Raw genomic sequence first — 70,040 nt, forward strand, 5'->3', positions numbered from 1 at the left:
ACAAACAAAAGAACAAACAAAAAAAGACTAGTGGGAGTTTTTTTGGGATTGCATTGAATTAATAGATTTGGGGCAAAATAATATCTTAATAATATTACCTGTGGAGGTTTTAAGATATGTTCACAAACTCTTTGAAAATGCCCCCTTCAAGAGTTGAAGCCTAGTTCCCTTACCCTTGAGGGTAGGCTGGACTCTTGACTCACTTGTAATGCACAGAATGAGCATGTCACTTCCAGAACTAGGTCATAAAAGGCACTTCGGTTTCCTGCTTTCACACAGACTGCTTTCTCTATGGGACGGTACCTGGTACTTCATGCAGCAGCCCTATGGAGGAAATGAAGCCTCCTGCTAACAACTATGTGAGTGGGCCTTCTTGGAAGTGGAGTCAAGCCTTCAGATGACTGCAGCCCCCTTCCACATCCTGACTGCAACCTCATGAGAGACTCAGGTTCAGAACCACCCAGCTAAGCCACTCCCAGAATTGTGACCCTCTGAAACTGAGATAATGATTATTGTTTTAAGTCTGGGAGTAATTTGTTACCAATACATGGCTAATACATCATGAAATCTTCCCAGCAAAGAGCATGAGATGTCTCTCCTTTTATTCAGATCACCTACAGTATTTGTTATTAGAGTTAAAATTTTTTTCTTTTTTTAAAAATAGATTTTATTTATTTATTTATTTATTTATTTATTGGCTGCGTTGGGTCTTCGTTGCTGCGCGCGGGCTTTCTCTAGTTGCGGCGAGTGGGGGCTACTCTTCGTTGCGGTGCGAGGGCTTCTCACTGCAGTTGCTTCTCTTGTTGCAGAGCACAGGCTCTAGGCGCGCAGGCTTTAGTAGTTGTGGCTCACAGGCTCTAGAGTGCAGGCTCAGTAGTTGTGGTGCACGGGCTTAGTTGCTCCGCGGCATGTGGGATCTTCCCGGACCAAGGCTCTAACCTGTGTCCCGTGTTGGCAGGCAGATTCTTAACCACTGCGCCACCAGCGAAGCCCCCAGTTTTTTTCTTATAGAAGTCCTCTGTATTGGTTAAATTCTTTCCTAGATACTTTATTTTCTTATTGTAGAGAAATGGTTTTTATAGGTTGATCTGGAAACCTTGCCGAACTGTCTTATTGGTCCTAACAGTTTATCTGGTCATTGTTAGTTCCTTAAGGTAGTCAGTCATATCATTTACAAATGGGTTTTTATCAATTCCTTCCAAAACTTACATCTCATTTCTTTTTCTTTCCTTACAGCACTGGTCAGCTGCATATTAAGTAGCAATATTGAGAGGGAACATCGTTGCCTTATACCTGATCTTAGAGGGAAAATGTGTTTAAATTTTCTCTATTAGGCATTTTGTTTGTTGTTTTCCTTCAAAAAAATTTTTTTGTTTTTTTCTATTGGGCATTTTTGCTGTTTTTGCCACATAACCTTTATCAAGTCAAAGATGTTCTCTTCTACTCTTATTTTGTTTGCTCAGTTATTTTTTTTAATATCATAAACAAGTGCCAAATTTTATCAAATTTTTTTCTGCCTTGTGACTATCATATGATTTCTCCTCCTTATTTTTCTTTTTTCTTTTTGCGGTACGCAGGCCTCTCACTGTTGTGGCCTCTCCCGTTGCGGAGCACAGGCTCCTGACGCGCAGGCTCAGCGACCATGGCTCACGCCCAGCGGCATGTGGGATCCTCCCGGACCGGGGTACGAACCCTCATCCCCTGCATCTGCAGGCGGACTCTCAACCATTGCGCCACCAGGGAAGCCCTCTCCTGCTTATTAATGTGGTAGTTCACTCATTAATTTTCTAATTTGGATTATGTTTGAATTCCTGGGATAAGCCCTACTTGTGATTTTTTTTAAACTAACACTGTTGAACTTGGGTAGCTAATATTTTATTAGAATTTTTGCATCCATATTCGTAAGTGAAATGGGTCTGTAACTTTATTGTCTTGTATGTTCCTTATCTGGTTTTAGAATCAAGACTAAACTAGCCTCAAAAAATGAGTTGGGCAGCTTTTGCTTTTTTCCTATTTTCTGGAACGATTTGTATATTTGGGAATTAACAGTTCCTTAGAAGTTTGATGAACTACATCTGCAAAACCATCTGGGTCTGGGCCTGAAGCTTTTTGTTACAATGAGATGGAGTGTCTTTTTTTTTTTTTTCTTTGCGGTACACGGGCCTCTCACTGTTGTGGCCTCTCCCATTGCGGAGCACAGGCTCCGGACGCGCAGGCTCAGCGGCCATGGCTCACGGGCCCAGCTGCTCCACCGCATGTGGGATCTTCCCGGACCGGGGCACGAACCCGTGTCCCCTGCATCAGCAGGTGGACTCTCAACCACTGTGCCACCAGGGAAGCCCGAGATGGAGTGTCTTTAACTATCATTTCAAATTTTCTTAAAACTTGTTATATTTCTCAATTTCTTTTTGCATCACTCTGAGCACATTTTAGTTTTTCCAGAAACTTAAGTCTTTCATCAAGGTTTCCGAATGTATTAGCTTCCAATATTGAGCCTTTTTGTGTCTATAATTTCCCTTTTTCTGTGCTGTATTTTGCATTCTTTTAAAGCAGTCTTGGCAGAGGCCTATATCATTAATATTTTCAAAGAACCAGCGTTTCATTTTGCTATTCTTTTATCATTACTTTAAAAATTCTCTTTGGCACTTATTTCCTTCCTTAACGATATTTCCTTCATGACTCATGGAGTCATGGGTTTGTTGCTCTGCTGTTTTCTCAACTTCTTGATTTGAATGCTTAGGTCATTTATTTTTCAACCTTTCTTCTCTCCTGATAAATGTACTTAAAGCTATGTATTTTCTTTTAATAACTGATTTGACTGTGTCCCAGAAATTTTGCATGTAGTGTTTTTACTGTTTAGGTCTAAGTATTTCTAAAGTTCCTTTATTTCCTCCTTTACCCAGGGGTTATTTAGTAATGCTAGTTTCCAAAAATGGGGACCTTTTTTTTTTTTTTTGGCCGTGCTGTGTGGGATATCAGTTCCCCAACCAAGGATTGATCCCAGGCCATGGTAGTGAAAGCCCAGAATCCTAACTAGTAGGCCACCTGGGAACTCCTGGGGCCTTTTTTTTAATTGCTTTTCATTACTGCTAATTTTATTGCATTGTGGTCAGAGAACATGGTTGATATTGATACTTTTGAATTCATTGAGGCTTTCTTTGTGCCCTGACAGGGTCTATTTTTTGTAATTAAGTGTAAGCATAAAAGGAGTCTTCTCCATTTGTTAAGTGGAGGGTTATATAGGAACGTGTGTCATATATATGAAATTATATATCAAGCTTAAAAATGTATTGTTCAGGTCTCCTTAGGAGTATATGTGTTTATGGTAGACATATATTCTTTGTTAATGAGTGTATGTCCTTGTTTTTTGTGATCTGAAATTTCATTTTGTTAGCTATTAGGATGTCTCTCCCAGCTTTCTTTGGGCTTTTATTAGTCTGCTATATATTTTCTTCATCCTTTCATTTTCAACATCCCTGTGTGTGTGTGTGTGTGTGTGTGTGTGTACAGTTGGACCTCTTTTTTTTTTTTGGACCTCTTTTTAAAAAAAACAAAATCCATTGAGGGCGGTGTTCTAAATGTTTTTTGTACTTACTATTATATTAAAACTTCTGACATCTCATTTCATCTTCTCCATTTATAGTATTTTTGTTTCTTTTTTTTTCTACCATCATACTCATACCTTATTTTGTTTTGAGTCCTTTTTCTATTTCTTGTTCCTGTTTTATATTTTCTTATTGTACTTATTTAAAAGTCTTCATCTGTATGTCCCAGTACTTCTGCTTTAGATACTGTATGTCACCCAGTGTGGTAGCCAGTCTGATATAGCCCCCAATGATCCCTGCCTCCTGATGTTCACATCCTGCATGGTTCCCCTCCATGTTTTACTAGGGTTGGCCTATGTGACCAAGAAAATACAACAAAAGTGACGGTATGCCATTTCTGAGGCTAAGTTATAATAGACATTGCAGTTCTGTCTTGGTCACGGTCTCTTGCCTGCCTGCTGGGACCATGTGTTGTTTGGAGCCCCATGGAGAGGCTCACATGGTGAAAAACTGAAGCCTCCTCCCAACAGCTCTGTGAGTGGGCCATGTTAGCGTTGGGTCGTTCAGCCAAGTCATGCCTTCAGCTGACTGCAGTCCTGGCTGACAACTTGACTGAAACCTCAGAAGAGACCCTGAGCCAAAACCTCATGGCTAAGCTGCTCCCAGACTCCTGACCCTCAGAAACTAAGAAAATAAATATTTGTTGTTTTAAGCTAAGTTTGGGGGTGATTTGTTATACAGCAATAGATAACTAATACATCCAGTTTATTTTTCACTGGAGGTCGTTATACTGCCCGGGTGTCTTGTTCTTTTGGCAGTGAGCTCATATTCCCCTGACGTGAGCAGCTGTTCTGGCTGGTAACTGTACTGAGGGAAGGCTGAAGGCCAGACTTGACTCTGGTTAATAACCTGGAGTCCAAGGGGTAAAGGGGTGTGAGGGGAGATGAGCCAGAGGGTGGAGAGTCCCAGGCACCACACAACTAGAGCTCTTACTGCCATCTACGATCACACCACCCAACAATTCTGCTGGTAGGTTTCATCTTTAAACCCTAAGCGGGGGGGGGGGTCATCTCCCAGGTGTTACCACTAGCCCTGGTGTCTAGAGGGGGACAGTGGGTGAGTAATCACTCCTCTGGCTGCTGATTTCCTCCCCTCAGCAGGGTTCTTGATACCCTGATACTAGCCTCCCCACCCCCGCCAGACACCTGTACCAGTGGTCTGGATGACTTCTGCAGTGAGGGGGCAGGCAAGGCAACATGGAGGAGAGGCACCAGCCAGAACTTAAATCTCTAACCTGTTCTGTATTTGCTGCCTCCAGCCATCTACCACTCAAAACACAGGTCAGTTAAAGATAACCTTCCATCTCCTCATAGGTCTTCATAGCTGTGCTAGTTTCTGGAACTCATGTTTCCCTCTGTAGTTTCTCCAGAGTAGTTTTTGGGCAAGGGAATCAGTGGCTTGTGCTGTCTGCCATCTTAGCAGGAACCAGAAGTCCCAAGTAACTTCGGAAACTAGTAGAGATTTCTGTTCTTCAGGTTGTCTGAGCTTCCTGTGCACAGAAAGGACTCCTCTGGCCTTCAGAGGTCCCAAGCTGCCATACACAGAATTGACTTGTCTGACTTCTCAAATATCTAAGCTCATAAATCACAGAATACACCCAGAGGGTGTCGGCTGGTTACTGACAAAGGGGACATTTCAGGTACTCAAGAGGGCCAGATTCTCCCATATCTTGGATGGCCCCTGGGGCCAGAGTGCCTGAGCCCCTTATCCACACTTGTTAGACCCACAGTCTTGGAGACCCTAGGCACAGAATGGTCTTGTCCTGCCTCCGGTGACTGAGCCCTCATCTGAGGAGTGGTCAGCCTCCTGTCCAATACTGGGGGGTGATGGGAGCCTTTTAAGAGTTAACTCCAGCTTTATATGACAATGTTTTGGGAGAGACAGATGAGAGGATAGCTGCCCTCGTGCCTCTCACCTGTCGGTATTGCCTAGAGCAGCACCTTCTGGCCAGAACCTGGCACAGTGAGGCCACGACCTGAAGGACCCCAAGTTACTTCATCCATCATCTGCCATGTCTTCTGTGGAGGGACAGCACTCGGCCTTGTGAGAGAATCTGCCTTCTGAGAAGGTAAGTGGGAAAAATGAACTTTTTTTGGATCATTATCCTCCACACAGGTAGGTGACTCCTTTTAGGGCCTGAGCTTTATCAGTGCCTGATTTGTTTGTCCACAGTAGTGGGACGGAGAAGGCAAATAAATGGTTTCTATTGTTGAAATGGTTAAGACAGGTATCCATGAGCTGGAAACCCAGTTTAGTGCTGACAGCCTGAGGCATGGCAAGGCCACAGTCCCTTAAGCTGTCCCCAAAGCAAGTGACGAGAATAGGAACCTTAGACCCCTGCCCAGGACCACTAGCATTAGTGCATAAGACTCACAGAGAAGGGGCTGGATCCTAGAAATGGTGACGTATGGAATGCTAGAGGTATCTGGCCCAATGTTTCTAAGTAGCCCATACTTCCCAGTCTTTGTAATGCATCCTGCCCTTTCTGAATCAGGAACTCTCTCTCCCATCCCTCATTCAAGGGCCTGTCCTAAAAACATACATTCACAGACATCATCCAGACCCTTACAGGCATAAAGATGTACCACAAAACAGCCTCAGGCCTCCTCAAGCAGTCCTCGACCTGGGCTCACCTTCTAGAACTGATTTCTCAGCATCCATTCTCCTGCCACTGGGGAAGCAGGAGCCGCCCTTCACCTGAAATGGGAAGTATTTCAGCTCCAGCAGGTAAAGAGGCCCTGGGGACTCCATCTACAACAAAAACCAGGGAGAAGGCAGAGAAATACACAGACCACAGTGACCTTCATGTGTGCAAAGTACAGTTGTTAAAAACAAAACAACAAAAACAGAAAAAAGAGGCCGTGGCCGCCGTGGGGCAGTACTGAAGCAGAGCCCCATACTCTCAGACCTGGGGAGAGAGGGCACTATGCTCCCACATGTCTAGGGCTGGCAGGCAGGGAGGTGGGGTCTCATGTGTAGACCCTCTTGGCAACGAACGGATACCTGGTGGGGCTGATAGTGGGCTGGAGGGAGCCTGATCAAGATGGGGCTGTGGCCTCGGCCCCCTCCTCTGAGTCCCACACCTCTGACTGCAGGTAATCAGCGAAGAGAGCCTTGGCCCGGCGTAGGACGCGCCCCAGGTGGTGTTTTCGCACGAGGCGGTCAAAGTGCATGGCCAGCTCGTTGTAATCCAGCCCGTTGCGCATGATGTGGTCGCGGTGCTCCAGCAGGATGGCGAGGCACAGGAAGAGCATGAATGGGTTCCCTCGGCCAAACTCCTGGGGCGGGGGCAGGCCCAGTGGGGGTGGAGGTGGCAGGGACTTCCCAGGGTCTTGTGGGGAGCCCACCTCTGGCATCAAGGGGGATCCTGCAGCCACGTCACCAGTGGGAGAGGCGTCCTGGGTGGATGGTGGAGATGAAGACGATGGGGAATCAGGGTGGGAAGAGGAGGAAAGCAGTGGGTCTGAGGAGTTCAGCAAGGGCTCAGAGACAGACTTGGAGCTGATGAGGGCAGCTGGGTGGGGCAGCTGGACGAGGAGGTCCCTCCTGGGGCCTGTGTTATCCCTGAGTTGCTGGAGGTCATCCAGACTGGCCTGTCTCAGGAGACGCCCCCCGCCACCAGGCCCCTGGCTGGTGGCGGCCAAGTGGTCAACAGCATCTTCAAAAGCATCACCTCCTCCACCGGCGGGCCTCAGCATGTGCCTCTGCCGCACGGGCCGTCCCCTGTGGCCCCCAAAGCCAGTGTCTGCCACCAGGCTGGGGGGGCCCACGAGCTCTACCTCATGCTCGGGAGGGTCGGGGGGCAGCGAGCTCCAGGTGACCTCCAGCATGCGGAGAGCGTCATCAAAGGCGAACTCGCGCTTGAGCTCGAGCAGCAGCCAGCGGTAACAGAAGAAGAGGTCGTCAGCACCGGCTTCCTGCAAGTATTGGTAGAAGTCAGGGTCGGCGTGTCGCAGCAGCAGCTTGAGGTGAGCAAACTTGGTGGCCATGGCGCGGCCATCAGGGTGGAAGTTCGCAGCCAGGCGCTTCATGATGCCACAAAAGCAGACGAAGGCATGGCCCTCATGGTCCATGACGGCAAGGATGGGCGAGGCCAGGTCACTCATGCCCTGGCAGTAGGACACCTGTGGGTGGGTAACGGCGTAAGTGGTGAGCAGGTCGTGCAGAGCCCGCAGGTGTGGGCCGTCCTCGGGCCCCGCGAAGTAGGGGTGGGCCCGGTCGGTACGCAGCACGTCCTTGAGGACCGTGCTGCGGATGAACTCCAGGTCCTCGGGGCTCGCCCGCTGGGCCCACTCGCTCTTGAGCTGCTCATACTCGCGGCTCTTGCGTTTCATGTAGTCCATCCGCTCGCGGCCTGTCAGCCCGTCTGGGTACACGTTCAGAAGGTACCTCCACACCACCTGGCCAGGGATGAAAGGGATGAGGCTGAGGGTCTACAGATGAGCAGCCACACCCTCGTGTGGATCCATCACCACCCAGCCACCCTGGGCCTCTGCCCTCCTTTGGAAAAGCCTGCCTTCCTGCCTCTGACTCCTAGCCCCTCCTGAAGGTGAGCGTGCTGTGCTGGAATACTTCCACGCCATCCCCCGAGAGTGTGGCCCACAGCATGTGTCTCTTGAGCTATTATTCATGACTGCTGTGATGGATCCAGTGAGTGACCAAGAAGGCTCACCTTTCGCAGGGAGGGCTCAACACCACCATGGTAGATCCGCAGGCGCAACTCCTCGGGGCGCGAGAGCTGGCCCTCGTGGTTCAGGTATGTGTGAAACTCTGCATCGCTCAGGGGAGGCTTGAAGGGCTTGACGTCTTCCCCATATGACCAGCTCAGCACCTGCTGGACCTTGGACAAGGTGCGGCCCACCTGTGAAGGAAGGAGGGAGGGAGGCCACCACTCAGCTGGGCAGGCCAGGGGCAGGTGCCAACCGGCATGCTCGGAATCTGGGGTGCCAGGGATGCCCTGCCCTCCAATCACAGCTGGGCCCCAGGGCTCCCTGAAAGCACCTGAGAGAGGATGGACTGTGTGAAGGGCAGGGCAGCTGTCGTCAGCGATGACCGCTTCTCAGCCAGCAGCACGTCGGAGCCAATGACATCCTTGGGGCTGATTATGTCCCAGTCTTCCAGCAGCGGGCCTGGGCACACAGAATGACGCCGTATGAGAATGCAGATGAGAACCTCCAGACCTCAGGGCCGGGTTCCTCTCCCTCCAAAAGCCAGGCCACCCACAGGGCAATGAGCCACTCCACTCTCCCTTCCCATGTCATCCCATTTTTACATTTTACATTATTTTTTACATTTATTTATGTAGAAAATAAAACCATGAATAATCCTCTTGTGGAAACTGTCTCACAGAATGGCTGGGCAGACTCTAATAGTAGTATTTTAATGACAGAAGGTAATATTTATCAAGCACTTACTATGTGCCAGGCACTGGGACAGGGCTTAACGTCAATATAAACAATAAGAACAGTAGACAACACTTCCATACGGCTAAGTGCCAGGAAACGTTCTGAGCCCTTTGCAGATCTTAACTCATTTAATATTCACATCCATCCTCTAAGTTAGGCACTATTATTATCGCCACTCTATGTGGAAACATGCATAGTCAGGACTAGAAGTTGCCCAAGGCCCCACAGCAAGTGGGTGAAAGAACCGAAATTTGAAGGCCAGGCCCAAAGCACAAGAGTCCAAACTCTTAATCTTATATTCCTGCTAGTCGTCCTCCCACAATTGGTATAGACTACCATTACCATTCTTATTTTGCAGACCATGACAAACAGCTTGGAACAGTTGGTAAGTGGCCAAGGAAACGGTAGAGCTGGGATGTGAATCTCATTTACCTTACTCCAGGGCCCAGATAAATTTTAGCAAAAGTATTTGTAGAACAGGTATGCCCTGCATGTTAGACAGAAGAAACAATGCTATGCTTGATATTATCCAGTTCTGGCCCTTGGAACATCAGCAGAAGTCTGTCCCTTCTCTCTCTTCTTTACTCCCCCTTGCATCCTTTCTGCCCACCTCAAATGTCATGTGGCTGAAGCAGCAGTGGCCACCTGAGTAAGTTCGAGAGACTTAAGAGATGTCGGCCCTGGCGCCACAGAGCTGCTAAGCTGGCAACAGCAAAGACCAGTGGCTTTCAAACTCTATTATACGAAACAAATCAACTGGGATTTGTTCAAGCCATTGTCATTTGCAGGCAAATGCCATCACTAAGCAACATTTCCATGAAGTCCACTGTACTTTCTCCCACAGAGCTGAGGGGGAAGCAAACCCTGGGCCACAGGTGGATGTCACTGCCTCTCCTTAGGTGTCCCATGGGGCACTGCAAACCTAAGGGGTCCAAAAGGGGAGCCCAAGATCCACTCTAGACAAAACCTCCTCCTCTGCTCATGTGAGTGAACAGCGTCTCTATCTGTTCAGTTGCTTAAGTCCCACACCTCACAGATGTCCTTGCCGCCTCCCACTCTCTCAACTCCCAGGGCCAAACCGTCGCCAAGCTCCATAGCTTCTGCATGCAGAACACACTTCAATTCCACCTCTTCTCTCAGCTCATACCATGCCTCTCACCTGAAACTGCCTCCCAACCAGTCCCTGCCTCCCCTTTGCCTCTCTGCACCCTCTCCCAACAGCTGCCAGAGTGGGCTTTCTAAAACATGAAAACACGTAACATGAAGGTCGCACTACTCAGCAGGTAAAATAAAGAAGATCACACCGATGGTGTGAAAGACCAAAGAGAGGAGCCCCTGTCAAGGCACAGAGCTAAAGCTTGATGATCTGAGAGGAAAGCAGAGAGACTTGGAGGACAAGTCCAGGAGACCTGACAATGCTAACCCTAAGAAATGCAGGAGGAGCAAAGGGGTCAGGTGGAGACAGAATTACCCAGATATGAAGGAAACTGTCCCTGAGAGGAAGAAGTGGCTCGGCAGGTCTCAGGTAGGATGAATCAACGAACAGCACAGACCACGGGCTCCCCCAACTCTATTCACCTGCTGGTGAAATGCCCACATTCTAAGAATGAAGACAAACTCTTGCCAGCTTCCAAAGACGAAGAACAGGCTGCTTACAACTGAAAGGTCAGAATGCCGACGGGCTTCTGTTTCACAACTCTGGAAGCAAGACACTGGCTTGCAGCACCCACGAGTACTGACAAGAGAGGCCTGAGATCCAAGGGTCACACATCCAGCCAACCCAGTACGTATCCATCACGACTGAAGTTTCTGATTATTAGCATACGTCTAACGCATGCACCTTACTGGAGGAGAACAAAGAAGTTCTCTAAGAAATGACTACTGAATGACTACAAGGGCTCAAGGTGGGTGGGGGAAGGCAAAAGGGAGGGTAAGTGGGGACAGGCCACAAGTTTTTAATATATACAGTTAAACATAAAATGACAAAGAGACTGTGACTGGGGGTTTGTAATATTGTTATGTTAGGATTCCTGAAACATAAGCGAGTGACTCTAAAGAAAAGATAATGATAGCCTGGAATTGAAAAAGAGAAAAAATTACTGTCGGAGCAAAGCCCAGAAGTTAAGGGTTAGGGAGCAGGAGAAGGATGAGAATGAGAAGTGTTCCAAAGCTTCCATTTCACGGGCTACGGAGGGTGGGGGAGACTGGAGGGGAAAAGTGCTCAAAAGATTTCACTGTCAATTGTGTAAAAAAGCATAAATCCAGCTATGGAGATTTTGTGAGAGACATACTAAAACTAGGTGACAAAGAAAGGTTAAAAATGGAAGAAACATGAAGGTATCCCTGGCAAACACAAGCAGAAAGCAAGAGCAGCCATGTGAATGTCAGAAAAAGCACCACTCAACACCAAAAACATGGGACTTCCCTGGTGGTGCAGGGGCTAAGACTCGGCGCTCCCAATGCAGGGGGCTCCGGTTTGATCCCTGGTCAGGGAGCTAGATCCCACATGCAGGCCGCAACTAAAAGTTCACATGCTGCAACTAAGGAGCCCGTGAGCCGCAACTAAGACTCGGTGCAACCAAATTAAAAAAAAAAATAAAGTGTACAACTCAGTGGGTTTAAAAAATAAAAAAAGACCAAACACATGACAGGAAAAGAGAGGTATTCTATATTGACTTTTAAAAGAAAGAAAGAACCTGTTAATAAAATGGACAAAGGATTTCTACAAGCCCAAACTCATCTAGTGGCAAAACCGGATCTGAACTGACGAGTGACTACATGTGGTCTTTTTTTAAAAAAAATTAATTACTTTATTTATTTATTTTTGGCTGCGTTGGGTCATCATTGCTGTGTGTGGGCTACCTCTAGCTGTGGTGAGCAGGGGCTACTCTTTGGTGCGGTGCGCGGGCTTCTCATTGCAGTGGCTTCTCTTGTTGCAGAGCACGGGCTCTAGGTGTGTGGGCTTCAGTAGTTGTGGCACACAGGCTCAGTAGTTGTGGCACGTGGGCTTCAGTAGTTGTGGCTTGTGGGCTTTAGGGTGCAGGCTCAGTAGTTGTGGTGCACAGGCTTAGTTGCTCCGCGGCATGTGGGATCTTCCCAGACCAGGGCTCAAACCCAGGTCCCCTGCATTGGCAGGCAGATTCTTAACCACTACGCCATCAGGGAAGCCCTATATCTAGTCTTTATGTAACTCACTAAGTGTGAATATGCACACACTTCCCTGAAGAAACATGCAAGTTTCATTATGGGGTGCTGCCCCAGGCCCTTCTTGCAGTATTACACAATATGTACTATACATACTGCACCTCCTTATCATAAAATTGTCAAACCTCCCAAATCCTAAATTATATATTTTGTGCAATGCCAATCAGTGATGTAGTGGGTTTTTTCCTTGAACTGGATAAAATTATTTTAAGGTTCATATGAAAGAATTCACATTTAAGAATAGTTAAGAAAAAGGAGAGCCAAAAAAAAGAATAGTGGGAGGAAGGTAATGCTTGCCTTATTAAAATGTATCACAAAACCACTGTGATAAAAATATGGTGTTAGCATAGCATGAGACAAACAGAGCCAACTGGTGGAATTCAATATAGAAAGCCCAGAAATAAATCCAAGGACATATGGGAACTCAGTACATGACAAGAGTGGCATTTCAAATCAGCGTAGAAAAAGTGTTATTTAATAAATGATGCTGACATACCTATTTGTCTGGAATTTTTTTTTAAAGCTAGGTCTACTAATCACAATGCTGACAGAGATTTATATGTAGAAAGGAAAATAATAAGCATATTAGAAGAAAATGTAGGAGAATATTTGTATAAGCTTGTGGATGGGGAGGATGTTCCAAAGTAAGGAGAAATTCAGAAATCATAGAGAAAAAGACAGATATATGTATAAGACTGCATGCATAGTTTAGTTTTTGATAGGATCAAAAAATCACCATAAACAAAGCCATAAAACAAAAAGATAAGCTTGGAAAGAAATATCTGCAATACATATGACAGAAAGAGAATTCATATCACAAATACAGATTGGTTGATGGTCTAGGCTTGGTAATCTTCCAACTGTAGAGGTGACAGAAACTGACTTCTTCCCTGAAAGAGGGACTGGGCCATCTAAGTGGTCACAACATGCCTGTTGCTTTCACAGTCACGAACACAATCCCAAGAATTCCATTAATAATATTTGTAACAGCTCCATCGATTGGACACTTACTTACTCACTTATTTATTTATTTTTTTTGCAGTACGCAGGCCTCTCACTGTTGTGGCCTCTCCCGTTGCGGAGCACAGGCTCTGGATGCGCAGGCTCAGCAGCCATGGCTCACGGGTCCAGCCGCTCCGCGGCATGTGGGATCTTCCCAGACTGGGGCACGAACCTGTGTCCCCTGCATCGGCAGGCGGACTCTCAACACTGCACCACCAGGGAAGCCCTTACTTGCCTATTAATGTATAGCATGATGCCATTAATGTTAAACACATACCGTCTGTGTATATATACAAATATGAATATACTTATGTATCTCTATATGTAGATTAATTTGTCTGTGTGTATATGTGTGTGAATAAATAAAGGACCTGTAAGGTTACACATCAAACTGATCAAAGTAGCTCCTGCAGGGCAAAAGGGTAGGGGAACAAGAATAGGCACAGTGGGGGCTTCCCTGGTGGTGCAGTGGTTAAGAATCCACCTGCCAATGCATGAGACACAGGTTTGAGCCCTGGTCCGGGAAGATCCCACATGCCACGGAGCAACTAAGCCCGTGAGCCACAACTACTGAGTCTGCACTCTAGAGCTCGCAAGCCACAACTACTGAGCCGGTGTGCCACAACTACTGAAGCCCATGCGCCCAGAACCCGTGCTCCCAACAAGAGAAGCCACCACAATGAGAAGCCCGCGCACTGCAATGAAGAGTAGCCCCTGCTCGCAGCAACCAGAGAAAAGCCCGCGTGCAGCAACAAAGACCCAGTGCAGCCAAAAATAAAATAAATTAATTAAAAAAAAAAGATTAGGCACAGTGGTTCCAGGAGACTTCAGCATTATTTATAATAAGGAGAATGTATTTACTGGATAATTAAAGATTAGTTTCATTAGGGAATTCCCTGGTGGTCCAGTGGTTAGGACTCTGTGCTTTCACTGTGGAGGGCCTGGGTTCAATCCCTGGTCAGGGAACTAAGATCCCACAAGCCACGTGGTGCAGCTAAAAAAAAATATAGTTTCATTAAAAAATGCAACTCCAGGGAACTCTCTGGCAGTCCAGTGGTTAGGACTTGGCACTTTCACTGCCGTGGGCCCAGGTTCACTGGGTTCCATTCCTGGTCAGGGAACTAAGATCCTGCAAGCTGTGTGGCACAGCACCCCCCGCAAAAAGCAGCTCCAATCAAATTCCCATCAGGATTTTAATGAAATGATAAGCTAATTCTATTAAATGAAAAGAACAGTGGGACTTCCCTGGTGGTGCAGTGGTTAAGAATCCACCTGCCAGTGCAGGGGACATGGGTTCGAGCCCTGGTCTGGGAAGATTCCACATGCCATGGAGCAACTAAGCCTGTGCACTACAACTACTGAGCCTGTGTGCCACAACTACTGAAGCCCACGCACCCTAGAGCCCATGCTCTGCAACAAGAGAAGCCACCACAATGAGAAGCCCATGCACCACAATGAAGAGTAGCCCCCACTTGCCGCAACTAGAGAAAGCCCATGCGCAGCAACCAAGACCCAACGCATACAAAAAAAATAATAATTAAAAAAAAACAGTAAGTGTGTGAGAATATTCAAGAAAAAAATTTAAAAGGAGAACATTAAAACATATCATAAAGCTACATGATTAAAACAACATAGAATTGGCTTAGGGTTGAACAAAGAGATCAGTGTAAGGGGATCAGGAATTTGTGTATTTGCAGGAGTTTGGGAAACAAGACAATGGTAGGAATAGAACTAACTCATCAGTAACTGGAAAGTTGATGCTCTTTAAAAAGATAACTTTTAAATGTCCTTTTGCCAAACTGATGGGTGTGTGTCTCTCTGTAATTTGCATTCCTCTCAGTTCTTGTGCCGTTGGGGTTTTCTTCACGTGTTTATTAGTGGGGCAGATTTTATTTCTTTACTGAAATAGTGCTATTGTGTCTATTTTATAGGTGAGGAAATGGGGGCTTGGGGACTTAGCTAAGTGACTGACACATAGTAGCACATAGGGCTGCTCAGTGTAGAGGTTCCTGTGTCTCTGGCTACCTGTCTTTTCCCATTTGTCTCTCTGCCTGTCTCTGTCACTATCTTTCCCTCTGACTCTTGTTTCTCTCTCTCTCTCTCTACCTATCTTTTTCTCTAATTTCCTTTTCTTAACAAGCCCCACATTTTGTAGAGTTAAATGGTTAAAAGCAAGGACTCTGAAGACAGTTCAGCCACCACCTGGGTTCAAATCCTGCTCCTCCACTTACTGTCTGTGTCACATGGACAAGTCCTGTCCCCTCTATGAGCCTCAGTTTCCCCATTTATAACATTGGGATAATGACTGTCCCTACCCTGTAGGACTGTTTTGACAATCCAATGAATAAACATTATGTGTGCAGAATGGCCCCAAGTGTTCGACACATGTTAGCTATTTATATGTTATTATGACATCAATAAAATGCCTCGGGACTTCCCTGGTGGCACGGTAGTTAAGACTCTATGACCCCAATGCAGGAGACCCAGGTTTGATTCCTGGTCAGGGAACTAGATCCCACATGCATGCCACAACTAAGGAGCCGGCAAGCCGCAACTAAGGAGCCCGCGAGCCGCAACTAAGACCTGGCACAACCAAATAAATAGATAAATATTAAAAATAAATAAATAAAGTAAAATAAAATGCCTCAGTCACCCCAAATAGACACTGTGAATTCCCCAAGGCTGGGAACCGTGTCTTCCACTCCACAACTTTTTATTTTAAAAAATTTCAAATCTGTGACAAAGTTAAAAGATGAATACATTGACCATCCGTATGTCCTTCATCTAGCTCCCCCAACTGTTCACATTTTTGCCACATTTGCTTCATCTTGCTTATATATAATTTTTTAAATTTTTAAATTTTTTTAACATCTTTATTGGAGTATAGTTGCTTTACAATGGTGTGTTAGTTTCTGCTTTATAACAAAGTGAATCAGTTATACATATACATATGTTCCATCTCTTCCCTCTTGTGTCTCCCTCCCTCCCACCCTCCCTATCCCAGCCCTTTAGGTGGTCACAAAGCACCGAGCTGACCTCCCTGTGCCATGCGGCTGCTTCCCACTAGCTAGCTATTTTACGTTTGGTAGTGTATATATGCCCATGCCACTCTCTCACTTTGTCACAGCTTACCCTTCCCCCTCCCCATATCCTCAAGTCCATGCTCTAGTAGGTCTGTGTCTTTATTCCCGTCTTACCCCTAGGTTCTTCATGACCTTTTTTTTCCCCCTTAGATTCCATATATATGTGTTAGCATACGGTATTTGTTTTTCTCTTTCTGACTTACTTCACTCTGTATGACAGACTCTAGGTCCATCCACCTCACTACAAATAACTCAATTTCGTTTCTTTTTATGGCTCAGTAATATTCCATTGTATATTTTTTTGCTGAATTATTTGCAGATATCATGATGCTTTACCCCTTAATACTTAACTGTGTTTTTCCTGAGAACAAGGATATTTTCCTTCTATAACCATAACACCGTTACCATACCCAGGAACTTTAACACTGACACACTATTATTTTCTAATGTATGCTCCATAATCAAATTTTGGGGACGGTGTCTTAATTTACCTGTGGGCTCTCAGGGACCAGTACAGGTAAGACTAGGGGAACAAATATGAGAAGACTGGAAATGGCTGAGAGATAAAAGGAACAAACAAATGAATATGAGTGCAGGGTGAGTGAATGAATAAATACAATTACCATGACTATAATCAGCATTGTTACATTTACAATATTATTATAACTGAAACATATAATACTGTGGCTCTATTATTATATTGCATTATACAATTATATATTACTACATTATATGCTATAATAAATGTGATCGTTATTGTTATTAGAGCTAATACTTTTTGAGCATTCACTATGCAGCCATGCACCTTTCCAGGCTTTTTACATGAATTTCCCTGTTTAATCATCATGATGGCCCTAAGATACCATTATCTCTACTTTACAGATAAAGAAATTGAGGGCCATTGGCCAAGCCAGGATTTGGACCCAGGATTCCTTGCTCTCTAGCCCACTGTGAGGGAGTGCATTGTGAGGAGTGGAGTCATCCCACGGGAAAAGGGGGGCATCCCAGAGCAGTGCCTGCGAGGCACCAGGTACTCACTATCCTCAGTGGGCCGAATATCTACACGCAACTGCAGGTAAGGTTTGGAGGCGGTGGCGAAGGCCGTGCTGAGGTCCCAGTCAGATAGGAGTGAGAGATAAGCTTCCTGCCCCAGCCGATCCCGGCCCAGGTAGCTGATACCAAAATTCTTCTTCCTGGCCAGAGGAGACATGGCAGCTTTCAGTGCCCCAGTGCCCTGGAGGCCTCAGGGACAGTTTCCAAAAGAAGCCGAGGAGGACAGATGATTTTGAAAACAACTTCCTACTGTGTGCTGGGCACTGTGCCAAGGATTTCAGGCAGCCTGAGGTCAGATCATTTATTTCTATTTTGTTTCACAAACAGAAGCAGACACACACCTGCTTGTATCTGGAGAGCACATTGGAAACTGGTAATGTGGTCCCCTCTAGGGAGGGAAACAGAGTAGCTGAGGGATAGAATTGGGAAGAAAGCAGCCTTGTGCATAAAAAAAGCAATCTGTATGTTTGTTATTTTTCACAACAAAAAATGTTTATGCACAAAAAGTCAAATAACAACTAAGAATTTGTTCTTCAGATATACCTGTGCAACTATGCAAAGAAGTATGTTGTGTGATAACTATTATAACCATGGAAACATCCTAAATACCCATCGCTTTTGTATTCTTTGAGTTTGTTACCATGTGCATTCGTCCAAAATAACAACAACAACAAAATAGTCATCACACCGGCCTCCAAGAGACACTACTTTTCATCTACCAGGTTGGCAAATTTTCCAATATTTTTAGTAGCCAGTGTTTGTGAGGGTGTGAGGGAAACAGGAATTTTATGTGCTGCTGGTGAGACTGTAAATTGGTAATACCTACCTGGAGAACATTTTGGAAACATCTGTTGAAATTTAAAAAAAGCATACACCGTTTAACTCAGCAATATTACTCCTATGACTGGATTTCTCCAAATATTCCAAGATATGTATGTGGCTGTTTGTTCACTGTGGGATTATTTTAATAATAATAATAATAATAATAGTAATAATAATAAAACAACCTCCCCCTTTACCAAACAACAACAATAAAAATTCCAAACAACCGCTGTCAAGGTGGGTGGCCCACTGGTTTTCCCCAGCATCCCGTTACTCACCCGTTCAAGTCAAAGGCTCGGATGAGGATGTGCTGTAACACATCGAGTGAGGTGATCTGGGGGTCCACAGCAAAAGAGCGAAAATCAGGTGGCAAGAAGCTCTCACATTTCTGGGGAGAGAAGACAGGGGTAGGCCATCAGGGGTCACATCACCATGCTGACATGGAGTGAGTGGCAGGGACCAGATCAAGGTGGGAGTTCTGAGCCATGGGGAGAACTGCTGTTTTTGCTCTGAGTGGAGGGTGGCGGAGGCTTGGGAGGGTTCTGAGCAGAGGAGGGATGTGGTCTGACTCAGGATTTAACAGGATCCTTCTGGCTGCTCTATGAACAGTCTGTGGGGGACAAAGGAGAAAGGAGTGTTCCAGTGAGGGGGCTACTGCAATAGTCCAGGCACCCAATCCTTCTTCTACATCCCCTCAATGATGGTTGCCTGGATCACCACGTCCAGCCTGGCCCTCACTAAACCAGTCCTCTGCGCTGCAACCAATATAGCACATCTATCTACAACACTCCCCTGCTTAAATCTCTTCAAAGGGAACCCCAGGATCCCCAACAGGTGGGCCTATAGGACCCCAGCCAGCCTCTCTCCAGTCAGCTTTTTTGAACTTTACACTCTGGTACTACCAAACTCCTGGAAGTTACTCTGAACACATTCTGGCTCCAGGCCTTTGCTTATGCAGATCCCCCAGTCTGGTACGTCCTTCCCACTTTCTTCAGCTGGCTCACTCACAGCTCAGGCATCTTCTCTTTTCTGAACTCCCAAACCTCTACCTTTGAGCTTCCTCTATTACACTGAAGTGATCTGTTTACTTCTCACCAGAATCTACCCTCTTCTCATCACCACCAGTCCCACGACCCTAGTCTGAGCCACCATCACTGACTGCCTGCTGGAACTACTGCAACAGCTTTCTTACTCAAGAGTACACGCCAAAGGCCCTTCGCAATCTGCCCCCCTCTTACCTCTCCGATTCACCTCCTACCACCCTTCCCCTCACTCTCTGGGCTCCAGCAACATGGGAACCTAAGGGAACATGCCAAGCTCATCTCCACCTCCCAGCCTTTGCCCTTGCTGTTCCCTCTGTCTAGAACACTCTTCCCCCCTGATATGCACATGCCTGACTCCTTTTTATGTGCGTCTCTGCTCCTTCAATACCTCTCTGGGGATTTCCCTGTACGACCTTGGCTAAAGTAACTCCCTAGTTCCAAACCTTTTTTCGTTATTTCCCCATGACATTAACCAGTGTCTGAAGCATCTCATTTATTGAGCTGTTTGTCTCCCCGACGAGTATGTCCGCTCATCCAGGGTGGGGACTTGCACAAAAGTGCACTCTCAACACATATGTTGACTGATGTCAGCGGGTCCTTTTCAGACAGCAACAGCCTCCCTCATTTCTCAAGGCCCCACTCAACTATTAAGGCCCCTCCTCCAGCCCTATAGTCCCTCCTCTCTTCCCACAATCTCCACCCATCCATTCCAGAGGCCTCTACCTTTCCATTTGCAGTCCTCACGCCCCATGCCCGGCCCTCGCATTCCCAGGTCCAGCCTCTCCCCCACCCTCCACTCACGCCACCATCACTCTGCCCTCAAGCCTCGCCCCTCACGTAACACCCCAATTCTCAGGTCCCGCCCTCTAGCCTAGGACAGTCACCGCCTTCCCTTCCCCCGGGAGCTCTGGGCGGGCTGGACGACGGGCCGCCAGCCTCACCTTGACTCGGACCCGCACCACCTCTCGCTCTTCCTCCTCAGCTGCCGCTTGGGCTCCCCCACCAGGCGGGGGCGCTCCGGAGCCGGCCAAGTCCGAGGATCCAGAGGCCGTCGCCATCCCTCCACCACCCGCCTTCGGGTGACAGTTGACTGTTGCCCCCTACCCTTGCGCACACCCCAGAATGCGGGCGCCTGCGGCCCCACCTTGCGCCCGGGCGCAGGCGCAGAGGGCGCCACAGGACCCTACCCCACCACCACCTGGCACAGGGTGGAGGTCGCCTCTGCGCATGCGCACAGTGTGCTGTTGCCAGGAGCCCCGCCCCCCAAAGCCGGGCATTTTGCCTCACTTTAGCCAGTGTGCAGGCGCCTATTGAGGGCCCGCCCCGCCCTTGTCCTTGGTTTGGTTGTTTGGACAGTTTGCTTCCGGGTTCACCTAGGTGCGTGTTAAAGTGACGACCTATTCAGGCGAGAAAAGTGGGCGGGGAAAGGAAGCTGCTGCGCGACGACGTCAAGGCTCCACATCCCGCCCCAACTCGCCTCGCGTCTCTGCTTAGAGATGATGTCATCTATTTCAAACGCCTGTAATCCTCACTTCAAATGAATCCGCTGAACGGAAGAATAATCCTTTTTCCAGAATCTTTTAAAAAATAGTTTACACGTTGTGAAAATTCATGGGAGCTTTACATTTATGATTTTTGCAGTTTCTGCCCGCATGTTATACTTCAATAAGTAATTTACCCAAAAAAGCCATTTGTATGCTCTCTGGAGGTCCTAGCTTTTTAAAGTTTGCCTTTGTTTTTATTGAATCCTTACAACACGTTGAGATCGGTCCTGTTATTAAATGGTGTGTGTCCACCAAATATCAGCTGAATACTGGACATAGCTTAGACTCCTTTGAGAAACTTTATGTACCACAAAATGCAAAAAGGCATTCTCCTCACTTTACTGTATAACATCTGTATGGTTTGGACAAAATACAGGCTGTCCTTACAAATGTAATTTCTCACAAAGGAGTCCTGTAAGTTACCTGGACTCCAGCTGTTGCTGCAGTATTGTATGGATGCTACCCTTAACATTACCCTTTTAGAGAAGTCTGCAATTCTAAAACACTTCTGTGGCACTGCTGGATTTTCTGATGGAAACAGGGAGTTTGAAAGTCTGTTTCTCATTAAAATTACCATAGGGTGGAATGAGCAAAACATTAGCCTAGAGCTTGGAGTTTTATCCTGAGGGCCCTGGAGCACAGGTTTTAGATGGGGGTATGATGTGATCAGATGTCCCTGTCTTGGTGTGTGGAGAGAGCCCTGGAAGGAAAGATACTGGAAGCAAGGAATTCAAAAAGGAGGTCCTTGTCATAGTGCTGGGGAGAACTTTCTCTTTCATTTGTTCATTGTTCCATTCAACAAAGTGTATGCCAGATAGTCTAAATATATTAATTCCTTTAATCTGCATAAAAACCCTATGAGATAGGTACTATTATTATCAGCATTTTACAGATGGAAGCACTGAATGAAAGAGGAAAACGTGCTCTAGACCAAAGCGATAGTAAGTGGCACAGAGCGCAGACAGTGCAATGGACGGAAGGTGGGCCTGTGCCTGGTGTGTCTGAGGAAGAGCACAGAGGCCAGCATGCCTTAAGTAAACCATGAGGTAAGTGATGGATCTGAGGTGAGAAGGTGAAGCACGGCCTTAACAGTGAGGCATTTCTCAAAAGCTACACTGTAGGCTTGAGCAGAACCAGGATTTAAACTGAAGTCCTGCTCTGCACAGGTTACCTGGAGCCAGTCTCCAGGTATCTGCAGTTTTATTATTCATTCTTTGTCATCTCAAAATTCCTCAAGTACCCATTTGTTTTATGACTGAAGGTCTATGAGGTTAATGACAGAGTGCAGGATGAGTGATGGGGGCCTGTAGGGTGAAGAGTATCTGTGGGTACATGATAGGTGGTCTGTGGGGTTGAGTGGTAGGATATGGGGTAAATGATGGAAGATCTGGGGATCTTCCCAGATCTATAGGGTGAGTGATGGGGTATGTAAGGTAAGTGATGGATTCTGCAGGGTGAGTTATGGGGAGCTTATACGGTGGTGATAAGGGATCTGTATGGTGAGTGATGAGGCCTATGGGGTTAATGATAGGGGGTTTGTGGGGAGAGTGAGAGGGTTTGTGTGACACATGATAGGGAGTCTATGAGGTGAGTCTTGGAGTTGTACGTGATGGGAGGTCTGTTGGGGCGAGTGATGGGGTCTGTGGTGTGAGTGACAGAGGTCTGTGAGGTGAATGATGGTCTGTCTATGGAGCAAATGAAAGGCTGTGGGGAGAGTGATGGGTATCTTAGTTGTTAATGATGGAGTATGTGGTGTGAGTGATGGGAAGGTGGTGTTTTGTGGGGTCTCTGGTTTGAGTGATGGGATTGTTAGGGTAGTGATGGGGGTCTTTGGAGTGAGTAATGAGGGGTCTATGGAGTTAGTGATGGGGTAGTTGTGGGGTACCTGATCAGGAGACGAGAGGTTGAGTAAACTGAAGAACTTGGATTTGGAAAATTCTCAGCCTGTCCATATTGCAAAAAGAGGTGTGTTCCGGAGAGAACGCCAAGGGTGTGGGTGGATGATCACGCCTTAAAAGAGCTGACAGGTGTGATTCATGGATCTAATCAGCCATCAGAGGAATCTGTGGGGTCAGTGATGGGGATTTGTGAGGTCATAGATTCGAGGTCTACATGATGATGATGGCAGTCTATGGCTGAGAGAATGGTGGTCTGTGGAATGAGTGCTGGATGGGTCTATGGGGTCAGTCATGGGGCATCTCTGGGTTAGTCATTAAACATCTCTCAGTATAGGGTCAAGATCTTTATTTCCCAATTAAAAAAAATTGTCCCCATCACAGACTTCCAAGGTTCTCTTGTACCTTTGTCCCAACAGCTGCTGACAGTAGCTCCACACAGCTCCTTTCTTCCCCCTGTCCACCCATCAGCCTGAGTTTGACAGATCAATTCGATTTGTCCTTCCAACCTGTGAGAGCAAGGGTTGGAATCTTCTGGCAGGTGGAGAGTTCCTCAATAGCCAGTGTTCAAGCCCAGTTCATCACTCATTAGTTCTGCTTGCTCTTGGCTTTTGTGGCTCTGGTGTCCAGCGTGCTCTGGGCACGAGCCAGTTGCTTTATAGAATCAAGCACGAGGATTCCGGGCAGCACCAGCCACAGGGCGTTCAAAAAGACAAAGTAAAACCAGAAGTACAGCGGGTGGCCCAGCTCCCCATGCTGGAATCCCTCACGGTGCTCTGTCAGGAAATATAGCACATCCCCGTATATCTGACCTGTGGGAGATAGAAAGGGAAGAAGGAAATCCTGTAAGGAGGGGGAACAATTCCAAGCCATTTTCCAAGTCATCAGAGCTCAGGATTCCCAAATTCAGAGACATAAGAGTTCTGCAATCATACGGCTGAGGATTTGAGAAAACAGAAAAGTGAGATTTCCAGAAATCAGAAGCTGAGACTTTCTGAACTCAGGAGAGTTCATATCTCTATAGTTTAAGGAAGCTCAAAATCCTTTCATTCAAGACAGCTCAGGATTCCAGGACTAAAGAGAACTCACATTTCCAGAAAGTTAACAAAGTAAGAACATAAGAGGACTGAATCTCAGATGAAGGAAACTCAGAATCTTGCTCCTGGAGGATGCGGGGGCCTCCCACCATCATGGGCCACCTCATGTAACCGTAACCTTCATGGGAGACTTTGTGATGGGGTGGGAGGAGAAATGAACCCTCCTCGCTTGAGAATGCAGGCCAAGAGGGGCGTGGCTGTTCCAGAACCTCAGGGAGTTTGTCATTCAGTCTGACTCAGCCCTGGATGGGCACATTGAGAGGTCCCACCTGCAGGGATGCCCCCATGTCTGTGGATCCCCCATCAAGCCCTCAAGCACCCAGTGTGGGCCCTCTCCTCACCCACAGAGACCACAAGCTGTAGGACAAAGCGGAGGGGCTGCTGGCGGAGAAAGGCGATCACCACCCATAGGCTGAGTGGTCCCCACAAGCAAGCTGTGATGGTCTCCATGCATATCATGAAGCTATCATTCCTGCAAGGGAAAGGATTGGGGGCACTGGCATCACTGTGCTCTCCCCACAAGGCACCCCATTAGTGGTCCCTGACTCACCACCACTCCAAAACACAGGTCTCCCTTGACAGAGGCAAACACTTACAGGATGTATCGGCTGTCTCCCTTGGCATACTCTTTCCCTGAAGAAGACAAGAGACATACATGAAGAATATCATCAGGAAAAGGAACTCAGACTAACTTCCCCATGCCTCAGTTTCCTCATCTGTGAAATGGGGTAGTTGTTTGGACTCTAGGGTTAATTATACAAGATAATGTGTGCAAACCTGGCACAGAACAATAAGTGTTGCTGTGATTGTCTGGTATTCAATAAATGTTTGTGAAATAAAATGAGGCAGGTGTAGGGCTTCCCTGGTGGCGCAGTGGTTGAGAGTCCGCCTGCCGATGCAGGGGACACGGGTTCGTGCCCCGGTCCGGGAAGATCCCACATGCCGCAGAGCGCCTAGGCCCGTGAGCCATGGCCACTGAGCCTGCGCGTCCGGAGCCTGTCATCCACAACGGGAGAGGCCACAACAGTGAGAGGCCCGCGTACCGCAAAAAAAAAAAAAAAAAAAAAAAAAATGAGGCAGGTGTAAATGATGGAATGAGGGATGTAGCCAATGAGTGAGTGACAGCGAGAGAGAGAGAGAGAAGGTGAACAGATAAGTAAATGAAAGAGTGAGCAGAGAATCAAGAAAAAGACAGATCACCCAATGTAAAAATAGGAGACTGGAATAGGTTTTTCACAAAAGAGGATTTCCAAATGGTCAATAAACACATGAAAGCTACTCAAACTTTTGTTAGTCATTAAGGGAAAGCAAATTAAAACCATAATGAGATATCACTCACATCCACTGGAAGGACTAAAATTTAAGAAACACCTGACCTTACCAAGTGTCAGGATGTGGGAAACTAGAACTCTCATATACTGCCGGTGGGAATATAAAATGGCGCAGCCATTTTTTTTTTTTTTTTTTTTTTTTTTGTGGTGCAGCCATTCTTGAAAAGTTTGGCGGTTTTTCATAAAGGTAAACACACATCTACCATGTGACCCAGCCATTTCACTCCTCCATATTTACCCAAGAGAAATGAAAGCAGATCTCCACATGGAGACTTGCAGAAGAATGTTCTAGCGGATTTATTCTTGAGGCCAAAAAGGAGTATTGTTTGTAACAGCAAAATGTTGGTGGAAAATGCTATCAATACTGGAAAAGTCAAATAGTTCTGTAAGTGTCCTCATTTAAAAAAAGCAAAGTTCAGAAGTGTACATAGCATGTTACCATTTACACAAAAGAAAAAACAAAGATGATGATAATAAAGTAATATGGCATCTACTATCTGCCAAACACTGTTCTAAGTGTCTTACATATATTTGGATATGACTTATTATCCCTCTTTTATAATTGAGCAAACTGAGGCTTATGTGTGTTAATTTATGTGTAAAACCCTGAAAAGAAACATATGCAATTATTTGGGGAAACTTGGTGGATAGAACGCAGATTTTCACCACATACCTCTTTAAATTGCTTAGTTTGGGATCCATGTGAATATATATGCAACAAAAAGTTAAATAAATTTAAAAGTTTTATTTAAAATGGGCTTCCCTGGTGGCGCAGTGGTTGAGAGTCCGCCTGCTGATGCAGGGGACGCAGGTTCGTGCCCCCGTACGGGAAGATCCCACATGCCGCGGAGTGGCTGGGCCCGTGAGCCATGGCCACTGAGCCTGCACGTCCGGAGCCTGTGCTCCGCAATGGGAGAGGCCACAACAGTGAGAGGCCCGCGTACCACACACACAAAAAAAATAAATAAAAAATAAAATAAAATGAATGGCAAAGAGTTGGTAAGTGGGTAAACATCTAAGCCAATCCCTGCCCAGGAAACTCCCTTCCACAGCACACTGAAGAACTCAGGACTCACAGAGTTGAGACAAGATGGCTTGGTCTCCGAGAAGGTCCTCGTGGTAGAGGCTGAACCAGCCCTCAATCACCAAGTGAATGAACCCACACACTGCAAACCAGCACAGGGACAGTCTCCGCCAAGTCCCCAGTGGGATGACCGCAGCATGACCTGACAACAGCCATGTGGTCACAACTAAGACCCCAGAGATGGAGAAGAGGCCAGCCAGGAGATGCCAGGTGGGGCAGTCATTAGGCACAAAGTTGTCCAGCCTCAGATGCCGGGGCCAGTATGGGTGCACGGGGCTGGCATTGGTGGTCATGTCTTTGTAGGCTGATGGAGGTGTGTGGAAAGGAGAATAAAAGGAAAGGAAAAACCTGAACAAATAGAGAGCACAGAATGAGATCATAAAATCAAATCCAAATAGTTTATTATGACAAGAAATGTAAATGGACTCAATTAACCAATTAATACAGACATGATTAAAATAATCTAATTATTTACTGTTTTAAAAAACATGACTATAAGGCCACAGAAAGACTGAAAGCTTGTTTCAGCCCTCCGGGAGCCATAGGATGCGGTGGACACAGGAACTAGAACAGGTCCCAGCCCTCATTGGTCAGTTTGCTGGGGAAGATAGGAACCAGGCCCAGTCTCTAACCTCATTGGTCACAGTCTGGTGGGCAGACACAAGAATCAGACTAGGTTCCAGCCCTCATTGGTCACGCTTTGGTGGGGGAGCCACCTGATCCCCGCCCTCAGGGGTCACAGTCGGCTGGGGGAGACACAACGACCAGGTAAGGTCCCATTTGCAGGGGTCACTGTCTTGCATCATGCAACGGAAAGCTATTACCCTCCCCGTAGTCCTGGAAACTGCAGGACAGAAGAGAGAAGACTAATCAGAACGACGACCCTCACGTTCAGTGTGTGGGATCGCCCGACCCCTCCTGAAATTGCGCAGCCTGCGGCTAACCGGCAACAAAGAGGAGCCTTGCGCGGGGCGGTAAAGAGAAAAAGGAGGGTCAAATACAGAGACCACCAATCAGAACTAGAACCCTCTAGTTCAGCTGCCCAATGAGAAGGCGGATCTTCTGTCGTCCGGACGACCGCGCGGTAGCCGGGGGGTCCTGCGCAGGCGCGTGGGGGTGGCGGGGGTGGTGGGACGGCGCGTGGGGGGGGGTAGGGTCTCGCGCAGGCGCGCCGAGGGCTGGCCATTTAGCAATTGAGAACTAAGGGATGGAGTGGCAGGCCAGGCGGAGGGCACTCACCCAGCAGCGCGGCTGCAGCGGTCTCTCCCACCGGCTCCGGGGTCTCTCTAGGATCGCTCGCTGGCTCCGAAATATCCCTAGTTCAAACCCAACCCCTCACAGGTTCCGCCTTACGGAACTGGCCAATGGAGGGGGTGGGAAGGAGGTCAGTGCCGCTCGCAACCAATAGTAATTCTCTGTGCCGCCGACCCCGCCCTCACGCGTTGGTACCATTTTCGCTGTTGGTTGAGACCCAGTCAGGCGTGGAAGAGGTTGGGAGGGCCAAGGTTGGTGGGCGTTTTCGGCGGAAGCCAACCTGCAGCGAGTCGCGGCTTTAGTTTCCTATCCCCTTATAAATCACATCGGAAATCGGGTGTTTCTGTGCTGTTGCATCAGCATTGCGTTGTGTCCTTTCACCTTTGCCCTCATTTTCAAAGGCAGAGCAACGAAATCTTTTCCCAGACCAACCTTCAATCCTAATCCCCGAATGGGCAAGGTAACTGTTAATACAACAGGCAGATCAAATCCTACACGCTGCCTCTGCCTCTCCCTCAGGCCATCTTCACCCCTCCCGACTTCAAGTCAGAAGAACCAATCAAAACCCAGGCTCTTCAGCCTTGTTGGCCAATTGGCATGGAGACCCTCAATCTCCCCCTGCCAACTCTAAAGAACCAATCAGGACTCCATAACTCTAACCCAGTGGGCACCCAGACTAAGTCAGTATCCAGATCCAACCCAGGCCTCCTATGCAATTAGAACCCACACCCCTCAGTCCTAAGGACCAATAAGCATCAACTCTTCATCAGTCTTTCCCTCCTCTGTCCCAGAGAAAACAAACCGAATGGGGATCCCTCAGTTTTTCCAGCCAATTAGTATCAGGCCTCCCCTACATCCAAGTATCCAATCTGTCCTGGCCCCACTCAAATCAAGCAGTGCTATCCTCAGGCTCATCATCCAATCATGAATGATAATAAATTAACCATGAACCAATCACAACCTCCCTCTTCATGGTTTCTAGCTTCCAAACCTTTATCCATGCTGTGCTCCCTTCCTCACTCACTTCTATTCCCCACTGAGCAGTGAAGAGTGAGCCTTTTGTATACTTCCTACTTTTATTTGATAATAACAAACTGTATATAAAAAGGAACAAGGAAGGCGGGGAGGCCCTGGATCTCCCCCTCTCTGCTTCCCCAAGCATCCCCCGCCCCTAGGCCCCAGCAGGGACCACTCCCTTCCCGCCTTGTGGTGGGGTGGGGATTGACAGGCATGGAAATGGGGTGTGTGTGTGTGTGTGTGTGTGTGTGTTGGGGGGGTCAAGGATGGAGAGAGGGTCAAGAATTAGAGAGAGGGCCTTCCCTCATCCCCCATCAGAGCTGGCACCCTGAGGAGGGGTCTTGAGAGAGTTGTGAGGGTCCACAGATGTGCCTCAGCCTATGAGACGGTAGAAGATCCAGCATCCAAAAGTGACCCAGTGACTGGCCCAGCTGAGCTCTGACCATTTGTGGACAGTGTATGCCATGCCGTAGCCCTGTGGGAGAGAAAGCGGTGATGGTCGGTCCCACTCAGCAAGAACAAAGAAGGTCTCAGGAAAACCTATCCTTTGCTCAAGGACGTTTCTGTGACTCCACTGCAACCCTGAGTGAGGCCCCAGAGAAGAGACTGGGTACATATGAAAGGTAAGCAGATTTAGTTTTTTTCTTTTGTATTTTCTTCTCTTTCAAAAATTTAAAAAAGACAAGGCAATCCCACTCTCTGACCTGTACTCTCCCTTATATATAAAGAGCTCCTAGAAATTGATTTTTTTTTTTTTTTTTTTTTTTTTGCGTTATGCGGGCCTCTCACTGTTGTGGCCTCTCCCGTTGTGGAGCACAGGCTCCGGACGCGCAGGCCCAGTGGCCATGGCTCACGGGCCCAGCCGCTCCACGGCATGTGGGATCTTCCCAGATTGGGGCACGAACCCGTGTCCCCTGCATTGGCAGGCGGACTCTCAAACACTGCGCCACCAGGGAAGCCCTGAAATTGATTTTTTAAAAAGACAAAAATTAGCAAAGGAGGTGAGTAGGCCATTTTAAGTAATGGAAAAAAAAACCCAAATGGCTCTTAAATATACGAAAAGATACTCAGCCTCACTCATCATCTTCCTCCACTCAAACTGGCAAACATATCCATGAGGTCTGAGAGGCACTCTGTTGTCGGGGCATCAAGCACGATCACACACTGCTGGTGGGAGGGCAAAAAGGTAACTTCTCCATTTCTGTCAAGACTAGATCCTACAGCTCTGTGTGCACCTATGTGAATCCACATGGATGTGAGGATATTACTTGCTGCAGCACCACTTACCATAGGAAAAGAGTGGGAATCACCTGGGTGTCCACCAATAAGGGACAAACTACATTGTGTCACAATGGAAAAAATGAACGAGGGCACTCTATGTCTTCATGTGGAAGGTTTTCAGGAATTATGTGAAAAAAGCAACATACAGCACAGTGTCATTCATGTGTTACTTTTAGGGTAAAAAGCAGGGGGGAGGGAATTAAAATATATTTCTATATCTGCTTATTATGCTTCAATTTTAGGACAGTTTAATAAAATGAATAAAAGTGGTTACCTGTAAGAGGGTGGGGGTAAGACGGCAGGAATAAGACTTTCCCCTGAATATCTTGAATACTGTTTGGTTTTTCAACCACGTGATATGCATTAACTTTTCTTTTTCTTTTTTTTTTTGGTCATGCCGCATGGCTTGAGGGATCTTAGTTCCCCAACCAGGGATTGAACCCTGGCCCCCGCAGTGAAAGCACCGAGTCCTAACCACTGGATAGCCAAGGAATTCCCTTAAATTTTTAATTGAAAATAAAACTTTATTTTATATTTTGTCATTAAAAGCAATTTTTTATTTTTTATTCAGGTTGAATGTGCAAAATCTGGGTTTTGCTTCTTTTTAAATAAAATTTTTGTTTTATTTTTATTAAAACTTTAAAAATAGTTAATGCAGGGTATTCCCTGGCCGTCCAGTGGTTAGGACTCGGTGTTTTCACTGTGGGGGCCAGGGTTCAATCCCTGGTCGGGGAATTAAGATCTCAAAAGCCGCCCAGCATGGCCAAAAAAAAAAAAGGAAAAAAAATGAACTAAAAGAGAAGCTAAACTGGGATCCTGCTAGTGCCATATGAATAAACATTATTTTGAAATTGTTTTTCATTTAAAAAGGAGTAAAACCTGGAACGTGCACACTCCGCCTGCATAAAACTAGTACATACATTTTAACATACACTTTTTTTTTTTTTTTGCGTTACGCGGGTCTCTCGCTGTTGTGGCCTCTCCCGTTGTGGAGCACAGGCTCCGGGTGCGCAGGCTCAGCGGCCATGGCTCACGGGCCCAGCCGCACCGCGGCATGTGGGATCTTCCCGGACCGGGGCACGAACCCGTGTCCCATGCATCGGCAGGCGGACTCTCAACCACTGTGCCACCAGGGAAGCCCAACATACACTTTTTAAGTAGAATCCAGGATTTGCACAATCAATGTAAGTAAAACTATTTTTTTTAACAAATTAAAGAAATCTTGCGAATTCTACCTAAATAAAAATATGATGAAATAATTAACTTTTAAAAAAGTAAAACCTGGATTTTGCACTCCATCTCTAGAAAATAAATTTTATAAGTAAAATAAATGTATTTTGCACCCTTCACCCACATAAAAGACCCAACAGTATGAATCAACCAGAGGGACAATGGGACAGAAAGATGGTGGAGCAGTGGCTACACAAGCTGGAGACAGATGACACAAGGTTCCCATGCCTTGGCCTCCCCACCTTTGTCCTCATGGTTCCCATGAATAGGTAGCACACCCCTGGGTAACCCCGAGCCCAGGGCCCCACCTCACCTGCTCCTCTGTGGTGTCGTCCACATCAACATCGAACAGGGAGCCCAGGTAGGCCAGGTGGAAGATGGCCAGGGCCCCAAAGAGCAGGTTTAAGGCTCGCACCCCCAGGCCCTGTGGGGGACAGATGGATATGCTTGGCAGCTGGACCTGTCATCATCCCCCAGCCCCACTTGGGCAGGGGCACACAGGGAAACGCACAAGACACAGGAATGAGGATGTCCAGGGCACCCACCCCCAGGGTAGGAAAGAGATGGTTCTGATCCTCCTATGGGAGCTCAAGGGGTATCCAAGGATGAGGGTACTGTTAGCATGAGAGAGTCCAGGTTGGGTGAGATGTGAGTATTCAGGTAGAGGAGGAAAAATGGTGGGTAGGGCTTTGAGTTGGGGGTTTATGGTGATAAACATTGGTTGTCGGGTGGGAGGCAAATCTGAAATTCTCCATACTTCTTGTTGCAAAAAGAATGAGAATAAAAAAGACTCAAACGAAAGCAAATCCCCACTGTGACCTACAGGGCCCACCTCTCCCCGTCTCACTCACTCTGCTCAACCCATACCGGCCTCCTCGCTGTTCCTCAAATATTCCAGGCCCTCTCCCATCTCAGGGCCTTTACACTGGTTGTTGCCTTTGCCTGGAATGCTTCCCTTCCTCACCTCCTTCAGTTAAAGAACTCAAAAGTCACCTCCCCATTTAAACTTGAAACCACTCAGCCCCTGATACTTCCCTTTCTATTTCTCTTATGTATTTTCTCCTTGGCACTAATCACAATCTAACAAACTATTATACTTTACTTATTTTTTATTTACTGTCTCCCCTGTTAAAATATTTGTCCCAGAGGGCTGGGACTTTGGTCTGTTTTGTTCACCACTGTGTCTCCAGCACCTAGAACAGTGCCTGATACCAGCAGGTGCTCAACAGATGTTCACTGGGGAAAATAAATGCTAGGTGAGTATACAGCAGTTAGTTGCTTGATAAATGTTCATTAGATAGATGGATGCCAGTGAATAGAGGTGAGGTTATGGGGGTGGATTGGGCACTGGAAGAGGAAGCTGGGCACTCTGAGATAGATATAAGATGGAGACAGAAGTAATTTTTGAGGGGGAGAGTTGGACACAAGGCTGCCTAGGCTGAACCCTCACCAAGCGATGCTGGTGTGAACAGTCTGGTGGGCACCGTTTCGACAAGATGCAGGCACTGAGGATCCGAGCCAGGCGCTTTCGGAGGACTAGGGCAGATGCGGGGGGGAGGGCAGAGGTAAGGGCGTCAGGTTAGCCTCAGGGGATGGTGGTTCCAGCCCGCCACCAACCTTCCATCCCATCTACTGGGCTGGGTTCCGCCCTCACCGTGCTCCACGTAAGTGATAAACGCCAGGGACAGCAGCACCGCAGCCAGGTGGAAGCTGAAGCCCTGGGGTGGGGGTGGGGGGCAATGAGGTGAGTGAGGAGGCGGCCCAACCACCCCCATCCAGCTACCACCCTGGTCCCGCTCCGCCCTGCTCACGTGCAGGAGGGCGCTGGCTGCATAGGTGACCAGCACAGCTGAGAAGGTCCCCAGGCGGAGAGCATTCTTGAAAACATCTGCAGGGGGGAGATGTGGGGCAAGTGTTTCCTGAGATTCCCCCCTGCCCTTCCTGGAGGGCCATAGGGCAGGGTGAGGATCCCCACAACCTCTTGGGGCTCCCAGGATAAAGTCTCTTTATAATGGCCTCCAACTTCACATTGTCTAAAAGTTAGCTCCTGATCTTCCCTCCCAACCTGCTCCTCCTATAGTCTTTCCCAAGTGCAGCCAGTGTCAACTACACCCTTCCAGTTCCTCAGGACAAAAGCCTCACTATCACCCTTGATCTGGCCCCCACCCCCGTCACCCATAACCAAACTCAGCAAATCCTGTCAGTTCTATCTTCAGAGTTTATCCAGAATCTGACCTCTCCTCCCCATTTCCACTCTGCCCTCCCCCACTCCCCGTCTGTCCTCACAGTAGCCAGAGGGTCCTGGTACAACCTAAGTCAGCCCATGGCCCTCCTCTGCTCAGAACCCTGCTCTGAGATCTGTCTCAGAGAAAAAGCCAAAGTCCTCCCCGTGGCCAGAGAGGCCCTACAGAACCAGGCCCCGTCACCTCTCCGACCTTACCTCCTGCCACTGGTCCCCTCGCTCACTCTGATCCCACCACACTGGTCTCCTCACTGTTTTTCAACTGTGCCAGGTATGCTCCTGCCTCAGGGCCTTTGCACTTGCTGTTCCTTCCATGTGTTAAATTCCTCCCCTACATGTTTGCATTGATTGCTCTCTCACCTTCTTCAGGTCTTTGCTCAAACGTTAGCTCCTCAGTGAGACTTGCTCTGGATGATGTATTTAAAATTGCATCCACCCCTACTCACAGACTCCTAACACTCCCAGGTCATCTTTACCTGCTTTATTTATTTATTTTTAACCATAGCACTTATCACTACCTGAACTATTGTGTATTTTCTTTTTATTATACTGCTACCCCCACAAAAATGTCAACTCCACAAGGGCAGGGATTTGGGAGATTTTTTGGTCCCTACTATCTTTAGCTTGTTGTATGAATGTGTGAAAGGGGTGTGGGTTGAGGACTGCCAACTCTCTTGGAGTGGTGACTTGGTGACTCACAGTTATTTAGCCAATAAGACATGGGCAGGTTCCAGCTTGTGACAACTTCCACCATGGACCGGGGCAGCTCCACGTTCAGTGGCTTAGAGACCGTCAGGTCCCTATGGGCAAAAGAGACACGCAAACTCATTTGGGATTTCAGCCCACCTGATGGCCACACTTTTGTTCTTGGCTGTTCCCTCCCCCGGGAACACCCCCCTCCTCCCTGCAGCTCCTCTAGGCAGCACCCTGTGGGAGATGGGGCTCCCCAGCCCTCCCCACCATTCCAGGTGATCCTTCTCCTCGGTGAAGCCAGCCCCCGCCAACGTGGCTGTGGCCTCGGACAGAAAGCCCACAAAATAGTTGCTGAAGTGGAAGGAGACAGCACTCTCATAGGCTCGCAGCCACCTGCGGGAAAGGAGCCAGGGAGAGAGAGGCATCACGCCCAGGCCCCAGCACGACACCCCACCATGTGCCAGCATCCCTGGCCCCTCTCTGTAGACTCACCTTACCATGGTGCCCCTAGGGGTCAGGAAGGCAGCAGAGAAGAAAGGAAAGAGAGTCAGAGAGGCCCTGGAGGCTGGCCTGAGTTGTTCATCAACAAGACAGACAAATATGGCGGCAAAAGAGGTGCGCTGTGATAGTCCCACACATCTGTCCATCCGTACACCATCAGTTAGTTTCAGGTAGCTCAAATGGATGTGTGAGCTGCCCTATAATATGACACGGTCCCGCAGCTTCACGTGGCCAGACGTCCAGACCCAAGGACTGTTAGAGGCTGACCTCACAGCCACATGGCCAGACACACATACTATCAGACTCCAAGCTCTCTGACCTGATTCGGTGACCATAAGATACCCGGAAGTCCTTTAGTTAGGCACAGAGACCGTCAAGCACCCTGTTATGCATGCACACACAATTCTGCACTCAGATAGTCGTCCTGTCAGTTGTACAGTCAGACACGGTCAAAGACAGGCAGCGTCTTACACTGGAAAAAGCATAGGTTCTGGATTCAGGCCTGGAATTAGTGCCTGGCTGCTTAGTTGGGTGACACTGGGCAAGTCATTCCACCCTTCAGAGCCTCATTCAGCATCAGACACAATCAGCAGCCAATGAGTAGGGGAGAAGGTCATACAGTCAAATAGCTGGATGAAATCCTAGTCACACCAGGGGGGGATGGTCGGTTCTGCCCCTCAGCTAGACAATACCAAGGAGCCAGAGAAGGCAGACCCACAGGCAGAATCCATCACAGACATGTGCACGACACGCCACAGTCAGACCCATTCCCAGCCAGGGTTACAGACAAGCCAGATTTATCCTATCCAGTGACAGCCACATACTCCCATCATGGACAACCGCCCAGCCAGATAGCCAGAACTCCAGTCCCACACAGGAGTCCCTGGCTGATAGGTAAACAACCTATGCAAACCCCTAGCTAGAGTCACAGACAGGTCAGTGTCACCAACCAACACGTACTTGTGGCTCCCCATTGCAGACACATAACTTGCTTCTGATGGTGAAATAGCAGAACAGACGGACAGCCAGGCACAGTATGTGATGGAGTATCCATTATACACGGAGTCATAGGGCCAATCTTGGTCAAACCACAGCCACAGACACTCAGTCTCTGTCTAGTCACTGGGTGGATGGTCAGACAGTCTCAGACTCACAGAACCAATCAGTCACAGACTGTGCACCCACCCCCATTCAGCCCCACTCGCCCTCAGCACCTGCCCTCATTTACCTGGCTTTGCGTTTCTTGCTGTAGTAACAGAAGACAGACAGAAGCATTAAGAGACAACTCAGAGCTGGGGAGACCCCAGGTCCCTCCCCAACCCCCTCACTGCTGGGCAGAGGCCTCGAAGGCTGTGCTCACTTGCGAAGGAGGCGGTCACCATCAAGGGGGATGAAGTACGGGAAGAGGTAGGGGCCCACACAGGTGGACAGCACAAGGCACAGCAGGGCCAGCGCCAGACTCCGGGCCACCTTCTGCAGCCATCGGCGGCTCTGTGGGGATCAAGGCTCCATGAACACTGCCCCATGGTGGCTTCCCATGGTCCCTGCCCACCTGTCCACCCAGGACCTCACCAGCGGGCGGCCTTGGACGGCCTGTAGGTAGCTGTGGAAGGATATCCAGGGCCCAAAGACGATGGTGCCCACGAAGTAGAGGTAGCCCATGAACTCCACGGGCGAGGGTACTGCACCCACCTCACCCCGGTCCAGGTCGAAGCCCAGAGACACCGCCTTCATGGCCACAATCATCTGGGCCCCTAGGTGTGGTGCCCATGGTCAAGTGGATGAGCAGAGAGCAGGTCAGCATGGGGGGATGGGGAACACCAGGTGAGAGGCGGTAAGAAAGAAGAGCAAGTGTGGAGAGGTGGGTGTGGGGCCAGACAGGCAGTTGAGCAGGTAGGCCCAGGACTGGCAAATGTCCTGACTCAAGAGAGTCAGGCATGGACATGAGATGGGACAGACAGATGGGGAAGAGACACGGTAGAGAGAAACACAGATGTAAGGGGAATCTAAGGGCTGCGTGTCCAGTGGGCTAGGCAGATGAGGGAGAAAAGCGGGGAAGGAAAGACAGGGTGGGGGGAGTTAGGAGATGTGGAGTGGGGCTGGAGGGCTGGGGCAGGGGAGAGGGCCAGGGCTGCCTACCTCTCATCTTGTGCCATGTCACGGTGTCCACCATGTGCATCTCACTGAGGAAAAAGGTGGTGGTCTTGGCCCTATGACTCCCCTGGCCTCAGATACCACAAAGGGGGGAAACCAAGGTGCAGAGAGGGTATACCCCTCTCTGCCCTGCACAACCTCATGGAGGAATAGTTCTCCAGGGCTCCCTCCTCCAGGGGGAGCTCAAGTCCAGCCTGTTCTGTGTAGCCTTCAGAAAGAACAAGTCTCCCAGATTTCCACCCCCTCCAGAAACACCCCACGTCCTCCCTGTCCTGGACAGCCTCAGGAGGGGCGGCCTGGGGATCCCCCCGCCCTTCTGCTGACAGCGTGGGGATGAGGACATACACCCATACCCCATGAGTAGGTAGATGAGGATGGTGACGGAGAGGAAGACGCCGCGATGGGAGGAATGTCGGCAGAGGAACAGCACGAGGTAGCACAGGAGGCTGAGCAGCACGACCCAAACCATGTGCAGCTGGAAGAAGTGGTAGAGGCTGAAGAACCCGCCTGCCACGGTGCTTGCATGCTTCAGGTAGGATGGCAACCCTTTGGGTGAGAGAGAGAGAGAGAACAAGAAAGGGAATTAGAGCAGGGCCGGTAGTAGGGCAGCCTGGGCAGAGGATGCAGCTCAGGCAAAGGCTTAGAGGTTGGAACGTGGTGGGATTGCAGGGGGCCCAAAGCAGGTGTTGGGGAGCTGGGGAGGTGGAAGGGCTTGGGTTTAAAGAAAAGAGACATCTATAAAGGTCACTTTGGGAACCCTGGAGGAAATTTGAATAACTTATATTGAATAATATTATGGCATCAAGATTAAATTTCCTGAGGGGTGATGGTTGAGGCTATGGCTGTGGGGGGAAGATGTCTTTGTTCTTGGGGGACACACGCAAGAGGATTTGGGATGAAGTGTCAGCAGGTTATTCAAGTGATTCAGGAAGATGATAGATAGGCAGATGGACGGACGGATAGATAGGTAGATAGATAGGTAGATAGAGCAAGCTAATGTGGCAAGATGTTGACAGTTGGAGAATCGGGTGATGCATATATGGGTGTTCATTGTACTATTCTTTCAACTTAGCTTTTCAGTAACTTTGAAACTTTTCAAAATGAGAAACCTGGGGAAAAAATAAAACATCCATTTAAAATAAAAGAACAAGAAAAAAGAAAGTGTAGAACTTCTGATTCTCAGATGTCCAAGATTCTCAGCATCCCATAGGGATCTCGGGTACTTGGGATCTTGTTGTTTGGATATAGGCTTGCCACGATTTGTGGAAACATTCCAGAATCCTAGAATCCAGAGATTTTATCATGCCTTGATTTCAGAAATCCAGAATGCCAGCATTTTGGAAGCCTGGAATGTGAGACTTTCAACTTGTCAGAATCCCCAAACCCCATAACACGGCACTTTGGGATACATGGTACTTTCCATAACCCTGTGACATCAGCAGTTCAGGATCTTATAACCTTGGGATGTAGGCATTTCAGGATCCCAAGGTTCAAGAACCTCAGCTTTCAACAGTCCCAGAACCCAGGGATACGGAAAGGTATGGCTTGGCATGGCAGGATGTGGCTTGGTGTGGTGTAGCATGGGGTGGCTGGGTTAGTGGGACGTGGTGTGGTAGAATGGCGCTTAGCCTGGTGGGCTGTGGTAGGCTGGACGTGTACGAGCCTGGCTTGGCTTGGCAAGATGTGGCAGGATAAAGTGAGGCTTGGTATGGATGAACGTGGCAGGTGTGATTTGGCCTGGCGTGGTGGCCCACGGTGTGGCAGGCACTTACCAAGCCTCCACAGGAGGCGGCAGGCGAGGCAGATGGCAAGGAGCAGCCAGATCTGGTCAAGGCCCTGCTGGGCAGTAGGCAGGAGACAGCCCTGCAGCAGCTGCTGGAAAAATTCCTGGCGGCTGAAGGTGGCCATTGTGGACCCCCACGGATGGATGGACAGATGGATAGACCTGCCAAAGCGGGGACATAGAAGGAGCTTAGCTGGGATGTCCACGGGGCAGACGATGCTCAAGAGATGGACTTGAGCACTCAAATTTCCGTCTGGGGCTGTCCAACCCTTGTAGAGACAGGGTACTGGGGGGCTGGGGGAGGGTGTGAGTGTCAGGTACATCAGATTGAGCCGCCAGCTGTGTGTGGGGGGGTGTTCTGGGTGCACACACACAGCCCATGACCTGCGGTGAATGAAGGACCTGTGTTTCTTGTATGCTGGGAACAGTCCGGGTCCGATAGTGATTGAATGGTGTACATTGTAGGCCCGTATATCAAACTGGGGGGCTCCCTGGTTTCCGAGGTAGAGTCACTCAGTGTGGAGGGCAGAGAGGGAGATCCTGTGACACTTGGGGGCCGTGTGCATCTCTCCTTGAACGGATGTGGGGGGTGTCCTGTATCCCCCGCGCGCCCCATCCCACCCCCACCCGGCCTCTCCCGGCCGCCAACAAAGCCCTGCCCAGGCCCGGGGGCTGCAGGGAGGTGGAGGTGGTGGAAAGGGACACAGCAGAAGGGAGAGTTGGAAAGGTGATGGAGAGGGGGCCCTAGCACACGCGCTGCAGACCCGCAAGGGGAGGCCGGCTCAGGATGCGAGCGGGAGAGCCGCACGTGCACTACCAGCGACCTACCTGGCAGTAAGAAAGCTGCGGTCCAGGGGGCCGGGGACTTACAGCCGCCGCCACCGTCGCCGCCTCCTCCGAGCAGCCTCCCCCGCAGGCCGCAAGGCCGGGACCAGCTGCGGCTCCCAGGGCGGCGCGGAGAGCGGGCCCTTTAAATCCCGGGGAGGCCCGGCCGGCCCGCTCGGCCAATAAGAGGACAGGAGCGGGGCGGGGACGGAGGAGGAGGGGAGCGGGAGGATTGAGGGAAGGAGGAGCGGGAGGTTGAGAGGAGCCGGGCGCGGGAGGACGTCGGCGCGTGGAACGTTGGATCCCGCACCTTTCCGACCGCTTGGTGTGCCAGTCCCTGAAGGGTCGCGTCGGGAGGTCTCCTGGCTGTCCAAGAACAAACTGTCCAAACGCCAAATTCCTAATCCTTGGAAGCCGAGATGGGAAAGATGGGGGAGGGAGGAGAGAAAGTCCGTTTCCCCAGCCATCAGCCTCGCCCCCGAAACTGCCCACCCGCGCACGTCTTCGTGTCACTGTTGTGCCCCCTTTTCACAGATGGGAAAATAAACCGAAGTCTCTCCTTTCCCATCCTTTGAAGGAGCTATGGGAATTTCCAGCCCTCTCCAGCACCAGGGACCGGCCAGAAACACCAGTGCTGACTGTCACCTAGGAGCAAGAATTAGGCGCCTGTGCTTTCCCCTAGGGACGCCTTCCGGAGGCTAGTACGGAGCACCGATTGGGAGCATTTATAAAGCACTTACAGCGTCCCCAACAATGGTTTGTATTGGGCCCTATCTGCACCAACTCTGAGGATTTATGCAGCACTTGCCATCTGCCTACCCTACCCTGCAGTGTCTGGACACTCCGCTCTGTCCCTAGGCTGATGAAGGGCCTTTTTCCAAAGGAGCATTTATTGGGCACGGACTGCATACTTACTTAGCTATCAGGTGGAAGGGAGAAGGAAGCCAAGGTCAAGCTGGACCCCACCCTGACCTGAGGAGCTAAGGAAAACAGGTTCTAATCAGATTAATTTCTGCCTGTATGGAGCTGGGCAAGCCATGCCCACTCCCTGGGCTTCAGTGTCCCTTTCTCTTAAACAAAAGAGTGGGGTTAGCAGTTCTTTGCTTGGAAATACCAATGGCAATGGAAGAGAAATGCGTGTCTCCTCTCTTTAAAAAAATGTTAACATGAAGTTAAATGGAGTTTTAACTCATAAATGAATATGCATATATTACAAATGAAAAATATTTAACAGTTGACTCTTGAACAACTCAGGTTTGAACTGCACAATCCACTGATAGGTGGATATTTTTCAATAGTAAATACTACGGAACCAAACAGTCCTTGTTTGGTTGATTCCTGGGATGTGGAGGAACTCTGGGTATGGAGGGCCGGCTATGAATTATACACGGATTGAACCCCCCCCCCCAGTTGTTCAGTGGTCAACTGTAATGGATAATTACATAGGCCAAGTGCACAAATATTAATTCCTTTCCTTAACAGCAGAATACAGGCCATAAATTTTATGACTTAGACTTCATTCTAATTTTTTCCTCAGTTTTCAAACATACTCAAATCGAGTCAACAACGACCCACAGCACAAGCAAGAAATATTTCCTTTGGTTGCAAGACCTGGCATTTAAAACTGGAAGATCCTCACTGTGCGTACCCTGAGCTTCACAGACTTGATTGTTTCCATCTAGTCTTTTGATGTGTGTGACAAAGAACTAGTCTCTAGATTCTAGGACATATAAAGGGCATCTACAAATCAATAAGAAAAGGACAAACAATACACTAGAAAATGGACAGTAGACATGAATAGGTAATCCACGGCAGAAGTCACCTGAAATGGCCAATATGTATAATATATGAAAAGATAACTCAATCTCTTTATCAGGGAAATGCAAAATTAAAACAACAGATATGATTTCATATCTACTAGGTGTGATGTTTCATATTTTTACCGCTGGAGCTTAGTAGAGAGTGGGCACTCAATAAATATCTGTCAGACTTTATAGCCTTTGTAGTCATTCTGGGTTATAGTTTCTAGGACATTTTAAATGGTCTCCCTGTAATTAAAGATGAAAATTAAGATAAAGAGATCCCATTCTTTGCTTATTAGATTGACAAAAAAAATAAAAAATTGCCAAGCCTCAGAATACTGTTTTCTCTCTCTCATTTTGTCTCTCTTTTTCTCTCAGTATATCTCTGTCTATAATTTTTTCTAAAGTATTTGATCATAGTTGCAGGTGTGATGCCCTTTCAATTAAATACTTCAGTATAAAATTTCTAAGAACAAGGACATTTCCTTACGTTCCTACCCGCAGAGTATGAGGGTTCCAATTTCTCCACATCTTCACAAACACTTTGTTATCTCACTCTTTGATTCTAGCCATCCTAGTGAGTGTGCCAATACTGTCCTTTTATAGGAAAAGGAAATCCTAGGTCACGAGCTGCATTCCTTTATCAGGTCTTTTTGGTCTCTTTCAATCTGGAACAATGTCTCCATCTTCCATTAACTTTCGCTGATCTTGATGTTTTCGAAGAGCACAGGTCAGTGCTTTGGAAGAATGTCCTTAAATTTGGGTTTATCTGATGTTTCCTCAAGATTAGATTTGGATTATGCATTTTGGGCAGGAATTCCACAGAAGTGACGCTGTGTTCTCCTCAGTGTATCTGGAAGCACAAAGCATTGGTTAATTCCAAATTGTTGGTATTAGCTTTGATCATTCGATTAAGGTGGTGTTTTCCAGGTTCTCCACCGAAATGTACTCTTTCTCCTTTGTAATTAATAAGTATCTTGTAGGGACATACTTTGTGATTATGTATCTTTCCTATTTTTCGTCAAACTTCCACTCACCAGTTTAGCATCCATTGGTGATTCTTGCCTGGAGCAATTACTACTACGATGGTGGCCATATGATGATCTTCTTTTACATGTATACCTGGGATTCTACTGTGAGAAAGAGCTTTCTCTTCTTCCCCATGTATTTTTGTATTCATTTGTTTATTTGTATCAGTGTGGGACTCATAATTTACAGGTTAAAATCAGTTACTATCATTTTTAAATGAATTTATTAATTAATTTATTTTTGGCTGCATTGGGTCTTCGTTGCTGCGTGTGGGCTTTCTCTAGTTGCAGCGAGTGGGGGCTAGTCTTCATTGCATGGCTTCTCTTGTTGTGGAGCACGGGCTATAGGTGCGGGGGCTTCAGTAGTTGTGGCGCGTGGGCTTAGTTGCTCCATGGCGTGGGGGATCTTCCTGGACCAGGGCTTGAACCCGTGTCCCCGGTATTGGCAGGTGGATTCTTAACCACTGCACCACCAGGGAAGTCCCAGTTACTATCTATATGTAGTTATAAAAGTAGCTTAATTGAGATATAATTTACATACCATAAAATTCACCCAAGTTAGTTGTACAAGGCAATGGTAGTTAGTGTATTTATAGGCTTGTGCAAAAATCGCCACAATCTAGTTTTAGGATATTTCGATCACCCCAAAAAGAAACCCTGTGACTGTTAGCATTCACTCCCTATCTGTCCCTGACAGCCCTAGGCAACCACTAATCTCATTCTGGATTGCTTATGCTGGACATTTCATATAAACGAAATCATACAATTACAAATCTTTTGTGTCTTGTTTCTTTCACTGAACATAATTTTTTAAACTGTGATAAAATACACATAACATAAAGTTTAGCATCTTAACCATTAAAAAAAATACATTTATTTATTTATTTATTTATGGCTGCATTGGGTCTTCGTTGCTGCGCACGGGCTTTCTCTAGTTGCGGAGAGCGGGGGCTACTGTTTGTTGCGGTGCACGGGCTTCTCATTGCGGTGGCTTCTCTTGTTGTGGAGCATGGGCTCTAGGCGCACGGGCTTCAGTAGTTGTGGCACGTGGGCTCAGTAGTTGTGGCTCGTGGGCTCTAGAGCACGGGCTCAGCAGTTGTGGCGCACAGGCTTAGTTGCTCCTCAGCATGTGGAATCTTCCCGGACCAGGGCTCGAACCCATGTCCCCTACGTTGGCAGGCAGATTCTTAACCACTTCACCACCAGGGAAGTCCATCTTAACCTTTTTTTTTTCTTTTTTTTTTTTTTTTTGGTACGCGGGCCTCTCACTGTCGTGGCCTCTCCCGTTGCAGAGCACAGGCTCCGGACGCCCAGGCCCAGCAGCCATGGCCCACGGGCCCAGCCGCTCCGCGGCATGTGGGATCCTCCCGGACCGGGGCACAAACCCGCGTCCCCTGCATCGGCAGGTGGACCCCCAACCACTGCGCCACCAGGGAAGCCCCATCTTAACCATTTTTAAGTGTACAGTTCAGTGGCATTAAATATATTCACATTGTTGTGCAATGAACACCACCATCCATCTCCAGAAATTTTTTCATCTTTCCAAATTTAAACTCCATACCTGTTAAACATCAACGCCCCTCCCCTCATCCCCCAACCCCTGGCAACCACCATTTTACTTTCTATTTCTATGAATTTGGCTACTCTAAGTACCTCATGTAAATGGAAGCATACAGTATTCGCCCTTTTGTGACTGACTTATTTCACTTAACATAATGTCCTCAAGGTTCATCCATATTGTAGCATGTGTCAGAATCTCCTTCTTTTTTAAGACTGAATAGTGTTCCATTATATGTATATGCCACATTTTGTTTATCCATTCATCCATTGGTGAATACTTGGGTTGCTTCCACCTTTTGGCTATTATGAATAATGCTACTATGAACACAGGTGTACAGATGCCTCTCTGAGACCCTGCTTTCAATTCTTTTGGTTATATGTCCAGAAATGGAATTGCTGTATCATATGGTAATTCTATTCTTAGTTTTCTGAGGAACCACCATATTGTTTTCTGCAATGACTGCAGCATTTTACATTCCAACCAACAGTGCACAAGAGTTCCAATGAGGTTATCCTAACCAACCCTTGTTATTTTATTTATTTATTTATTTCTATAGTAGTCACCCTAATGGGTATGAGGTGGTATCTCACTGTGGTTTTTTTTAATATAAATTTATTTGTTTATTATAGTTTTGGCTGCATTGTGTCTTTGCTGTGCACAGGCTTTCTTTAATTGGGGCGAGCTGGGGCTTCTCTTTGTTGCAGTGAGTGGGCTTCTCATTGCGGTGGCTTCTCTTGTTGCAGAGCACCGGCTCTAGGCACAAGGGCTTCAGTAGTTGTGGCACGTGGGCTCAGTAGCTGTGGCGCACGGGCTTAGTTGCTCCGCGGCATGTGGGATCTTCCTGGACCGGGGCTCGAACCCGTGTCCCCTGCCTTGGCAGGCGGGTTCTTAACCACTGCGCCACCAGGAAAGCCCCTCACTGTGGTTTTGACTTGTATTTCCCTAATGATTAGTGATGTTTATAATCTTTTCATGTGGTTATTGGCCTCATTTATATATATTCTTTGGAGAAATGTCTATTCAAGTCCTTTGCTCATTTGAAAATGGTTGTTGTTGTTGTTGTTGAGTTGTAGGGGTTCTTTGTATGTTCTGGGTATTAGCCCCTTATCAGATATATGATTTGTAAATATTCTTTCCCATTCCATGGATTGCCTTTTCACTCTGTTGATTGGGTCCTTTGATGCACAGAAGTTCTTAATTTTGACATAGCCGACTTACCTATTTTTTTCTTTTGTTGCCTCTGCTTTTGGTGTCATATCCAAGAAATCATTACCAAATCCAATGTCATGAAGCTTTCCCTTTGTTTTCTTCCAAGAGTTTTATAGTTTTAGGTCTAACATTTATATGTTTGATCCATTGTGAGTTAATTTTTTTTTTTTTTTTTTTTTTTTTTTTTTTTTTTTTTTTTGCTGTACGCGGGCCTCTCACTGCTGTGGCCTCTCCCGTTGCGGAGCACAGGCTCCGGACACACAGGCTCCGCGGCCATGGCTTGCGGGCCCAGCCGCTCCGCGGCATGTGGGATCTTCCGGGATCGGGGCACGAACCCGTGTCCCCTGCATCGGCAGGCGGACTCTCAACCACTGCGCCACCAGGGAAGCCCCCGTGAGTTAATTTTTTTATATGATATGACCCAGCTTCATTCTTTTGCATTTGGATATCCAGTTTCCCCAACACCACTTGTTTAAAAGAACTGTGATCATATATTTTAATGCTCAAATTGTTCTAGTTTTGGCCAGTGGGAGTCTCTTCGAGCTGGCTCCTGTGTCCTTTTGACATGTCTCCATCATTTTTTAAAGCACATCTTTCCTTTAGATCACATCAAGATGCTTCAGGCTCATCTTGTACGTTCCCAGTCCTGGCCCTGGACTCAGACATTTCTCCAAAGAAGCTTCATTTTCTTTGAGCAGATAATGGCACTTAGGACACCAAGATCTGGGCACTAGAAGTGCTCATTGCTTCTGTAGTGTTGCTGATTCTAGGCCTTCTCCGTGGACAGAATTAGGATATAATATGGATGCGTATATGTTGTGAATCCATATACACATATGTATGTAAATTCATACACACATCTATCTTTCTACTTATACATTAAAATCCATGAGTTCCTACTGACATCTATTGTATAATACCAATCCAACACCAGAGTGTTCATCCGAGCCTTTCTCTGTTTCCCTTTCTGTTTGTAACTCCCTTCTCCAACAGTGAGAAACCTGATTCTCATTAGCCACAAGAATTTTACTTATTTGCTCAGTCCTAAAGTACACATTCAGTAGTTTCAGATTCACTAACCTGATTCACTGTGGAAGAGAAGTCTACCAACTAGAGGTCAGTATTTGTTACAGTCCATTTTGTCTGTAGCCTGATGGATACCTTGTTCAAAAGTTACTTCAGTTTGGGACTTCCCTGGTCATCCAGTGGTTAGGACTCTGTGCTTCCACTGCAGGGGGCACAGGTTCAATCCCTGGTAGGATTTTTTTTCACAGCTTTTAGAAAGTTTTTTGTTGGTTGCAATGATATAAAGTGCATCATTTGAATTCCCCCCTGTCATTAAGTGCTTGCTAGCAACAGCATAAGAAAACTTTCTGTACATCTGACAAGCTCAAGTGATTTATTTCATGCTGGAAGGGGAAAAATAGCAAACACCACTCTTAACTTGTCTGTCTATAATTAACCTCTCTCTCTCTCTCTCAAGGCTACATTGGTTAAAATCAACGGACAACCCCTTTTGTATGTCAATTTGTAAATTTTAATGTTTTCATCAGAATAGTCTTTTATATCACTCTCCAACAAGAAACGATAAAATTACTAACAGCAAACTTCAATACAAGAACACTCTCCAGATTAACAACTCAAACAAAATGTAAATCACGTATAACACAATTGAAGCGTCCAAAACAATTTAAATAAATTTAAATATGTTATTTTTAAACTGCTACAAACGCTTTATATAATATTTCAACATAAAGTCCCCATAACAGAAATGTAACAAAATGGGAATGATAGTGAAAGGGTTAAAGTGGCGCAAGTTCACCAAACAAGTATTAAACTACAAATTTTAAGAGGTAGATTACTTTTAAAGTTGAGAACAACAACAACAACAAAAAACACGAATAAAACAGCCATTTTCCACCAACTCAGTCATTAATTAGAGGGAAGGCATATAATAATGCATGGAGAAATGATACTTGTATACTCAGATATAGGCCAATTCGTTGGGTTTTTTAAATCTCTATTAGAGACTGATGTGTAAAACCTGATAAGTAAATTCATTTACCCTTAGGTGTACACATACATCTGTGCAGGCCTGTGATGTATCCCGGGCACTGATATATTGCTACCGTCTCCGATAATATAACAGTTATAAGTTAGTGCCAGATAATAATCTGAGAGGATAATGTCCATTTGGATATATAAACATGACACTGGAAGAGGCATAAAAAAGAGTCCATATCCAATCTGGTTTTCTCTCCGTTATGCTGGCAATCGGCTTGTGATAAAAAACAACAAACAAACAAACAACAGCAACAACAAAAAACAGGCTAAGAAAGAAGCTAAATCCCTCTGTCTACAATTCATTTAAAGGAAAGGCATCAAGAGCTGGTGTGCCCAAAACATTATAAAACGAGTGCATCAGAATCCGTCATCCCTGAAATCTACAACAGACTATTGATAAAACAGCGAACTTGCTTTGCAAGATTAGGTTCAACTCATTCCTTTCTCTGCTCTGTGCCAAAAGCCAGGGCCATGCTCAGGTCTGAGTTTCCAGTCCCGCGAAGAGGAGCCAGGTCAGCTAGCCCTTCCTATAGCGCCCTCCTCTGTGCATCTCAATCCCCTGCGAGCCCAGCACGTGTGTTGGGCGCCAGCGAAGAAGCGGATGCTTGACTCTAACTAGGGCAACAAGAAGCCCGCTGGCAACCAGCTGTGTGTTAGGGTTTCTGAGTCAGCTTCAACTGGTCTTGCAAGCTTGGTAGATTTCGCATGCTTTGCCGTAGTGCTTCTCCTAAGTTGAGCATACATTATCTTTATTTAGTCAATTAAGGTTTGTTTTGTTTGGGGGGCTTTTCTACAGGAAGTTCCTAGAAAGTAAGAAAACTGAAGATAAATGACAACATAACACAACCTTTTATGAACCGACCATGTTAAAGAAAAGGTGGGAAGACCATGGGACAAATGTTAAGACACCAACAGGATGACTCAGAAGGTGTGTGGGAACGTGGGTGTCCCACGCAAAAGAGACATGCTGGGAGGGACACAGACAGTCTCCTTGGAGTGATGTGGCGGAGATGGTATGTGAGAAATCAGCACCATTTTGTTTTTTTAACCAATTTCATGGTAAATGGAAAAGCTTGGTCTGGAATTTCGTTCTGCTTCTCCATCACTTATTTACATGTCCTTAACTGGCTTCAGTGGGAATATAGTATTAAACAACAACAACAATGAAAGCGGCTCTAAAAGCAGCATTGAAGAATGTAAAAATGCCTTGGGATTTACAAAGATCAAAGATGGGTAAGAAGGGAGTAGAAAATGTACCTCTTTCCTTATCTTTTTGCCTTACAGTCCATGGAAATGAGCCCTCAGCAACAGCTCTAAATGCAGTCCCACTGACAAGCCACAGGTGGGCTCCAACCCGACCCGTGGAAGGTGAGCCCGACACAGCGTTCACTGGATTAAGAGCTGTAACAGGAGAATCCAGTCGGTGGTATGCCTCTGCGGCTTTGTCCTAAGAAAAGGATTTGGAGCACATGCCTTTTTCACACGCAGATTGGCACAATAGCTTGTGCTACAGGAAATGACCAAATGGCAAATTCTGCTGAGCTCTCAGTGTAGAATGGAAAACTGACGTTGCTCTCACGGCTGACTGCAAGTGTATACTTGAAAATGTGGAATTCTAAACTGGCATTTGAATGTAAAACGTCTGAGTGCTGAGGACTAGCCCTTAATCACAGTTATGATGAAACACACAGGAAAAGGGTGTGCTGCTAGTTCGGGGATAAGTCCTCGAACATGCAATGGGGCAAGGACAGCGAACGCACTGAAAACCAGAGTGAAAGTGGATATTTCCAAACCTGTGCCATGAAATCACCCCTGAATAAAATTTACAAATAGAAATATACTGAAAAGGGAAGAAGACGAGTTAAAACAGCTCCTTGGGCTTCCCTGGTGGCACAGTGGTTGAGAATCTGCCTGCCGATGCAGGGGACACGGGTTCGAGCCCTGGTCCAGGAAGATCTCACATGCCGCGGAGCAACTAGGCCCATGAGCCACAACTACTGAGCCTGCGCGTCTGGAGCCTATGCTCCGCAACGAGAGGCCAAGATAGTGAGAGGCCCGCGCACTGCGATGAAGAGTGGCCCCGCTTGCCACAACTGGAGAAAGCCCTCGCACAGAAACGAAGACCCAACACAGCCAAAAATAAATAAATAAACAAACCAATGAACCGACATTAAAAACAAAAACAAAAGCAACTCCTTGCCAGTGTAATACAACAAATGTGGAAAATGACGAAGCCTCCACTAAGAGCCCTGGGCTGACAGCGATGGACCATCACATCCCCAGGCCTGCGCCCAGGATCCAGGCTTTATACCCAATTCACTACAAGGTACTAAGACGACCACAACTCTCTGAAGAAACTCCCACTCTTCTGCCCAGATGATCAAAATATGATGTCCCACTGAACGCTCATTTTGTAATTCCCAAAAATACTTCCCAAGTTTATGGTCATGAAAGCCTGCTGCTACCATTTACAGTCAGAATAATACCCATGTCTTCTTAACTGATTCTTCCTTGTTTCCTTTTAGGCCAAATTTCATTCCAGCAATGTTAACTTTCAAACAAAGCAAAATAATTAAAACTAACTGGAGCAAAGAATAGAGACAATTTTGTTAGGCACTTCAGTCCTTTGCAGTCTTAAGGGTTCTTCAAAAGCACTGGATGAACTTCACCCAGAGAGTTTTCCTTTATAGTAAGTTAATTTTTTCATATCAACTTTACCCTTGAACTGTATAAACGGGATCCAGTACAAAATAAGTGATTCTTTCAGATACTATGGGAAACAAAGGAGAATACACATATACATTCTAAAGCGTCAACCACCTGGGAAATGTTTTTTAGTACAGTCCATGAAAACGATGGCATGTTCTGGGTTCTTTAACCTTGAAAAGGACAGTTCAAGATATTAAAAAAAAAAGTTACTTGAGTTAGTTCTTCCTGGTCGCCTTCAGGGAAGCTGTGTTTGAAATATGATTAAGGTTCATTTGTTTCTGTCTGTATTCCATTTTAGGATTTTACCCCTTCCTTGTTAACTCCCTTGTGTGACTGTACCACCGTTTTATTCGACCACTGTCTATGTATAGGAACTGACATTGTTGCCAATATTTTGCAATTATCAATCATGCTGCAGTGAATAACCTTGTGCATATGTATTTTCACATTGTTGGAGGTGTATCTCCAGGGCCAATTGCTGGAAGTGGAATTGCTGGGGCAAATGAGAAACACGTATGCATATTTGTTAGATGTGATATTCCCCGGCACTGGAGTTGTAAAAAGGACATTTTTAAAAGCATGAAGAAGAAAAGCTGCTATTCACAAGAGAAACCAAACAGTCTTTCTTGCTGCCATTCAGTGGTCCATGTTGGTTTTAAGATTGAGGGATTTAATTTCACAGAGACTGTTTTTTTTTTTTTTTTTTTTTGGTATGCGGGCCTCTCACTGTTGTGGCCTCTCCCGTTGCGGAGCACAGGCTCCGGACGCGCAGGCTCAGCGGCCATGGCTCACGGGCCCAGCCGCTCCGCAGCATGTGGGATCCTCCCGGACCGGGGCACGAACCGGTGTCCCCAGCATCGGCAGGTGGACTCTCAACCACCGCGCCACCAGGGAAGCCCCAGAGACTGGTTTTAACAGAGTGCTTTAATTTCACCAACATTGTCGGAGCCTCTGCGGGTGGCTGCACCCTCTCCCACACAACCTGATGCTGCTATAAGAGCCGCTCATTTCCCAGAGGCAGCAACTGAGGTCACATGTGCTAAGCCACATGAGGGGCCATCTTGGACAGGCGATTCAAAGCCTGTCTGGGCTCTAGGCGATTTTAGAAATTAAGCATTTGTTTCTTTGTGAGATCCCAGATCTCCCAGAAAATCTGATTAAAGCCCTCTCCTTAGGAGCACACTGAGAAAGAGAAAAGCAGACCCCATATCCAAGAGCTGGCGTCCAACTCACAAACAGAACTTGGTGTCCTCCCGTTGAACGTGAACAGTGTTATAGCGCATCAGCCTCAGGCAAGGCCACTCTGCAGCCGTCATAGATCAAGACAAAAACAAGACCACTCCATAATCACGTCTGAACACAGACAGAGCGTGAGGATTGTCCGAGCCACGAAAATGACCAAGTGGTCCCCTAATCTGGCTAATATGCTGCTTCTTTACAAATTACAACTTTAGCCTCACTTTAATCTTCCCTCTTTCTAGATAAGATTTACTGATACGCAATCACAGAATCACTCCACTTCCAATCCAGAGCAAAGCCCTGCTTCCTTAAGCCCTCCCCCAAATCACCTAACACCAGCCCAAATCCTAGAAGAAATCCTCTCTAGCACCCTCTTACTAAGACACCCCACGGTTCCCCACAGTGTGAGCTGTCTCTTGTTGCAACGAGCAGTCAACCCAACTTGTTCAGGCACAGGCGTATTCCTGGGGGTCTTTGGCTGGAGGGCTTTGACAGCACTTACAGAGTTCGCTGAAAATTCAAGGGCTCCTTGAAACCTCTGGTCCACAGTCTCTTAATTAAATGGCCTTGTGCCTAGAGCATCAGTAATGTCATTAAATAGATGGAAAAAGTGAGGTCTAGACAGATGAAGTGACTTCCTCAAAGTCCCACCCCCAGAGCTGGTAGCTGGGTGGGAATTGGAAACCATGGTGGCTGACCCAAAGGGTTTCATCTTCCCTGGTCCAGCTGCTCTGGGTCGCAGAGCCTGGTCCCTCACAGACCCTGTCACCAGGAGTATGCCTTCTTCCCAGCTCTCTGCTTCCCTTCTCATACCTCCCTGCCCTTGCCCATGCCATGCCCTCTGCCTGGAATGCCCTTCCTCTGCTTCTCACCCTTGAGCTCTCCTGATTTCCCTTCAAGATCCAGCTTGGTATCACCTGCGAAGTGGGGGAAACCTTTCCCGCCTCCTGTCCGTGGCACTCCCACAGCCTGGGCCGACCCTCCCTTCATACGCCTTGTCACACAGAAGCTCCTGTCTCCCCACTCGGCAGGGCCTGCACATCTGTTCTGTCTGGGCCCCCCAGTGCCTGTGCTGGGCTGCGCTGGGCTGGGCTTCCAGGGGATGTCCAGGGAGGGCTGACTACTGGACTCCATCAAGCAGCTGACTAGTGTGGGTGAAGGAGGGGAGGTGCTGCTGGCCTCTGCCTGCCTGGAGCATGCTTGGAATGGGGCTGCCAAGAAGACTCTCTGGATCCTGGGGGGCACTGACTCTCACCCTGCAGTCAGGCCTATTGCCCTCAGCCTCCTGCCCCACCACACCTGCAGGCTGCTGCTTCTGTTCCTTCCAGAACCTGCTTGGGCCTCTCCATAGCTCCTGGCTCCCCAGGGCCCACTGGTACACTGTCCCTTACCCTGGGTCCTTCTGGTGCCCCAAGGTCTGACTGCACCGACCTCATGTCGAGCTGGGCCTGACGCCTGGAAGGCTGCAGCACGGGGGTTTGTTCAGCCACCGAGCCCCATCCCCTGCCAGGGATGTCATCCCTATGGCACATCCTCGACTGTCCTCCTGGCTCTTGGTCCCTGTGAAAGACAGCGCCATCCCACAGAGCCAACAGAGCCCAATGCTCCTGACAAGGGGCCTCGGATGGTTTCTTAGATAAAAATTCAGCTACACTCACGACATTTCAGAAGCTGCTTCCGTCGAGGAAATTCCTCGAGCCCCAGCTAGGAGTGGCCTCCACTTCCTGGTTAGAGATGCTCACCAGCACAGCTGCCCAGCGCTCCCCTCCCTCCTCTTCCCTTGGCGATGAGGCCGTGCATCCTGCAAGCCCCCCAGCTCTGCAGAGCCGGGTACGTTGGGATGCACATGCCTAATGCCCCCAACCATGCTGGGTCCCTCACACGTGTCCCCAGAGCACGTGGCATGAACCAGAGTTCACGATTGCATCTGCACACCAACCAGTCGTCTATGCATCCATCCGTCGTCCATCTGTCTGTCCATCTCAGAGACAGTTGCCACAAAGGCATCCTTTCTGAGATTTGGAGTCTTTTTGTTTCTTTGAATTGCAGGCTGGATTTAACACACATGGCTCCTTGGGGCTTGGCGCAAGAGTGGGCTGGCCACCCAAAGGTCTCTGGGTGCCAGCTTTCTTGCTCAAATGTCACCCCCGGCTTCCCAGGGTCAGGAATGAAAGGTCTCTCCCCCTCTTTCCAGTGTCAACTTCTGCCTCGGCCCTTCATCCACCTGATTCTTCAACCACACTCATCTCTCTTACACCTCCCCAAATTTATCCATGCTGTGCCCACTTCCAGGAATGCCCTTCCTTCTCCTCTCTCTTGAGGTGTCCACAGACTTGATCACAGAATCATGCAGTGAGGTATGCCCGTGGATGTCTCTCCAGCTAGACTGGGGGCTGCTTAAAAGCAGGGGGTAGACATGATTCATCTCTGTGCTCCCAATGCATGGTATGGGCTGGATCCATAACAGTCTCCAGTTATGTGGGTGGGGGGATGGATGGTTGGGTAGGTGTGTGAGTGGACGGATGGGTGGATGCATGAGTGGATGAATGAATAGGTGGGTAGGTGGGTCACTGATGGGTGGATGAATGGGTGCAAGGCTAGGTGAGTGGTTGGGTGATGGGTGAGTGGGTGGGTGGACGGATGGAAGAGCGGGTGATGACTGTTCTAATGATTTGACCTGCCCTATCTGCTTCCTGGAGCCTCCCGTCTGACCCTTCCACACAGAACTTATCTGTAATCATCCAGAAGAACAGACCTCCCTCTTTAGGAAGCTCCTTCCTCAGTGTTCGAAATTGATGCTTGATGAATACACATCTACTCAACAGCTTTGGAGCAGAAATGAAGTGACAGGTTGACAGCTGGACAGACAGCCCTCAGAGGAAGGGAAAAGAACTGCCTGGGAGGGCCATCTGCCTTGCATGGAGACCTAAGATAGGAAAGAGATTTCTCTTTCCTCCTGGGCTGCCTTGGGGCCTCTAGATCCACTGTGTACTTGGAAGTCTCCCCAGAGACCTCTCCTTCCTATTGCCACACTGCCCTAAATTCCACCATTAGATTAAATCATTTCCAGTGAGGCTTTGCCTTCTTCAGATAGCCTCTGCCACAAACACGTTCACCGCCTCTGGATGACATTGACATTTTAGTATAAAATACCTGTCACGAGAGGCAAAATTTCTGGTGGCTGAGAGAGATGAGGTTTGCTGAGTCCATCCCTCAGCCCCTACAAGTTCCCCAGGCAGGCCTCAGGCGTGACCTAAGGACCAAAATCTCCTCTACATTAGCCTTGCGCACCCGGGCACTTGGGCTCTTAGCCAACTCTGCCTCTCAGCCTTTTGAGCAGCTTCCTTATTGTGGAGGGGCGTGCCTTTCCCCTTCTGGTCTGCAGTGCTTTATCTCTGAAAGCAGGGCCTGGGGTTGGGGGGAGCTTCAGTTTCCAGCTGCTATGCTCTTGGAGACCATCTGTTCCTCCCTAAAAGGTGGCTGCAAAGGTCCTCAGCAGCCAATTCCCAACTCCAACGTGCCCATTGTGCAGATGGAGAAACCAAGGCCCCAAGAGCTGACTTCCCCCAGGGAGCCCCACAGTCACCTGATGGGAATTCATCTTTCCTTGTGCTCCTCCCCGCTTCATCCTCTGGGCCCCAGGATCCCCTGGGTGGCAGCCACAGGGGTTCCGGAGAGAGTGAGCCAGACACATCCTCGCTGGCCAGGGATCTGACTCACTGATCCATCACCCAGGGAGCACTTGTTAGGTGTCTTAGCCCAGGATGGAAGGGGTCCCAAGCATCCTTTCTAAGATGTCTGCCATTGGAAGTTCTGCAAACAGACCTAATGACTGGCAGCTGACATTTATTTAGTCGTTGCTCTGTGCTGGACTATTTAAAGAGCTTCTCATCCATTATCTCGGTTAATCTGCTCCGCAGGAACCATAATTACCTGCATTTCATCGATAAGGCAGCTGAGACTCAGCTGTCGAAACAACCTGCCTGAGAATAAAGCCCTTCCCACTGGTGTCACCAGCCGAGCAGCCCAGGATGGCAATGGAGCATTTCAGCACCTGTGTGTCCTGAATAAGCCCAACACAACTGGCACCGTCCAGGACGGGGATGGGGAGCTGGCTGTGCCTTAGATCTGAATCAGGGCACAGCACTGAAGGTGGGAACCAACAGGGGGGGCCCTCACCCCAGAGGGTCATTCCACACCCTCAGGGTTGGGGGGTGTCACAGCCCCCCTTTCCCACACCCCGTTCAAAGCACAGCCCCTCCCTCCAGGAGCAGGGCAGAGCCCAGGATGGCCTGGATTTAGCTGTCTCCCCACCCCAGCCCCTGAGGCTCCCTTCACTCAAGACCCTTCCCCTCCCACCTCTGTACCTTATCTGTACTATGACCTGGCAGATGCGGTTAAAGAAAAAGTTCCAAAATGGTAATGTCACGACTCATACACATATAAAGTGAACACACGTCAAAGATTTTACTTAGGGCTTTTAGTAATGAGAACTGCTAAGACGTTACAATCAGCTCAAAGGAGAATCCGCAGAATAGATACATATAGATGAATTTGCCAATTGATGCCCTAGGATATTTGGAGTCATCCTTTCTACAGGGCAGAAAGCACTTGTATCTCAACAGGACAAAATTCACTTGCATGTTTAATAACAGGACTCCTCAGTTCTGCGCATGTTAACTCCTGTCTCTATAGAGTTTCAAAATGGCCCAGCCAGAGACGAGGGTGCTGCCCCTATGGATCAGATAAGTCATAAATGTCCCCTAGACACATGAGTGTTCCATTGAAACGACACCTGGCAATAGTTCTGCCCACTGAAAAGCCTCCCACAGTTTTTTCTGACGATGTATAGCACTGAACTAGACACTGGCTGAGACTTTTTGCAGCTCAGAGGCCTTCCTGAGTCGAGGCATGCCCAGCCCCTGTGGTTATATCCGCTTTCTGACTCATCTATCTCCTCACTTCTTTGCTTTTGAGACCTGGACGCTGAGGGGCGCCACTAGCTCACCTAGGACGTTTGCGAACTTCAGGAAAGGACGCCCTTTCCTCCTGACGGACATGGTCCCAGGCCAAGACCCAGGGATGCAAGAGGAGCCCAGGCCACATCTCCATCCCCACCTGCCTCCTTGGCCGGGTGTCCCTGGTCAGGGCACAGACTGCCCAGCTGTGCACGGTGGCCTGCTGCTTCGATATTATACAGTCAGTAGTGGTGACCCCCTTACTAAAAGGATCTAGAAGAAAGCGATCAGCTTGGGGTTGAGGTGGGGGCCCTGACACTACACCTGAGGGGCTTTTTTGGGGTGAAGGGCTAGGGTGCTGAGACTAGAAGGGAGACCTCTCTGCTCTCTGCAAACCTGCTGTACATTTGGGCCAGCCTTGGAATTCAGGAGCGGCAGTCCCCCTGTCCAGCCAGAGCCAGGAGGAGGGTTGGGGGGTCCCTGTGCCTCCCCCTGTCTGTCTGGGCAAGTTGGTGGGGGGCTGGGGCTGGCAGTGGAGCTGCCCCCTCCTAGCCCAGGGTGGCTGGCCCGCCAGGCCTGGCCTCCCCACTGCCGACAGGCCAGCGGGCATGGCTCCCTCAGCCCATTTCCGAGCCTTGCCCAGGAGGAAGGGTGCTCACTGTCTGTGGGCTACTCTTTCAGGCTAAATGCTTCCCTGGGCCTGGGCTGCAAGCAGGCAAGCCATTTGACAGCAAAGAATACTGAGGCCCGGGAAGGGTGGTGGCTTACCTGGGCCCCAGTGGCCCTGGGAACCCTCAACAGCTTCCTAAGTGTAAGCTGCCCATTCCAGGGACAGATCAACAACTCCCCCACCTACCAACCCTAATCCATCTCTAGGCCCCTCCCAGGCCTGGCCTCTGGGTCTCCTACAAGCGATGAGAGAGCCAGATGCGGCTTCCTGACCGAATGAACGAACACTGCCTTCCTACTCCTAGGCCTCGGCCTTCTGAGTCAAGGCCTTTGCCTTGACTTCCGTCTCCCTTTTCCTGTCCCTGTACATCCAGGCCCTCCCTTGCCCTGGGCCCTCTTCCCTGCACCTTCCTACCCCACCCTCTAGGAAGCCTTACCTGAGTCTCTGCTCCCTGATCTGAGCAGCTTGCTGGCACTTCTGCTTTGTATCATGGAGGCTTATAAACATTGCTCATCTTTTTTTTTTTTTTTTTTTTTTTGCAGTATGCGGGCCTCTCATTGTTGTGGCCTCTCCCGCTGCGGAGCACAGGCCCCGGATGCGCAGGCTCAGCGGCCATGGCTCACGGGCCCAGCCGCTCCGAGGCATGTGGGATCTTCCCGAACAGGGGCACAAACCCGCGTCCCCTGCATCGGCAGGCGGACTCTCAACCACTGCGCCACCAGGGAAGCCCAAACATTGCTCATCTTTCCTGGAGTCTGGAGTTTGGTCACATCGTCTCCAGGGTGCCAGAGCCCACCACTGTGCTCAACTTGGCTGAATGAAGGAAGGGGTGGTTTCCCAGCTCTAGCTTTGTCCCAAGTAACAAGGTTGGAGAAAAGCAAAACGGTCCTGAATTCCACTCCCCGGCCTCTGCCAGAACCTGGATTCCTAGAGAAAGCACCCTTCTTGGTTTCTCTTACAATCCCCAGCCAGGTGTAGGTGGAAGGGAAGCAGCACGCCCATCCCCCACACAGATGCCATAAGTGTGCCCCCAAGGAGACATGTGCACAGACACCAAGATCCAAGCCCATGGGCACATCTGAACACCTGAGCACATGCCATGCGTGGGCCCCTAGGGATACACGTATACACATGCCCTTACCCAGGCCCATGTCCACACATGAAACCATGCACACACATGTGCACGGGCCCCCAGAGTTGTACATGCACAGATAGTGAGGCCCAGGACTGTGGGCACACCTGCACCCATCCACACACACCCATGCACATTTATACAGGGCCCATGGACCAATATGCACCTGTGTACACACACATTTATGGGTGCCCAGGAGTACGTGTGCACAGACATCACAGTCCAGGCTCCTGGGCACTTGTGAGTCCATACAAACACAGATGTGCCTTCATGAACCCCCCAGGGGACATGAGCACAGACAGCCAGGCCCAGGCCAATGGAAATAACTCCAGCCATGCCTACACACATGCCCAGGCCCAGGCTCTCAGGGGTACGTGCTTACTGACACCCAGGCCCAGCCCCATGTGTGCACCTGGTCAATCACACTGGCAAATGCACCAGCACCCAGGGTATACAAGCACAGACACTACACACACAAGCCTGGGCCAATGGGCTCCTCTGTACCTGTGCACTTACACACAGCCACGCATGTGCACCCTAGGGTACACCCATACACACACAGACACAAACACTCAGGCTTGCGCCCATGGTAATAGGGGTTTGAACACGAAGTCTCCTGCATAAGCACATCCCGGTGTGTGTACACTATTGCTATTCACAAACACCCTGATCAGGGTACAGGCCCCCGTGTCCCTGCTGGGCTCATCTGCACCCTAGCATCTCCACAGGTGCACACTTGTACTTGTGTAATGCACATACACACCTTCACCCAAACCAGCAAAGCCTGAATGCACATGCATGTACCACATATGCGTGCATGTGTGAACACTGTAAATATGCAGACATAAGCACACCAGGCACGCATGCAAATAATTTCACACATGCTGGAATGCACACTGTGCACACACACGTCCATATGGGCGTGCACACCCAATCACCCTTGGAAGCTTTCAATCACCAACTCTGCCTGGCTGGTAATTGCTTTCAGCTCCTGCGTCTGGCAGAACTTTCTTGTGAGATGCGGTCTGTGATCTATGATCCACCCCAGCTTTCCCCAGCCCCTGCCACCTAGACATTTGTCCCTAACCTTGGGCTGCCACCAAGTCTGAGACGACACCATTACAGCTACTCTCCCAAACCACGGCACCAGTGGCTCTAAACTGCATACGTGTTAAGTGGGAGAACAGCCTAGCGTGAACCAGGTTTGGGTGGGGCTTTAGAAGGAGGCTCAGGGCGGTTCTGAAAACTCCCCAAACAATTCTTTAAAAAATTTTTTATTACCCCCAACAATTCTTACTCATCTTGCAGTGTGGCTGAGGATGTCCTGTGGATACAGCCCCCAGAATCCGATCTGTGGGAGTGCTGTGGATTTCACCCTGTGTTTCTCTGGCTACACATCCCCTCGCTGAGCTTCAGAGCCCCATTCAGCTAGACAGGGAGACTGTGCTGAATTTTCCTTCTTTCACTTGAATGCCTGCTGTCCCCAGACATGGCCAAAATGAGTCTCCTGGAGTCAGATCTGAAACTGAGAGGCAAAAGTATTAGTTTGCTCAATGTATTAGGGCTGCCATAACAAAATACCACTGACTGGGTGGCTTAAACAACAGACACATTTCCTCAAAGTTCTGGAGGCTGGAAGTCCAAGATCAAGGTGCCATTCGAGTTGGTTTCTGGTGAGGCATCTCTTCCTGGCTTGCAGATGGCCACCTTCTCACTGCGTCCTCACATGGCCTTTCCTCTGTGCACATATGCATGGAAAGAGCTCGCTGGTGTCTCTTCCTCTTCTTATAAGACTCCCCCCAGTCCTATTGGATTAGGACCAACTCCTATGACCTCATTCCTGATTTAATTATGATCTCCTTAAAGCCCCCATCTTCAAAAACAATCACATGGAGGGCTAGGGCTTCAACGCATGAATCTGTAGGGGGACACAATTCAGGTCCTAACAGTCAACAAACAAAGCGCTACCTTGAGCTGTGGCAGGATGGCTACAGCTCCTCCTTTTCCTCAGATGCGTTCCTGAGACGTGTCTGTGCAGAAACCAGATGGAGAGGAGGAGTAACAACAGGCACGAGCACAGCCCGTCTTGTAGACATAGAATTCCTTACTGCTTGCAAAGTACTGCACTTAAAAAACAGTCATATTTACTGAGGTATATTTTACATACAGTAAAATGCCTCCTTTGTAGCATACAGTTCCCTGAGGCCTGACAAACAAAACTAGTTGGTTAACTGCCACTAGTAGGAGAGTTCTCTCACTTCAAAATAGTTCTTTGTGTGGCCACGCTGAAGTCAGCCCCTCCCTCCACCCCTAACCCCTCCCTGGCAACCACTGATCTGTGTGCTATCCCCACAGTTTTGCTTTTTTCCAGAATGCCATATAGGTGGAAGCGGACAGTATGTAGCCTTGTTATTCGGGCTCCTTTCACTTAGCCTAGTGCATTTGAGGGTCATCCATGTTGGATGCATCAGTAGTTTGCTTTTCATTGCTGAGTACTAAGTGAGGCTGTATCAGTTTCTTTATTTATTTGCCAGCAGTTGAGAGACATGTGGGTTGTTTCCAGGTTGGGGTGATTGCAAACAAAGCTGTTACGGATATTTGCATATAGGTTTTTGTATAAATATAAGTTTTCATTTTTCTTGGATAAATACCTATGAGTAGGATTGCTGGGTTGTGTGGTAGGTGTATGCTTCACTTTATAAGAAACTGCCAAACTGTTTTCCAAAGTGACTTAACCGTTTAACACGCCTACCAGCACCACAGGAGAGTTTCAGCCTCGCCAACACTTAGTATGGTCAGTCTTTTTAAGTTTCGCCATTCTAATAAGTGTATAATGATATCTCATTGTGGTTTTAATTTGCATTTCTCTAATGATTAATGATGTTGAGAGCGTCTTTTCACATGCTTATGTGCCATCTGTATTTCCTCTTTGGTGAAGTATCTGTTCAAATGTCTTGCCCATTTTTTAATTGGGTTGCTGGTTTTCTTATTATTGAATTGTGGGAATTCTTTATATATTCTGGATACTGGTCCTTTGTCAGATAATGCATTTTGAAAATGTTTTCTCCCAGTCTGCGGCTCATCCTTTCACTTTTGCATTATACATTTATATCTATTATTTTGTTTCATTTATACTTTCAACAAGTATTTATTGTGTGCCATGCACTGCTCTAGGTACTAAAAACACAGAAGAGAACACAACAGGCACAAACACCTGTCTTCAGGGACCTCCCATGCTCAGTATTATTCAATAGGCAATGGAAAACACTAAATTAACATGTTGGATATTCTACTTGTCCCCTCACCCCCGGCAATCCATTCTCCCTCCTTCCCTGTCCTGCCCTGTGTCCCCATGTGGACTTCAGCCATGCTCTGCCCCACCTGGCTTCCAGCAGGGTTGGCCAATGAGAGGCCCCAGTAGGTGACTGGACAACACAAGGACAGAGGAAGCCAGGTGTTCACTGGCTGGGGCTGGGTTCCAGCTTCTCCTGGGTTTTGGGAACACTGTTCCCTTTCCTGCCCCTTCAGGCCTAGGAATGGTGGCAGCACCCCTCTGATGCCAGTCCCTGGGTAGCTCAGCAACCTTACTGGTTTACTGAACTCTCTGCACCTCTGTAATGGTCCCTTCATTCAGGTCTCTTCGAAATTCCACCTGTGTGTGCTTTGTGTCCCTCCACCCCGAATGCAGGGCCCTGGCTGACTCAACAAGTAGACATATAATATACTATTCGGGTGTACTAAGTGCTATGAAGAAAAACAAAGCAGGATGCAGGGATACAGAGGTGCTATTTTGGATAGTCAGGGAAGGCTTCCTAAGGAGATGATCTTTAAGCAGAGAAAAGAAAACGAAGGGGGAAGCCATGTAACTGTGAACGATGTACGTATCTTGGGACGAGTGTTCAAGCACAGGGGAAACAGCAGGCGCACAGGCCCTGAAGTAGGAATAATGCTTTGGTGTGTTTGAGGAACATCAAGGAGGCTAGTGTGGTGGGAGAGAATAGGTGAGTAGAGATGCTGGAGAGATTGGCAGGGCAAGAATTATTATACTCATCTTCCAAAGGCGAAACCCAGGGCCCACGGAAAGGCAAGGCTGGCCTGAGGTCCCACAATGAGGTCATTTTCATTCAATCCCCATGACTTCTCCCCAATATATCCTGTGTTTCTGGGGAACAGGAGGAGGGCTACCATATGCCCCAGCGAGAATGTACAGCCCCCTGGGGAGGCCTGTCAAGTGGTTATGGTCCTGACTCCTGGGGCCCCTGCCCTCCATGGCTCAGCCTGATCTCTGATCTGACTTAAGGACTCCAGTCTGTCCTCACAGCAGCCAGAGGGTCCTGTTACAACCCAAGTCAACCCATGGCCCTCCTCTGCTCAGACCCCTGCTCTGAGCTCTCTCCCAGAAAAAAAGCCAAAGTCCTCCCCGTGGCCAGAGAGGCCCTACAGAACCAGGCCCCGTCACCTCTCCGACCTCACCTCTTGCCGCTCGCGCCTCGCTCACTCTGCTCCCGCTCCACTGGTCTCCTCACCTACCTCAAGTGTGCCAGGTATGCTCCTGCCTCAGGGCCTTTGCACAGGCTTTTCCCCTTTGTCTGGATTACTTTTTCTCTAGATGTAACCCCTCCTGGGGTCACACTGACTGGTGTGTGGATCCTCCCAGGGTCACATAGCCTGGGGTGTGGCCACTCCTGGGATCAAACAGATGACAGTGTAGACATTCATGAGGTCACTAGATATGGGTGTAAGCAATCCTGGGGTCACACTGATTGGGATGTGGACCTCCTGGGGTCACACACTCGGGTGTGGAGGCTCTAGGGCGTCACACAGCCTGATGTGCGGTCACGCAGGATGGGCCGTGGCCACTCCTGAAGTCTCATGGGCTGGGATGTGTTCTCCTAGATTCCTACAGATTGGTGGGTGGACACTCCTAGAGTCACATGGACTATGATCTGGTACCTTCTCACACAGGTTCAACTTTGGACACCATCAGAATCACAAACTTTGGGGTCTGGACCACAGACTTGGACAATGACATGACTGAGGACACATACACTGGGGAGCCACTGTAGTCAAAGGACTGTGGCGTGGACACTGCTGGAGTATCATAGGCAGGAGTGTCCACACCCCAGTGTATGTAACACCAGGAGGACCCACAGTCAGCCTGTGTTTATCCAGAAGGAGGCCTCTGTAGTCATGCTGCTTGCAGTGTGCCCTCTGCTGGGATCACACCAACCGTAGCAGAGATGCCTCTCAGGACAGGCAGATGGGGGTGGACAGTGGTGTGATCACACCAAATTTGGTGTGGGCATTCCTCTAGTCACACTGAATGGGTGACCAATGCCCCTGTGGTCCCAGACACTGGAGCATGGAGACTCCTTTGGTCACACAGATGGGGGGTATCCTCCCCTGGGTCACCCAGACTGGAGTGTAGACCCACTAGCAGTCACAGGCATGGGACCTTCATACTCCTGTGGTCACCCTGATGGGAGCATACCCTCCTGAGGCCACAGGCACTGGGTATAGACACGCTGTGCCAGCAACTGTGGGGTTTGGACAATACTGGGTCACATACACTCGAGATTGGACATTGCTTCTGTCACAGAAACTCAGGTGTGGACATTCCTGGGCCACGGAGACTGGAGTGTGGACACCTCTGTGATCACACAGTTTGAGATGGGCACACTCACGGTGCCACTCAGACTGTGCTGTGGAACCTCCCAAAGTCACACAGACTAAGCCGTTGCCACTTCTGGACTCTGCCTGTGGGGTGGACGCTCCTGGGGGCCACAAAGGCTGGGCTGTGGACGTTTCTGTAGTCAAGCACTGGGATGTGGACACAGCCAGGGTAAAACCCACCGGATGCATCTGGGGTCACAAAGACAAGGGGAGAACACGTTTATGGTCACACGCACTCAAGTATAGACACCCCTCTGCTCACCTTGTTTGGGATGTGGACGCTTGTGGCACCACGCAGACTGGAGTTCAGCTACTCCTAGGGTGACAGGGATGACGCAGTAAATGAGCCTGTGGGGCCACAGAGACTGAGGTGGGGACACTCCTCGCTCCCACCCCGGGTAGAAAGCTCTGGAGTTGCAGGCTGGGGAGTGACACCCTGGTGGTCACAGATCCCAGAGCATAGAGACTTCATTGATCACACAGCCAAGGGTGTACCATCCTAGGGACACATGGACTGGGTGGTGGCCACTCCTATGGTCACACAGAAAGTTGATCATCCTGGGGTCATGCAGACTATTGTGTAGACCCTTCTGGAGAAACACAGGCTGACTGTGGGTCCTCCTGGGGTTACACACACTGGGGTGTGGACACTCCTGGTGTTTCAAGCACTGAGGAATGATCACTCCTAGGGGACGCTGACTGGCAGGTGGAAAGCCAACAGTGACAGACTGGGGTGTAGGGGTGTGCTTCCCTCAGGACACACATTGGCGTCTGGAGACTCCTGGGGTCAGACAGAGGGTTGGACATTTCTATGGTGACAAAACCTGACATATGCCACTGGTGAAGTCACCCAGACTGGGACGTGGGCACTGCCGCTGACTGACATACTTTGCAGTGGGCACCTCTGTGGTCAAATAGACTGTGGAGTTTTTACAACGCTGCGGTCAGAAGCTTTGGGATATGTGCACTTACGGGGTCACAGACTATGTTTTGAATACTCCAGGTGTCACACAGACTGGAGTGTATACCCTCCTGTGGTGACACAGACTACACTGTAGACACCCTTGGGGGGCGACAATGACTGAGGTGTGGTAACCCTGGGGGTTACAGCGACAGGGGAATGGACACCCATTGTTGTTACACAGTCTAAGCAATTGACAAACCTGCGGTCATCTGACCAGGGCGTGTACACTTTGGGGGTAACACAGGCTGTGCTGCGGAAAGCCTGGGGTCACAAAGACTGGAGAATAAATATTCCTGTCATCACAGACTGGGGTGGAAACACTCCAGGAGTCACTGAGACTAAAGTAAGTACCCCACTGGGGACACACGGGCTGGGACGGATGTACCTCTGGGGACAAACTGACTTTGGTGTGGAAAATCCTGGGGTCACACTGAGGGGCGTGGACACTCCTGGAGTCGCAAGACTAGGGACACGCAGGTGGAGAGTGGGCACTCCCGAGCTCAGAGAGCAGGCCTAGGCCGGGTGGGCCCCTCCTCGGCCACACACTTGCGGGTGTGGACTCCACTGGCTTGCACAGACTGGGAATTAGACAGTGGTCCCGTCAGAGAGACTTTCAGTGTATACTTCTGACGTTACACAGATGGGGGTGGACACCAGGGACACACAGCCCGAGGTGAGTATGCCCACCGGGTCCCAAAGGCTGGCGTGTTTACGCCCCTGGCAATTGAGACGTGGATACTCCTGGGACTATACAAACTGGGCTGTCCACACTCCTGGGGCGTCACTGACTCTAGTGTGGACACTGCTGAATTTACATGGTGATGGGTGTGGACACACCACCTTTTGTGTGGATACTTCTGTTTTACATTCCTGGAGTCACACAGACTGGGGTGTGGACATTCCTGTGGTCATACTGACGTGGGTGATAAGACTCCTGGGTTAACAAGCTGTGGTGTGGGCCCCCTGGGGTTAGACTCAGTATGGACACTCCCAAGGTCACAAAGTCAGAAGTATAGAAAACACCTGGGGTCACAGACTGGGATGTCGGTAGTCCTGAGGTCAATGGCTGGTGTGTGGACAAAGAACAGTGATTTTCTAAAGATAAGCAAGTAAGCTGCAGAAACCGGGTCTGCCCATGTAGCTGGTGTTTGTCAGCTCCTGTTTGCTAAAATATAGAAATTCAGGACGGCAGTCATGGCAGACTTTCTGATATTCCTTTAAGAGAGGGGTTCTTTTTTTTTTTTTTTTTTTTGCGGTATGCGGGCCTCTCACTGTTGTGGCCTCTCCCGTTGCGGAGCACAGGCTCCGGATGCGCAGGCCCAGCGGCCATGGCTCGCGGGCCCAGCCGCTCCGCGGCATATGGGATCCTCCCAGACCGGGGCACGAACCCGTATCCCCTGCATCGGCAGGCGGACTCTTAACCACTTGCGCCACCAGGGAGGCCCAAGAGAGGGGTTCTTAATGTAAAAAATTTGTTCTGGGGAGTTCCCTGGTGGCCTAGTGGTTAGGATTCTGGGCTTTCACTGCCGTGGTGCGGGTTCAATCTCTGATCAGGGAACTGAGATCCCACAAGCCATGCAGCACAGCTAAAAAAAAAAAAAAATTTGTTCTGGGGAACGCTTTGGCATCTGATCTGATCAAGTCTGTGGACTCCTTCATAGAATATTTTTGAAAGCATGTGTGTGCATGTGCATACACACACACACACACACACACACACACTCAAATACACAGGATTATGGAAACTAAATAAACAGCATGGAGGTTCCTCAAAAAATTAAATAGAACTACCATATGATCCAGCATTCCCCGTATCCCAAATATATACTTCTGGGTATATATACAAAGGAGATGGACTCACTGCCTCTAAGAGCTATCTGCACCCCAATGTCCATTGCAGTATTATCTATAATAGCCAAGATATGGAAACAACCTAGGGGTCGACAGATGAATGAATAAAGAAAATGCGGTATGTGCATATGATAGAATATTATTCAGCCATAAAAAAAGGAAACCTGCCATTTGTGACTACGTGGACAGACCTTGAGGGTATTATGCTAAATGAAATTAGTCAGAGAAACACAAATACTGTGTGATCTCACTTATATGTGGAATCTAAAACTGGGTGAAGGTGGTCAAAAGGTACAACACTTCTAGTTATAAATAAGTTCTGGGGATATAATATACAGCATAGTGACTATACTTATCAATACTATATTGTATATTTGAAAGTTGCTAAGAGAGCAAATCTTAAAACTTCCCATCACAAGAAAAAAAAAACTGTAACTATGTGAGGTGATAGATGTCAATTAAACCCGCGGTAGTCATCTTGCAATATACACATATATCAAATCATTATGTTGTATACTTTCAACTTACACATTATATCAATTATATTTCAATAAAACTAGAAAAATAGTTACCATGTTAAAATGAAACAACATTGGGATGCTATATGAATTTTTTTAATTAATACATCAAATTTCAAGATCTTATTCAAAGTAGTGACCAATATGAACAATATTTCAAGATGCCTGCAACGACTGTAACATAACATAAAAAAGTAACTGTGGGGCCTCCCTGGTGGCGCAGTGGTTGAGAGTCCGCCTGCCGATGCAGGGGATACGGGTTCGTGCCCCGGTCTGGGAGGATCCCATATGCCGCGGAGCGGCTGGGCCCGTGAGCCATGGCCGCTGGGCCTGCGCGTCCGGAGCCTGTGCTCCGCAACGGGAGAGGCCACAACAGTGAGAGGCCCGCATACCGCAAAAAAAAAAAAAAAAGTAACTGTGATCTGTATTGGTGGAAGTTGCAGGCACTGTTTTTACTATTGTGATTTGACGCCAGCATTCAGATCTGGGAGTATAGCTAAAATTTCAGTTATATTAGTGAAAATAAAGATGTAATATTTCCCCCCATCAAATCCACACATAACCCTGACTTCTACCCAGGTTAAGAACCCCCACTCTCAGGGTAAATTCTGGACATAATCAGGACACGGCTGGAAAGACTTAGAGAAGAGGCAAGACCCCACTCAAGAATCCCCTCTGCAGTGCAGACGGACATTCCGTGATGTTTCTTTCCTCGCTGTGTTCCTGGTGGTTGCTGCAGGTTCCCACTCGGAGCTTGTATGTTCAGGACCGGTTGATGAGATATTTGAAAACAAGTTCATCAACTCAAGTTCTGGTTTTCCTGACAGCAAACAGCTTCCGAGTCCTTATCAGATTGCCAGCTAACTAAAGGTCAAAGTAAAAGGAAGTTTTAAACCAAAATGTTTCCCCACTGTCTTCTACTATAATCATTGTTTGCTCAGCTACTAACATTTTTTTGAAGTTTTTTCCTTTACTTTCATTGTGAACCATAACACACAGAAAAATGCATAAAACATATAACGTTCATTCTTTGATGTGTAGTTCTCCACTGCGAATAAACCAGGATTTAACGATCCATACTACAGCTGATGGATATTTGGGCTGTATCTAGTCTGGGGGTACTACAAATAGTGCTGGCTAGGAACATTCTAGTACTCATTTCTTAGGAGTGGAACTGGCACACATGCAGCTTTAGCAGATAATGCCTAACAATTTTCCAGTGGCTACACCATTATATGCTGCCATGGGTGTATTCAAGAGTTCCAATTGTTGCACATCCTTCCCGACGCTTAGTATTGTCAATCTTTTTAGTTCTAGCCTGCATTTCCCTGACGAGGAGCTTTTCATGTGCTTACTGGCCATTCTCATATTTTCTTCTCCTTACTGATTTATAGCAGTTTTTTAAATATCGAGGATACTATATACAGGGATTATAAATCTCTCTTCCCATTGTGATTTGCCATTTCATTTTGTTAAAGATGTCTTTTTTACTTCTTATTTTAATGGAAGACTTGGTCTGAATAACCTGCAAAGCCATTGCCAGACAGGGGTGTCCTCTAATGTGGTATCCTGAGGATGCGAAGCCCTCCAGCACTGATAGGTTTAGCCCAGGCTGGTCCAGGCAAACTGGCTCCTCACTGCTCCCTCACATACCAGTCAGGGTTCCACCTCAGGGCCTTTGTATTTGCTATTTCCTCTCCCTGGAATGCTCTTCCCCTAGATAAACACAGGATTCCCTCCTTCATCTTCTTCAGGTCTCTGCTCAAACATTACCTCAGTGAGACCTTCCATGATAACCTTTTTAAAAACTGCAAGCTGCCACCCCCTAGAATTCTTGACCTCTTTAGCCCGCTTTAAAAATTTCTTCATACCCCATATTACTTTTACATTTTATATATGTGTGTGTGTGTGTACATATATATAGAGATCAAGATAAATAGTTTGTGTATGTGTGGGTGGAAACTCCTGCATTTATACTGTGTTATTGCTTATCACCTCTTTCCCAAACTAGAAGTTCTGAGGGCCAGGATATTTGTCTGTGTTGTTCCCTGCTCTATCTTCAAACCTAGAAAAATGCCCAGCACACAGCATGTACTCAATAAATGTTTACCGAGTGCCTCAGTATGTAAAATCCTTAAAGCAGTTCCTGGCACATAAGATCAGGTGTTTTAGTAAGGGTTTACTGACTGAAATCTTACCAGTTGATGTAAAAATTTCAAAGGTGAAATTTTACTCAGTTTTTTCTTAAAGGTGCCATTTACTCAAATTCTTAGACAAAAAGGCAAATTTACCTTAACATCTTAAGGCGAACAGTTCATTTCACTGTCTTCCACCTACCCAAGGAAAAAAGAAGGGACTCAGATACTTGGCTAAGCCTTTCCGTTCACTGTACTTGGTTTTACCCATTGATTTTTATAGCTATTGGGAGGCAGGGAAGAAAAGTTTGTCCCAGAAACCACGTGATTTGGGGAAGAAGGAGGCACACGAGGAGGGGGTCACTGCGGGCACAGAGAAAGGGCATTAAGGGCTCTGGGCCCATGTTTCCAGACCTCAGAGGCCAGCAGGGTGTGGCGCTGTGGGGCGGCCAGGGACTGGGGCAACGTGTCCACTGTGCTGATGGGGCAGTCCTGGGGGCGGATCTCCTTGGCCAGCCGCCCCTTCTTCTTCAAGGTGCAGGCCTCCTGGTACGGTGGTGAGATGGGGGGCTGCGTGGGCGGAGTATACTTGTATTCTGAGCCGTCCTCTAGCTGCAGGGACACATATCGGCAGGGGGTGGTGAGGACCTGGGAACCTAGGATAGCACCCCCCATCCACCCACTGTTGGCTGGGTGCTTACATCCAGTGGGTAACTGCGGTCCGAATCATAGGCGCTCAGGTCCCCACAGGTCACAAATGGTACAATGATGCGGGTGGGACCATCTAATTGGTTGAAATCTGGATCTGACAAGCAGGGAGAGATGAGGCAGGACAGGGCTGGGGTGTCTGGGAACAGTCGTGACTCAGGCTGCACCCAGGATGGGTACCGAGGCCTCCCCAACGTATCCACCAGCTACTCTTACCCTCCTTTACCAGAAATCCTTCATCTGGTTCAGATCACTTCCTGAGGGAAGCCCTCCATGATCACCTGTTCTAAAACACACACCCCCAACCCACTTTTCTCCGACTGCACTTATGTCCACCTGCCATATACTGTCTGGACTTGGTCTCACTCAAGTGTGCCTGCCACAAGAGCCGCTCTGTGCTTTTTCCCTCTAGGGGCCAGTCTGAAGGCCCTCACAGGATGAAATTCCCACACAGGGGTGTGGTTTCCACCTGGGGGTGTGACTGAGTCTTCTTAGTCTAGAATCTCCGCTGGCAAGTGGAGTCTCCCCTTGGGGTAGGACTCAGGATCCTCCAGTGACAGAATTTTCACCAGGTCCAAGAGTTACCACTAGGCCACTGGGCTAAAGATCCTCCTGGGACAAAATATCCATACAGGGGTGGCATTTCCAGAGGGTGGGGCTGAGGATCCTTT

At 48.3% G+C, this 70,040-nt stretch overlaps 4 protein-coding genes across 14 annotated transcripts in view; all 4 read right to left on the minus strand.

Annotated features, from left to right (window-relative positions):
- Positions 1-6,411: 6,411 nt before the first annotated feature.
- Positions 6,412-20,426, minus strand: TBC1D25 (TBC1 domain family member 25). Its single transcript, XM_060086717.1, has 6 exons — positions 20,159-20,426; positions 18,453-18,562; positions 17,338-17,492; positions 8,607-8,734; positions 8,278-8,466; positions 6,412-8,005 (listed from the first exon to the last, which is right to left on the minus strand). The coding sequence occupies exons 1-6, from the start codon at positions 20,273-20,275 to the stop codon at positions 6,644-6,646; spliced, it is 2,061 nt and encodes a 686-aa protein (XP_059942700.1). The 5' UTR covers positions 20,276-20,426; the 3' UTR covers positions 6,412-6,643.
- Positions 20,427-23,000: 2,574 nt separating this feature from the next.
- EBP (EBP cholestenol delta-isomerase) lies at positions 23,001-27,502 on the minus strand. The gene is made up of 5 exons (XM_060086758.1): positions 27,408-27,502; positions 26,161-26,516; positions 24,350-24,386; positions 24,095-24,225; positions 23,001-23,468 (listed from the first exon to the last, which is right to left on the minus strand). Exons 2-5 carry the CDS (start codon positions 26,459-26,461, stop codon positions 23,245-23,247), a joined length of 693 nt encoding a protein of 230 aa, XP_059942741.1. The 5' UTR covers positions 26,462-26,516; positions 27,408-27,502; the 3' UTR covers positions 23,001-23,244.
- A 39-nt stretch (positions 27,503-27,541) lies between these two features.
- PORCN (porcupine O-acyltransferase) lies at positions 27,542-39,263 on the minus strand. 5 transcript variants are annotated; one of them, XM_060086755.1, is made up of 15 exons: positions 39,152-39,263; positions 38,313-38,485; positions 36,894-37,086; positions 36,526-36,569; positions 35,959-36,140; positions 35,747-35,877; positions 35,615-35,632; positions 34,378-34,392; positions 34,153-34,278; positions 33,892-33,992; positions 32,762-32,838; positions 32,605-32,668; positions 32,401-32,486; positions 31,264-31,374; positions 27,542-27,702 (listed from the first exon to the last, which is right to left on the minus strand). In XM_060086755.1, the coding sequence occupies exons 2-15, from the start codon at positions 38,446-38,448 to the stop codon at positions 27,604-27,606; spliced, it is 1,383 nt and encodes a 460-aa protein (XP_059942738.1). In that variant the 5' UTR covers positions 38,449-38,485; positions 39,152-39,263; the 3' UTR covers positions 27,542-27,603. The 5 variants fall into 5 exon arrangements, with proteins under 5 accessions (XP_059942738.1, XP_059942737.1, XP_059942739.1 ...); XM_060086754.1 differs by lacking the exon at positions 27,542-27,702 and adding an exon at positions 28,178-28,914; XM_060086756.1 differs by lacking the exons at positions 27,542-27,702; positions 35,615-35,632 and adding an exon at positions 28,178-28,914.
- Positions 39,264-66,622: 27,359 nt separating this feature from the next.
- FTSJ1 (FtsJ RNA 2'-O-methyltransferase 1) overlaps positions 66,623-70,040 on the minus strand; it is an 8,690-nt gene continuing 5,272 nt past the window's right edge. For 3 of the 7 annotated variants that reach the window (XM_060087688.1, XM_060087694.1, XM_060087695.1), the window contains exons 10-11: positions 69,363-69,466; positions 68,909-69,273 (exon numbers count right to left, since the gene is read on the minus strand). In XM_060087688.1, coding sequence (XP_059943671.1) covers positions 69,022-69,273; positions 69,363-69,466 — 356 coding nt within the window. In that variant the 3' untranslated portion in view covers positions 68,909-69,021. Of the gene's footprint in view, positions 67,391-68,763; positions 68,860-68,908; positions 69,274-69,362; positions 69,467-70,040 lie in introns of those variants that run through there. The other 4 variants (XM_060087693.1, XM_060087690.1, XM_060087692.1 and 1 more) reach the window with 4 other exon arrangements.

The sequence above is a fragment of the Mesoplodon densirostris genome, chromosome X (assembly GCF_025265405.1).
Source record: "Mesoplodon densirostris isolate mMesDen1 chromosome X, mMesDen1 primary haplotype, whole genome shotgun sequence".
Lineage (NCBI taxonomy): Eukaryota > Metazoa > Chordata > Mammalia > Artiodactyla > Ziphiidae > Mesoplodon > Mesoplodon densirostris.

Excerpts from the sequence above, each read along its gene's own strand:
- TBC1D25 (XM_060086717.1), bottom strand. The coding sequence starts at position 20,275 with ATGGCGACGGCCTCTGGATCCTCGGACTTGGCCGGCTCCGGAGCGCCC. Across the intron at positions 17,493-18,452 it reads CGAGCCTTTGACTTGAACGG|GAAGAAGAATTTTGGTATCA; the intron begins GTGAGTAACGGG and ends TCCTCTGGCCAG. Across the intron at positions 8,467-8,606 it reads CACAGTCCATCCTCTCTCAG|GTGGGCCGCACCTTGTCCAA; the intron begins GTGCTTTCAGGG and ends CTTCCTTCACAG.
- EBP (XM_060086758.1), bottom strand. The coding sequence starts at position 26,461 with ATGACCACCAATGCCAGCCCCGTGCACCCATACTGGCCCCGGCATCTG. Across the intron at positions 24,387-26,160 it reads AGCCATCTTGTCTCAACTCT|GGAAAGAGTATGCCAAGGGA; the intron begins GTGAGTCCTGAG and ends TGTCTTCTTCAG. Across the intron at positions 23,469-24,094 it reads ACAGCTTGTGGTCTCTGTGG|GTCAGATATACGGGGATGTG; the intron begins GTGAGGAGAGGG and ends TATCTCCCACAG.
- PORCN (XM_060086754.1), bottom strand. The coding sequence starts at position 38,448 with ATGGCCACCTTCAGCCGCCAGGAATTTTTCCAGCAGCTGCTGCAGGGC. Across the intron at positions 33,993-34,152 it reads GAGAAGGATCACCTGGAATG|GGACCTGACGGTCTCTAAGC; the intron begins GTGGGGAGGGCT and ends TTTTGCCCATAG. Across the intron at positions 28,915-31,263 it reads ACGACACCACAGAGGAGCAG|GGCTACGGCATGGCATACAC; the intron begins GTGAGGTGGGGC and ends TCTCTCCCACAG.